At 41.5% G+C, this 72,089-nt stretch overlaps 1 protein-coding gene across 1 annotated transcript; it reads left to right on the forward strand.

The window, feature by feature from the left end:
• Positions 1-243: 243 nt before the first annotated feature.
• Positions 244-19,002, forward strand: SLC38A4 (solute carrier family 38 member 4). Its single transcript, XM_010216971.2, has 15 exons — positions 244-474; positions 1,306-1,396; positions 2,769-2,884; positions 6,086-6,159; positions 6,293-6,385; positions 7,411-7,492; positions 7,597-7,679; positions 7,786-7,844; positions 8,805-9,083; positions 9,201-9,280; positions 10,404-10,504; positions 11,474-11,598; positions 14,268-14,412; positions 15,398-15,495; positions 18,708-19,002. Exons 3-15 carry the CDS (start codon positions 2,793-2,795, stop codon positions 18,807-18,809), a joined length of 1,413 nt encoding a protein of 470 aa, XP_010215273.2. The 5' UTR covers positions 244-474; positions 1,306-1,396; positions 2,769-2,792; the 3' UTR covers positions 18,810-19,002.
• Positions 19,003-72,089: the final 53,087 nt, after the last annotated feature.

Here is a 72,089-nt window from a genome sequence, read left to right on the forward strand (position 1 = left end):
ATTTCATCACATACTGGCCATGCACTGTGTATGTGGTCACTGCATTCTTCTACCATTTTGAGGAAGACAGAGGGGCCAAGGCCTGGTATATAAAGGCACATTATGCTCATGCAGAATTTCCCCAGTCCAACACAGTTTCCTCTCTTAATGCTATTACAAAGAACAAACACAAACCAAACAATTCACACACATTTATCTAATTTGGGGGAAATTCTAATGAGTTCTTTTGTGTTTTGTTTGCAGAACAGAGTGTTCTGGCAGCCGCCACATGGTAAAGGGAACTCGCAAGCAGCAGGCTCAGTGCTGTTTACCCTGAAGAAGCTGGTGTGTGCACTGGAAAGCGCTGACCGCTCAAATGGATCGCATGGAGCTGCAAAAAGTCAACATCGAACTTGATGACCAGAGCAACAGCGGGGAAAGCCTTGAAGACAGCTACGCAGAGATGGCCGGGTCAGAAAAGGCTGCCAGGTAAGAGTTTCATTGGGAAGGCTGCTGTGTTAGGACTGAAAAACAGTAATCAGAGAAAACAATGTCACTATTGGCATCTTGGACTCAAAATGTTTCATAGGCAATCACATGAAAATAGTCTGATAGCTTAGCTACTCTTTTCCTACAGCACACAACTCAGCCTGCCCCGTGCCCTGAAGAATGGTGTGTCGCATAGCAGGGACATCCCAGGTTCGTGTTGCCTTTCATTGCCTGGAGTGACCTTTGAGGGCTCCCAGCTTTGAGCACCTACTTGGACATTTCCAGGCTCAGAGTATACGTGGAAATAATATGTCAACAGGGCAGTGTAACACGAGCATGCACATGCTGTGCTCCTGTCTCACGGGAGCTTCCTGGGGCAAGGTATGGAGGCCAGCAGCTAAATGTTCCCACTGGGACTACCCATGGAGCCCCCACAGCTCCAGTATGTGGATGACCTGAGAGAAAGATCTCCAGAACATCCATCGGCCTCTAAACCTGAGCCTGCCGAGACCCCAGTGTGGGGCAGTTGCAAGGCTCTGGGTAGCTGAGCCCACTACTGCAAGTCAGAACTGGTACTCTCCAACTTCCACAGTCACATATTACTTAGAGGTTACTAATTTTAAAAGAGATTTTTAAGGCAATTCAAAGATCCATTAAACGTGCAATTGGGCATGACACTCTTGAAGGAGAAAAGCAGGCTTTTTTTTTTGCTGAAGGACTTTTAAATACTCATCCTGCTGCCAAGGCAGAATTTCTACTAGTGTCAAAGGGCTCTGGTTGAACATAATGTGTATCATAAGCTTTATCTAATGTTTTCTCATTTTTCTTTGTGTTCAGTCCATTTGCTAGTGATGATGCAGAAAGTCAGAAGTTCCTTACAAATGGATATCTGGGTAAAAAGAAATTGGAAGATTATAGTGAGGAATATGTAAGTTTTATTCATTTTTAAGGATTATCACAAAATAAGACTTATTGACCTAGATCTTTTTACAAAAAAATTCATTAAAAAAGTTACTTTAGAGTTTGGTCAGTGTAATCTTGGCTTCGGAAGAGTAAATATATTTCCTAGCAGTTAGTGCTACATACTCTTTCTGCTGTCTGGCAAGTACGAAAGGGCTTTTCTTTCACAAACAGGCATGAAGGTTCCTCAGGGTATATTGTGACCTCCACGTCTCACCCAAGATATTCAGCTAAGGGTGGGTGGTGCTCATGTATTTCTGATGGGAGATCAGAAATAACAAGTAATAAATAAACTTTGTTACTACTGTCACAAGAAGAGAAAGAATTCAGGCTGGAGTCTTAAGTCTTGCATTCAAGCTTACAAACCATTGAAATAAGAATTTATGAATAATAATAAAAAAACCCCACTCCTTTAATCATGGAATGAAAGAAATATGCTTTAGACACCCATTTCAAAGTAGTTTTATGCCTTATTGTGCATGTGCTTGTATTGTTTGTTTCCTGAATTTACATCCAGCTGCATTGCTTTAAATGTGTATTTATGTTTGGCTTTAAAATGCCTAGCATTACAGTCCTAGCACTCCTCAAACTCTCTAGCCATCATCATGTTCAGATAGGTAGACTGCATGTGTGCACATATGCATATGTGTGTGTATCTATCTGCTCAGGCTTAACTTCATTCAAAGTTACACTGAATTTGATGATAAAAATGTTATTTTATTGAATATGTTACAGGATTTATTAGGGTTGTTCAAATAAAAACATTCAATAAAAGAGAACAGTCATATTTTTCCCTTTTTCTTTCCTTCCCACCTGGTGTCAGAGTGCCCTTGCCTCCTGGATTTTGATCCTCTCCCACTCTGCTTCCATCAGTGCAGTGGGCCCCCTAGTCACGCAGTGCTTTCTTCTCTTCCACTACCCTAACATGCATGTTTAGCTCTGCAGAGGAAGAAGCACATCCTACTAGGATAAAATTCAATTCAATCAGTTGTATTCACTTTAAAAATCATCTGAATTTATTAACCTAGTTTTCCCCCAAATCTGGGAAACTTGTTAGATAAAGAAGGCATTTCTCTCCATTGCTGCTGGCTAACGTGGTCAGTTCTGGTTGTGTCATCTCTGCTGGCCACTGGAGATATGGCCATCCTTTCACAGACCTCTCCCTCGTATGGAGAGCTGGAGAGAAACACCACATATGCATGCCATGCAGCAGGCTTTGGAGGCAAAAGGGACTTCTTAAGCATCTGTGGGCTCAGGAACCATGATAAGCAGTAAGAATTAGTCTGTTGTGCTCAGCAAGGCGCAGGTTAACCATAATTTGCTGTTACTGCTCCCAACAGCACAGGGGAACGGCTTCCTTTGGGATGTCATCCTTTAACCTGAGCAACGCCATCATGGGCAGCGGTATTCTGGGGCTATCGTATGCCATGGCCAACACTGGAATTATCCTTTTTGTGTAAGTACGCAGACAAAATGTGAGTAGGACAAAACCACTAAGCTCTTGGCTCTGGCGATTAAAGAGGTAAGTTAGCTTAAGAACCCATGTTCTGCTATCTGAAAAGTGTTTTAAGAGCTCTTGTAAGGAAAACATTTTTGCTGCATCACAAGAAATCATCCTGTGCTCACAATTTTTTTTTTAATTTTTAGACCTCTTTGGTATCAGAAACACGGATGTGATTTCATATTGTCCAATCAAAACCCAAAGGGAAGTACAAGTATACTGGTCCTAAAATAACAGGAGAAATCTTGCTGTTCAGTATGAGACTTATATGTTATTCCCATATATACATGGCAATTATGGGGCAATAAATCACCCATAAAGTATATATTTACCCCATCCTAGCTATGCAATTACTATAAGGAAACGAAACAAGAATATTCAACACAAGTCCAAAATGGTAGTATGTTTTGACTAGAAAGGCAGTCACAGATTTATTCAGATTTAATGATACCATCAGGTCTATTTGTGCTCAATGTACTACCACAGACAACCATGGTATACACCACTGATATACAGCGTCTATACAGGATGGGTTTTGATTGGCAGTAGCAGATAGCCACGTGCAGTTTTTTAACCTACAGCTAGCCTCACATGAGTCAGACAAGAGCGAATGTACAGATGAATTGTTCCTTTTTAACAATGGCTTTAACCTTGATTGGAGCCTTAATTGTAATCTTTCTTTAGGCTTAAACAGTGTCACCAGGTCATTATTTTTAAATCTAAGAACTCTTTAAATCAGGTGGCAATGCTATCCCTATATGACTGCATACTTTTGGAGGTTGTATAACTACAACTTCAATACCACTTGAAATTCTGTGCATAGCTTTCAGTTGCTAAGAAACACCTCCTATTTTTCCAGGAGAATTTGTAACTGAAAATTAATTGTAAATGCAAATGCTGCCACTCTCTGAGATAAGTACTTCTCAGCACCTGCAACTGAATGGTTTAGAAGTAGTATTTATATATACATACAAAAATGGAACCTAGTTCTAAAATTGCTGCATTAGACTGCATTAGAAACTGAAAAAATAAGATTTTTCTCCAATTCTTTAGCTTAAGAACATTATTTTCTCCATAGATATGTACCAATTAATATAGTCATACATATAATTAATATAGCCATATATACCACTGGAAAGAAATCCATGGTATATCAGAGTTCCCTAGAAAAACAAAAAAAAATACACAAAACCTTACCTCCATCATATCCTTATTTTTAAAGCTCTATGCATTCACAAGGATGGCTGAGAAAAAAAAAATCTGATGTAAGCCCCATTACATTAGTTCTGTTGGCAGTGCTAAGCAGAATGCAAGCCTTAGCCTTGAGTAATGCTAATGCAACCTTACAGACTCATATATAGCAAAAACAAAGGACATCTCTACCCTGCAGCTCATTTTCTTTTCTGTCCTACTTTCATATTTTGTGCATGAGAACATTCTCCCTGTTGGTAAAGGAAGGAGTTTTATTTAAAAGAACAGAACTATGTGGGGATATTGTTACACGGATGGCATGCATCCACTTGCTGGAGGTTCTTCTGTTTTCACAGATTGTGACATTAGTGTTTGAGAGACAGAAAAGTCCCATCTATTAAATGGAAAGTGCTGTACATTAATGCTAATTCAGACTGTGCTGGCAGCAGATGATTTACTGTTCTCATGTTATCCATGTACTCTCATCCTGGAATATTTTCTATGGCGTGAAAGCAGGATGAGGGCTCCTGAAGCTCATGAGGAGTTCCTTTTATCTTCTCCTCTCCCATGGGAGAGGTCTGGAATTGCATGGAGCATACACTGGGGCCTATTCTGTTGCCTGTCACGACTCAGCAGGTGCAACTGGGATGTCATTGGTTTGCAAAGATGCACCTCACACGTCGGGGCATGGAGAGTATGTCCCTGAATAGCAGCTACATGGGTGCCCTTTGTCAAGAAGGCTGCCATTTGATACACTGCAGTCTCAGCTGGGAGATTTGAGCCATGAGCTGTGACTGCAATCCAGGTCCATATCACATACCCTCTGCTATGTGCATTCTGACCACAGAATGAGACACAACCCCCTTCACATTGAAATCTACAACTCTGCCCTTCTCTCATAGAGAAAGAACCTTAATTTAAACTTGTGATGGTCTGGTGGTCACCACATGGCCCCTATCACTACTGCTCTTAGACTATAGTTTGCTTAGAAAGCTGGTTGTCAGTGTCACATATCTATACTGAACCTCTTCTTCAGTGACAGGGAAGAACAGGGGGCAGAACCTCCTGTTCAGCCACCAAGTAAAGAACATCAGTAGATAGATTAGGTATTTTCTCCACCAATACTTGTGTGGGCTGAAGGCAAGATATTTATGGTAATAAAATATGCTGCCCATGGTACTGTGGCCTGAAAATATCATATTAAGGCATATTTTTTTACCAGAGGCTGATACATGGAATCACATAGAGTGCAAATCTTATGTGGAAGTAACAGGGAAATAATCAGAAATATTAAACACAAGCAACAAAACCTTCAAGTAGACTAGGCTGGAAAAGTGCTGCAGATTCTCTGAAACAAGTTTTCCAGTGTCATATAATTCAGCATTATGCAATATTTTTCCCATACTTTGCAAAGTGTGTACATCAGATTAAATTCCACCATTTTATATTTACACAGTAAAATGACCTCATTTTCAAAAGTACTGACTGGGCAGGAGTTGGCAGTGAAATGGTTTCAATTCTCTTTTTCTTTCTTTTTTTCGGGTGGGGTGGAAGGCAGAGGGAGGCAGCACTTGGGGGCACAGCCCTCTGTAAGGAGAGAGGTTGTAATGACAGGTCAGGGAGGAAGCAGGAGACAAAACACCTGACTTTTGCATAGAGATCTGTTTAATTCAGCTTGTTAAGATGAGTAACTCCATTGAATAACATGGAATTGGCACCCACCTGTATTAAAACAAGCTCCAAGAGACTTTTTTGGGGGTGCGTAAGGTCCAAGTACAGCCAATAGTAAACTACAGCTGACACTTATCTCTGCATTTTGTACCACAGATTCAAAGAATAAACTTGCTGAGACCTATTTACATATTGAACCTCAGAAGGACAAGCAAGCATAAATTCTGTTCATACAAATTAACCGAGTGTCTTTGATGTCCTGTTTGGGATTCTGATTTCTGCTTTGCCTTGCAGAGTTCTCCTGCTCAGTGTAGCAATATTGTCGCTCTACTCCGTCCACCTCTTACTGAAGATATCAAAAGAAGGAGGTATGAGGATTAGGTTATGGCTAACTGAATTTCCTACTACTCGCACATATTTTACCTTGGAATGCAATTCATCAAGTACATCCAGGGTAGTGGCCCATATTTATTTTTTTTTGTTTTGCTTTGTTTTTCTCAGGCTCATTAGTATATGAAAAGCTGGGAGAAAAGGCACTTGGATGGCCTGGAAAATGTGGTGTTTTTATTTCTGTTACAATGCAGAATATTGGAGGTAAGGGGAAAATGTTCTTAGGAAAAAAAAAAAAGAGTTTTTCTAACTTCTAATGTCATTCTACAGAATACCAGTGCTTTCTGCCTACATGGCATCAGATATGAGCAAGCCACAGCCTGTACCCTTCACTAGTATTGTAGTAAGGAAGGACAGGAGGAATTTATCTTCCTACCAGAGGTTAGGAAAGATGAATCTCACCTTAAAGGAGGAAGCACAAAAACACATAGTTATGACTTGTCTGTAAAAAAAAAGACTCTTCAGTACTTGGTTTTCACAAACCTAGGTATCAGAGGTGGTTGAATTGAGGAGGAATTATGCTTCTCTGGTACAGAGGAATAGATTATCATCTAGTTCAGTGATTTCTGTTATTTAATACAGATCCATAGGTTTCTAGGGACCTTTATGTGGTTAAAGCAAACGCCTGGTGTCAGTAGTTTTAAATGAGATATATAGACACCCACTCTTCCATCAGGAATCATGATTAGTCTTCTGGATCAATTAATCTTCTAGATCCATGCTTTTAGATCCATAAAGTATATAAAAAAGAAGTCGGAAATAGAAGGAACAAGAGGGATGAGAGATTTAGAGGCAGTGACAAGCAATGTTAGCAATGTTACTAAAAAAAGTTGACACACAGTGCCCACTGGAAAAAAACCAACATTTAGAATAGCAAAGCAAATGGATAAATGTAAATTTACATTAGGAATGTAAATTCCATCATAACAGTGATTTGAATATGTTATTAATTCAATAATAACTGTATTGTATTCTGAGTACAATGCTGGATGAATACAGGGATGAATACAAGGCTGAATGCTACATGTCATTCAGTACATTTTAAAAGCAGAAAAACAACAAAAGATCATACCATCTCTTTACTCACCCTCCCATTTAAACAATTTCTCTATTCTCTCTTTACACTGAATCACAAAATAGTGTGCTTTTCATAAAGTATTATTACTCTCTATAACAACGGATTTTTTTGAACTTTGCTTTTTCCTCTAAAGTCATTTATTTTTTTACAGCAATGTCAAGCTACCTCTTTATTATTAAATATGAACTCCCTGAAGTAATCAGAGCATTTATGAAACTTGAGGAGAATTCTGGGTAGGTATCTTTGCCCAACCTCAACCTTAGATAAAAGTTTTTCACTTAAATGTTAATAGGAATTATTATGGGTTTTTTTTTTAATTATTATTTCCTCTCTTCAGGGAATGGTACTTAAATGGGAACTACCTCGTCATATTTGTAACAGTTGGAGTTATTCTTCCTCTCTCCCTTCTAAAGAGCTTAGGTAAGGTTAATGCCCTGCTTAACCTCATTTCTTATTTCAGCTAGATTTGTGAATTTGTGTGTCTAAACTGTTTCTCTTTCTCTCTCTTTCTCTTCCTCCTTCACAGGTTATCTTGGTTATACAAGTGGTTTTTCACTGAGCTGTATGGTTTTCTTTGTCAGTGTGGTAAGTGATTGTTCAGGATATATTTCTATGCAAGTACAGAGTCTGCATACTGTTCACCACCATTAAACTCCTTACTATGACAACTTGATGTAGATGTTAGGAGGGCACCTGCAGGTGGAATCAAATCAATTACAAATCAATTACTGGAACAGGCCGCCCAGAGAGGTTGTGGAGTCTCCTTCTCTGGAGATCTTCCGAACCCACTTGGACGCAGTCCTGTGCCATGTGCTCTAGGTGACCCTGCGTGTGCAGGGGGGTTGGACTAGATGACCTCTAGAGGTCCCTTTCAACCTTAAGCATCCTATGATTCTATGATTCTACCCTAGTGCGGAACAAAACCATATTAAAAAAAAAAAAAAGGTTAAAAACAGCCCTTGAAAGAATAAAATATAAAGCAGGACAAGAGCAGAAGCAGATAACAGATAACAAATACTTCCAGGAGTAGCAGAAGTAATGGCACTTGGTTTCTGGCTCCTTTTCTTTCCCTTCCCTCTTCAATGTGTCTGCTTATATTTCTTTTGGCTTATCAAGGGTGATAATCCTAGCCTGCCTATCAGTGCAGGCTTTCATAGAGTTTCCTTCTACCAAATCATCTGTTTTCAGAGAGCATGAGGGACCTGAATGTGTTGAAGGAATAGAATATTTCTAAGTCTGTCAGACTTCAGACATAGTTGAAATTAACCAATGGGCTCAAAAGTTATTAGGGAGGATCTATCAGATTCAGATACACACAGCTTCACGATATAAAGCCTTGTTTTCTTAAAAAAAAAAAAAAAAAAAAAAAAAAGAAAGAAAAAAAAGTTAGAAACAAGGCATTTTGGAGCATGGCTGACTTCAAGAACTGTAATTGTATTTGGCCGTGCTGACAAAAAATTCTCATGTTACTGCTATCAGAAGCAGGTGTCACCATGATCTCCTATGGCTGTACTCTTGAGATCACATTGTCTACTCTTATTGTAGGTAATCTACAAGAAATTCCAAATCCCCTGTCCTCTCCCTGTCATGGAACACGGGGTCGGGAACTGGACCGCCATCAACAACACTGTGCCAATGCACCTTGTCATGCTGCCCAATGAGTCTCTCAATTCTGGGGTGAATTTCATGATGGACAACACAGCTGGGCACATGCCAGGTCTTGAGGAGCCAAGAGATACCTTCCCTAAAAGTGGCGTGGAATTTGAAGCACACAGTGACAGCAATGACATGTGTCAGCCCAAATACTTTGTGTTCAATTCACGGGTAAGGGAGATTCTGTTGAATTAACTTTAGCCATTTATACCATCACTAAACCGCTGCCTGCCAAAAGTCAGAGATACAATAAGGACTATTCTTACTAATGGAATCTTTATTTTACAGACTGCATATGCAATACCCATCCTGGCGTTTGCGTTTGTATGCCACCCTGAGGTGCTACCAATATACAGTGAACTGAAAGAGTAAGGTTCTTAAATTTTGTTCTATTCTTCCAGTTAACCATAGCTAGGGACCACTCTCTAGGCATTTTGCCTTGACGGCTGATATGCAGACACACACCCATTAGTGATTTGTTGTATTCCAGAATAAGCAGGTACTGGCTTTGCTTTGACCCAATAATCATATATTGGTGACAGAGAATCACTGTTCAGTGATCTACATTGGATGATACTTAAGAAAGGAGCAATCTGGATAATACTTTGAATGATGTGAAAAACACTGAGGAACTTATTGTACAACCCTGAAAAAGAAAATTCTGATTTCTAAAAATATCTTAATGGGTTCTGGATCCAGATCAGCTGTTTCTTACTCTTAGTTTCCTGGGATGCCGTTGGTTTGGGTGTTTTAAACATGCTCTTAATCTAGCCCATTTTGCTTTTTCAATATCAAAAATAAATAATGATAAAGCTGTCATAGAGCTGTCATTTGGGAATTAAAAAATGCACCTGATCAACATTAATTCATTAATTAATTACATGAGGTTGTGCTGCAAAACTCAAGAAAGCCAAGCCAAAGCCAAGTAGGCAAGCCATTGCCTACTACATTAGCTTGTTTAACCTCAAAGGAAATCAAACATGACTTGGAAGCCTGCTTCCAGCCCACATAAGCTGAAGATTTTCTTAAGGCACATTTTTAACCAAAGAATCCCTGTAGAGGTTAGATTTGACCTGAAAGAAGTTCTAGAAACTGCAGAACAGCTCTATGTTGATATAAGGGTATTTACATAGAGCCAACTGAAAGTTCTTGTCTCATTGTTATCACCAGCCCCTGTAATTTTAGGTCCTCCAATTTTTAATTAAAAAAACCCACAGTTTGAGACTGCTGTTATTTAAATAATGACATACAGAATAACGTGATGTGTTTACATTTTACTAAGTAAACAGTAGAAATAAAGTTTCAGTGCATTTTAATAAATCTGTGCTGTCCTGCTCAGAGCTGTGAAACTTGAACTAAAGAGCATTGTATAAGTAACATAGCTGATACGAATCCACCAACCAGCAAGATGATGCCAGTATCTTCAGAGTACATCATGTACAAATAGAGGCTTTGTAATAGGACTGTTACTCTCTTTCTCTCCTACTTCAGCCGTTCCCGAAAGAGGATGCAGAATGTCTCAAATATCTCCATCACCGGCATGCTTGTCATGTATCTTCTGGCTGCTCTCTTTGGATACCTTACCTTCTATGGTAGGTCAACGCTCAGCTCTCTGCAGAATTTCCCTCCTAGCTTTAAAGCAGGAGAGATGGAGATTTCACACTCAGGATCAGGTGTCCCTCTGCTTCTGGTGGTCATGAATACAGGCATATGCATTATTCAAAAATAACACACAGTGTGTAGCCTCCCAAGTAAGTTGTGAGACACATCCAGCTGCCAGGCTACAAGTTTCTCAGCTGCAGAGACTCAGCAGTACCTACCAGGGAGACCAGCTGTTTGTCTCTTGATTTTGTGAACTCAAACAAGATGCTGTAAACTTGGCTCTTGAAAAAGGCCAAGACAGTACTAAAAATATTCTCACACTCAACAGCTTTGCATGACACAATTAAAAGCTACCTGTCCTACCTCTGACACCACTAATTCAGCTTCACTTATGCTGCAAATCATTCTAGTTTAAAAAATACATATATACGGATGAGCTGACCTAGCTGGTAAGTAAACAGAATAGTCCCTATATTGGTGCAGTTTTATGCAATCACCACCTCTTTTTACTTTGTTAGTTCCCCCATTATAGCACAGAAGCAAATGGCACAGCATAATCTCTACTTTATTGCTGTGGCAAGGGGACTTGTCTGAAAGCTGGAAGCCTTGTGTGGAAGTCAGGAGATCTATTCCCAGTTCAGCAAGTTATTTTGTACTTCAATAGCAGAGAAATTATTTTGCCTCAGTTTTCACATCTATTTAATGGCTTTGAGAAAGCCATTTGAAATCCTTGAAGACAAAGCACCTCCTCAGAGCTGTATTTCCAAAGTCATCTCTGGATGTTGGACTTGCACCCGTCATGCTGGGAAAATGCCTCTTTCATGCCTAGCCCATTACATGTATCTAATGACAGCAGCTGGGCCAGAGCTAATCTTTTCTCACTGCGGTATAAAGATCTCCCTTTTGCATGTGCAGATACTGCTCGAGTAAATTAACTCCTCTCTGTTTCCCTTCTGTAGGAGAAGTTGAAGATGAGTTACTTCATACATACACAAAAGTGTACACTTTTGACACCCTCCTCCTGACAGTTCGCCTTGCAGTGCTGGTGGCTGTAACCCTGACTGTGCCCATTGTCCTTTTCCCTGTAAGTAACCGTGCGGATGAAGCTAAAATCTGGGCTAGCCTATACACACTGGCTGTGGTTAGCAGCTGTAAAATTTACACAGAGAGTCCTTAACATTTAAGAAAAAGGAGCCTGAGCTTTCCTTTGGGAGGGCCCATTTTCTAATGTATAATTTGCCTGAAGCAAGGATCTGAGGTAGGTAGGGTTGCAAATTTCTGAAAGCCTGAAATAAATCAGCCCTCAGGAACAACTGCCCTGTCTCTCTCTGGCCCAATCTGTACTATATTTAACAGAGCAGCAGTGTAAGTACAGAGGACTTGGAAACATGCTCAAATCATTTATAAGATTTCCCAATACAGACACATGCAGTATATCCAAGGACCACATAGTTCCAAGAGGGAAGTTGCCATTTTACAGTGCAGTGGGTTTCCTGAGTGTTCCCGCTGGTGGACTGACTGCAGGCAGTGAAACTGGGGCTGCTGAGGTATTTCGCTGCACACGTATGGCTCCTGTGCCCACACGAAAGGCTGTGGAGTGAGGCTTCACTCAACATCTTGAAGTGCACCTATGGACAGGAAAGGAGGCAGAAAAACAGACGTAGTCAAGATGCAGCCAAACAATGAGAATCCCAAGCAAATTTTAGAGCTTCTAGGTGTTGTTTACAGGGAAAAATGCAATATCCATAGTGGCAGGGACAGAAAGTGAAGTTAAATCCCTCTTTACGGATCAATCCCAGCTCGAAGAGTAGACCTTAGGACTCCTGAACATATAGCACTGTCCCTCTTGCCTTCTCTGCTCTGCTGCGCAGCAGGGAAGAAAAGCATTCCTCCTTGACAGCAAATTTCAGAAGACTGGTGTGTCATCTTGTAGGGGCTGCACATCTCCCACATCATGCAATTGGCAGCTTTCCAGGAAGCCATGTCACACTAACGTTCCCCTCTGATAGAAGCAGTAATTCCAAGGTCCTGTTGCTTTGTTTTCTGGGATGCAAAAACAAGCTGTGCAGAGGTCCTGTTTTCAGACTCACAGACAAATACATAAGAGCAAGAATTCCCATTCAAGGTCATCTGCAAGAAAAAATCTGCTATGTTAGAGGGTACCAAGAGTGGTCAATCACTGAGGGTTGAAGAGTCTTGCGATGCTTTGCCTTAAACATGATGTTGAAAGAGATGGTTAAGTGTTTATATTAATCTCAACTGACTGATCACTTTGTGCGTGAAGATAGGTTCAAGGCATTACAAAACCCTCCATCAATCAGATGTAGTATTTTCAATTTTAATTTTTCTCTATAATAATTTTTATACCTGAATAACATGCAGAAGTTTAGTTAACCACAGAACTAATTAAAAAATTCCTTAGAAGTTATCATCATCTATTTTAAAGCCAGTATATCAAACAATTTGACATGGCCTACCAGGATGGCCAGCTCAGCATTAGTGATTATCTAATTACTCCAAATATGCAGCATAACTGTACAAACTACTTTTGTTTTTTAATGAACTATAACATTTGTATTTTCATTAAGTAGTCAGAGTTCTTTTTTTTTCAAAAAGATATTCATCACACTGCAAAAGTATTTTTAAAGATATGTCTATATAACAAAAGTTACTGTAAAATTTCAGTTCGATAACTTCATTTCAAGGGCAGCAACACAGCAGGGATGATACACAAGATGCTGACAGTAGGAGAGTAGGAAAAGAATAAATGCTGTTTTACAACTCAAGGAGTGAAGTAAATTTTTGCAATCTGCCTCCCTCTTCATTCACAGCTTTGGCTCACCTCAGCCAGAAAAACATAAAATACAAAATTCATACTCTGTTTTCAGATGATGGGCTCCAAGTTTAACAGAACTCCACACGTTTATTGAATTGCCAAACTCATCCAGGACCATTTGTCTATCGTTTTCAAATCTAAACACAAGTATTCTTTCAGCTTTTTTTTTTTTTTTTGAAGCTTAAAACTGTTTTTATTCAATGCCTACCCTTCAAACTTTTAAGCTTATCACAGTACTTCAGATGTAGTACCACAGTACTTCAGAGTAACACTATCTTCTGCCACCAAAGGGATTTGCTGTTGACCTTTTTCCTACTTAGTGTCTTGGCTGCAAGAGTCTCATATTCATGTGAGAAAATCAGTGGAACAAAAAGGATCTTTTTCAACAGCTTTTAAGAATATAATTTCCAAATGACACTGTAAGATATGCTTTTATTTTGATATGTATATATATATGTATGTATTAATGCAAGTTAAACAAAAGCTTGCTCTTTTTCTCATGAAAGAAAACGACAGTACTCCCATGGGAATTTCAAAGGGATTAGGTTCAGGAATACAGCAACTCATATTTCACCATGCATTTTTGTCTGCTGATTGGTATTCATAGTGGGGGTTTCTTTAGGGTTCTTTTTTTTTTTTTTTTTTTTTTTTTTGCTGATACTAGCATCTTTCAGTTGAACAGATTTCATCTGCCTGATTTTACACCCTATTTACTTGTCTTTCTTCTGCATTGCAAATATTTGAGTTTCTGCATTAAACTGTGAATGCAGTTCTCAAAAACATTCATCAGAGTGAGATTACATTAAGGGAAGTAAAGGTGGAAAACACATTTCTTCAGTCAGAAGATCATTTAAAAAGTGAAAAACAAAAATAAATTAATTGCTGTTTCACTTTTCCTGATGGTTTTCGTCTTACAGATCCGTTCATCTGTCAGTGCACTGCTGTTTCCCAAAAGGCCGTTCAGCTGGATAAGACATTTCCTGATTGCAGCAGTAATTCTTGCTTTTAATAACCTGCTTGTAATTTTTGTCCCCACTATTAAAGACATCTTTGGATTTATTGGTAGGTTTCATAACTATTTTTTATTTACTGTGTTAATCCTTTCTGAGATATATTTACTTTCATGGGCTGAATGTCATTTCTCAGTTCACACCTTAACAATGGAGTAATTTAAACACATACTTGAGTTTATATGGTAAAAGTTAAAAGGGAAGTAAAAAATCCTAAATAACTGATACACAAAGTCATATTTTACCCAACTTAGCTGCCAGCCTGCATGAGGTACAAGGAATCTAATAAATCTAGCATAAAAACTGATGATGATTTCACATTTTGACCAAAAAAAAAAGGCATCTTGTGAATGAGGGGAGAAGACGTTTTGAAGTATCTCCAACCCATACAAAATGTATTGACTTTCAAACTATGATGTTAAAAAAAGAGAGAAAAGTCAACTTTGGCACCTGGTCACCGGGCAGAGAGTCTCCATCCTCTGAACTTCTTGAGGACTTGGGATCTGAGATGCCCTTGAAGTTGTCACCCTCATGGGGTTTTGCACTGATGCCTTATTCATATTCTAGACTTCATGCAGGCAGCCAGTTTGCACCTCCAGACTTTTTACATCTGAGCTATCATTCTGGGCTCTGTTAGGGGCGATAGTGCCGAGGAGGACGAGTTCACATGCATCACCTGTACCGAAGGTGCATAGACACCTAAAGAGCTGTCTCAAGTCTGGGCCACAGCAGAAGAAGGGCACAATGGTCCTCCAAAGAACACAACACAGGCCTGACCCAGACCCTGTAAAATCCATTATAATTATTCCCTAGGCACAGACTAAACTGAAAGTTTTTGGTAGCCTGGGAGTGAAACTGTGCAAGTTCTGGGTGAATATACAAGATAGTTCTGCAAGAACTGAGTATGAGACAGATCTCTTTTCTTGCAACTGGAATTATCACAGCAGCTAGAACCCTACATGCAATTTTTCCACAGCATACACCACACTGATGTATTCCCTTACACAGCATAATACTCAGATCTAGTTTTGTTCTAGGTGCCTCTTCTGCAACAATGTTGATTTTTATTCTCCCTGCTGCCTTCTACTTGCGGCTTGTTAAAAAGGAGCCTCTGAGATCTCCCCAGAAGATTGGGGTAAGTGGTCTTGCAGCAGTGGAGAATGGAGGGAGGGAGGGAGAAAGAAAGGGAAGGAGGGAGGAACAGAGGAAGGGATGGAGGGAGGGAGGGAGGGAGGGAGGAAGGAAGGAAGGAAGGAAGGAAGGAAGGAAGGAAGGAAGGAAGGAAGGAAGGAAGGAAGGAAGGAAGGAAGGAAGGAAGGAAGGAAGGAAGGAAGGAAGGAAGGAAGGAAGGAAGGAAGGAAGGAAGGAAGGAAGGAAGGAAGGAAGGAAAGCAGGGAGGGAGGGAGGGATTGTGTTTCCTGCTGATCAAAAATACTTGGACTTTGATTCATAGCAGCTGGCAGGTGATCATAAATGGTAGCATTTCGCTCAAAATGCTTGGCGACTGTTAACTTTAGAACCCTGATTTAAGATATAATGTGATTCTTATTGATTAGTGTCTCTCCCACTGCCTTTCAAGTAACCATGACCTCATAACGTAGAATCATAGAATGCTTAAGGTTGGAAGGGACCTCTAGAGGTCATCTAGTCCAACCCCTCTGCACACGCAGGGTCACCTAGAGCACGTGGCACAGGGTGGCATCCAGGCGGGTTTTGAAGATCTCCAGAGAAGGAGACTCCACAACCTCTCTGGGCAGCCTGTTCCAGGGCTCTGTCACCCTCACTGCCAAGAAATTTTTCCTTAAGTTCCTGTGGAACTTTTGGTGTTTCAGTTCGTGGCCATTACCTCTAGTTCTGTCGGTGGCTACCAGTGAAAAGAGACCAGCACCATCCTCCTTACTGTCTCCCTTGAGGTACTTATAGACACTGATCAGATCCCCTCTCAGCCTTCTCTTCTCCAGGCTGAACAGGCCCAGCTCCCTCAGCCTCTCCTCATAGGACAGATGTTCCAGGCCCCTGATCATCCTTGTAGCCCTGTGCTGGACTCTCTCCAGCAGCTCCATATCCCTCTTGTACTGTGGGGCCCAGAACTGTACACAATACTCCAGATGTGGCCTCACCAGGGCTGAGTAGAGAGCAAAGCTTGTTTGGTGACTGCTCCTCAGACACCACGTCCAGCTAGACGTGGACCCACCTCAGGGAGCTGAGGCCTGAGCCGCCATCTCGCTGATGGGGACGGGCCTGCCCATAAGCATGGAGCAGGGAGGTGGGAAGGAGAAGCAGGCAGGCCACGGGTGTCACGCTATCACAGTGTCAGCATCCACAAATCAAAGATTTTGGGGCCCTACCAGTAGAGATATCTTATTGCTGTGAGTAAAAATACAGCAAGTTTCCTTCTCTGCATAGATCCTCACCTGAAGTTTTGGTACCTCGTAAACAACAGCATTCAGTTCCTCAGATTACTTATGCTCCAGAGGTTAATTCTTTTGAAAATGGGGAGGATTCTTGGCCCTATTGAAGTCAGGGGGAGTTAGAATTTTACTGCTGAAGCATTTTAAAAAATATATCCATAAAGGTTATGATATTTTTCCAAATCAGGATGAGGCTACCAAGCATAAAACAAACTCTGCCTAGCAGATCCACCATTTTGCTTCCCTTGACATTTGGATATCACTTCTATGATTAGTGCAGAATGGCTTTGAGGGGTGAAAGACTTGGAATGAGACTGGCATTAGTAAATACTATTACTATTGCTAATAGTAAATGCCAAGCCACTCTACTGAGCTTGTTTGCAATAAAGATCATGAGATTAGAGCAATGAAAGAATTTTCACCCCAATACAGCTAGGGGATATTGGAAACTAGGAATGGAGGATAGAGTGTGTATGGGGCAGACTCCATCTCAGTTCTTTCACATTAAGCAAAATAATCAGTACAGAAAAAAAAAAAAAAGGCCTAAAACGACAAACCAATCACACCTACTGATGCTGTGCGCATCTCTGATGTGGGGAAATTTGCTGCATTCATGAACTTTGGCAATCTATCTGTTTACAAAAACTATAGAATAAGGCTCAGGCCCAGCTAAACTGTAAGATACATTTGTCTCCATTAAAGTGTGCCTTAAATCTCTAGAAAAGGCATTTATTTAATCCAACTGAAGCTCTAGTTAAACCTGCACTTGTAGAAACAATGCCTAAATACTACATAAGGAACTGTTGGTTTCTTGCTAGAAGGCCAGCTGTGGATTGAGAGGAAAGTTTGAGGTCAAGGCTAAGAAGGAGGTTGTACTGCAGAGATAATGAAGTAACAGAGTTGTGAGTTCCTCACTGAGATAGACTGATACACCTACATGAGATATATATGAAGGTCTATCACTCATACACAGCATGTGTTTGTAGGTCATACTGGATTGCCAAAGCAGTACCTTTTATTTTGGCTAAAAATACCCATCTGCACATTTAATGGTATCACTTAGGAGGTGTCCTTTGAAAAATTAATTGAAAAATATATTGATAAAATATGTACAGAGAAACTTAATGTAAATATATTATACATATCTACATCTATATACCTGTATATAACAAACAACATACATTGAAAAGGTGAAGTTCCTCGTATAAGAGAAAAATTTTTACTATCATAAGATGTTTTCTGAAAATCATTTTTGAAGCAGTTATCATTAGAGAGAAACTGAATATTTGTTTATGTCTCTCATTCTTCAAGTTTATGCATGTTCAGCATGCATGTATCTAGAATTTCCCACCTTGCACTAAGATTGCATTCAATGTTCATCTTTGCATTGTGAGGCAGAATATTGTTGAGATTGGACAGATTGTGGTAGACTGAAGTCCTACTAAAGCCAAGGGGAAATGTAAGGAACTGAATTATTTGAATATATACAGAAAGGCTTGCAGAGGAGAGAGATGGGCTTGCCGATTTCTCTAATAAGGATGAAAGGGGATAATCTTGAAGCTTTTCTTGATATTACAGACAATGATAATTCATTGATAATAGGTCATTTTTTAAAGAAAAAAAAAGTGCTTCTGTTATATTTGTATTATTATTCACTTTGACAAAGTGTTTTGGTTTTTTTTAAGGTCAGGGAATCTATAATCCAGCTCCCTCAATCTGAAATTTATTCCTAGGTGGAACCACAGGCAAAGCAGAAACTACAGCAAACTTCTATATAGGATGAACTTTGATTCACATAGCCCTGTATGATGTTATTTAGGCTTAGTCATAGTGAACGTCCTAAATTCATGCCCTGACTGTGTATTAAAAAGATTCTCATGGAATAGTCAGCAAAGTCTGGTGCATTCATTGATATAATTTTATTTTCCAATTGCAGGCTCTAATTTTTCTTATAGTTGGCATAATCTTTATGATTGGAAGTATGACTCTAATTGTAATGGACTGGATTTACAACCCTCCGAGTTCCAGACATCACTAACCTATGAAGACATCAAAGTACTTTTTATACCATAAATATTTGTATTGTGTGCTCCAAAGGACACCTAAATGGGAATGTTATTCCTTGCTAATAACGGTTTCTGGTAACCTCCCTACAACCCAATGGAGTACTACATCATCCTTTCCACTGAGGATTATTATTTATGCATTAAGAACCTGAGCTTAGGATTTCTGCCCAGGTTAGATGAAATGTGTGGTGTGGATGCTTTCTATTTTCAAAACTATAATAAGAGTAATTGTGTATGAAGTCCTTTATGTCACCCTTTCCATCTCCTCCTTTCATGTTAATAACTATAGTTCCTAGAGCACTGGAAATGTAACGGCCAGAAAACTCACCCGTGCCTTGTTTTATATCTGAAACACATAGGAGAGGCTGCCTAACTTCCAAGACACACTGTAGGTGAGCTCAAAACTGGCTGCTGCCTACCAATGGGTCTGTAAGAAGGGTGTCAGCTTTGACGAGCCAGTAGGCAAAGCTGAGCATCAGATTTTGCCCAAATTCATCACCCTCAGCATGCTGTGGCTGTCTCATAGTCAGCTATCTGCAAGGAGACCTGGCACCAGGGCAGGAGCTTAAATAATAGTTGCGCGTTCAAGGTGTTTTGTTGTTGAAGATGCCTGTGCTGGAAACAACAGGCATTTCTGGTGTGCGTTTGGGGGGTTTCCCTACATGTTTTAAATTTTGTGTGAGCTTGCACCACCGAACAACTTGTATCCTCCACAAAAACTTGTCTTCCATTCTCACAGAAATTAAAGGAGACCACGAGGTGTGGCAAAGCACACTGCTCAGTATTGTTCAGTACTTGTGTGTTTGATAAACGTTCAGTGCGGGAAACTGTGATTCACTATATATATATATAAATATACATATATTTATGTACATAATCTTTTGCTTTCCTCTGGTTATCAAAATGTTATCCTACAGTGCATTATTTTTGATTTTTTTTTACATGTGTCACACTGTTTTAATAGCCACACATTTTTTATTGTTTTGAAGAAAACATATTGGGCTTGGTGGGTTTGTAAAAGGTCCCGTTTTATTCAGCAGTGTTTAAAACGTACAAGCCCTAGCCATTATCTGTGTAAAAAGAAATTAATATGTTTACTGCATATGTTACAATAAATTGCAATATACTTTTCTCTTGAGAATTTTTAACATGTGCCTCAAAGTTCTGCATTATCATTGTAAACTACAAATCTGGATAAGATCTGTTGCTTTACCTTAGTTTACATACGTATATGCTAGCATTCGATGGCATATATAATTAAGCTATGTAAAGGCAAAGTTATTACTGGTGATCCCAAGTGTATCATTCTATGCAGCTGTGCGAGACTGAAAGAAAACGTGAAGTTCCATGCGATAAGGATGATTAATTAATGCTCAGGACCCTACAGAGTGGAATTTTCTCTGAGCTATGGGGTGCTCCGTACAAGGAAAAACAGTGACACTAATTCTGTAATACAGGGAGTGCGTGGGGAGGCCTCACAGTTAAGTTGAACATGCTTACACAGATCCAGGCTTAGATAATCAGGGTTTTCATTCTCCAACATAGAGATCTATTGAGTGAATTCAGAAAGTCATAAAACACACAAATTTGTCTCTGCTCATGAGTCACCTTTGTATGAAATTGTATGTTTGTGCATGTGAGTGTATAAATGTATGTATACATAAGTTAACTGAAAAAGCATCTCAAATAGATATTCCATGCTGACCACTATCTTTCTGAGCAGTATTTTATGCTCACTTAAGTACTGTATCCTTAATATATTGAGGCGTATTTGCTTGTGAATACTAAGTCTGGTTTTGCACTTTTAGAGGGAAAAGTCTGCAATAATATTTTGCTCTAGTTTAAGCAGACTAATGCAAATGATGTTGCGTTAATACTGAAGAGACCTTTAGCATGGACTAGAGTTAACAGTCATACACACACACACTTCTCTTCTTGTTGATGTTATCGAGGACTATGTATATGGAATAAATGAGCTGTAATTGCATTTTCATTTTAGTATGCAAGTGCATGTAGTAACTGTGGTTGCCATTTTGTAGCCCACCTAAAATGTTGACAAAATAAAGAGATGTAACAGAAAAGGCTATAGGCAACAGCACAAGTTACTGCTTTTTCATGGCGCAAAAACTAGTGGTATCACACAATGAATGACCTTCCATAATAGAGAGAATCGTAAAGGCCAGATTTTAAAGCTAAAGTGTATAGATACTTACTCACAGCGTTATGTAGTAAGGGGTAGCAAGGATACTACAGGGAGTAACATAGTATTGTACATTAACTTATTTAGCACTACTGAGGATGATGGATGTTGGAGTTTCTTGTTCATTTTGTAATGTTGACACTAGGTCTTGGTAGAATTTTTATTACAAAATATTGATACACAATAAATGAACTTTTCAAAGATTGAAGATTTTCTTTTCTTCTGTTTTAGGCTAGCAGGCAAAGACTTTTTTTTTAAGTACATCTGGCAAACTGGTAGCTTTATCGCGAACATCACTAAAACTGCATTCCCTGTAAGAGAGAAACTTGTGTATCCATAAATATGCAGACAAGAGTAAAAGAGCAGACACCACAATCTCTCCATAGAAAAACCCTTTTATATGCCCTATTTTGCAGCTATTCATGGAGATTCATAGACATCACCGAGTAAAGAATAGCTGGCATTAAATCTGGAGTTATCTGCAAGATACTGTATGTGTTGTTCTCTGGAGCATGGGATTAGTCAGGATACACAATGTAAGAGCTAAGTATAGTTACTATTAGGAGTGCACACCAGATGGTACTGCTCTATATAAATACTTCCCATAATTGAAGCTGTAGGTTATCCTGCTGTTACATATTTGTCTGGTGTATAATCATAGCCCAAAATATACTGGTCTATAGGTCGCTCTGGCACTGATGATCTCATATGAGAACCACATTTTCAGCTCCGGCAAAGCAGGGTTTGTAACCTTTCTACTCATGAGAGAGGCATTGAGAACCTGGACACTTGCTAAATAAACACCTAATACCCGAGGGCCCAGGGACCGGGGTCTGCATGCCCACTGCCACGAGCAGGGGGTCACCACATGTACTGTAAGGCCTCCATCCATCCTCAGAGCCCAGACCAAAGGGCGATCACTGCTGTCACCTCAGCCCTGTGGTTCGCAATTCAACCCAAAGTGCTTTAATTAGGAGGCCACCCTGAAAGATTAACATGTTTGCTTCTGCCATCTCTGACTCTGGCACTCACTCCCAGTCAAGAGGAAAATCATCCTGGCATGAATCTCGACTGGTGGCACTCGTACTGCAAAGAACAGCTGCTCTCAACTTAGCCTCACTCTTCCTCCTCCTCAGTTAGTTTGCAGGCCACACTGCCACCGCTGCCAGACCTGCTCCTCTCCAGGACTGCAGTTCTTGTCCGGTCACTGCATCCAGGACAGAAATTGTTCACATATTTTTCTTCTTACCTTTCAGTTAGGTATCCTTAGTTCCCTGTAGCATTTACTTGTGCTGTTTTGATTCTTAAGCTTTAAGTTCCCTGCAGTAGGGAATTATTTAATTGAGTAATTAAAATTTTGGGAAGTGAATGAAGGAAGTTAAAGAAAAAGCATGCTTGCAAGGACAAAAAGAAATATATACATATATTCATATATATATATGAAATTTTAACAGTCATAGAGCTGTGTTTTTAAATAGAAATGATAAGAATGCCAGGAATGATACAGAAACGTAGAAATGATCAATAAATATTTCAGCTCTGGCTTTGGAAAGAAACAGAACAACGGACACTCATTAGAGGGCAAAGTCATCTCTAGTCCATAAATAATCAAAAATGATGTTAAAAAAATATCTATCTGAATAGAAAGGCAGCAGGCTTAGATAAGATACAAAAGCAGCTGGCTCTCTGGTGTTAATTTTCAGTAAACCTTGGCATGCTTGGCTAGTTCTCAGTGGCTGACATAATAATAATTAGAGCTAGTCAGCAATTACTCACTAAGAGGTTCAGTCAGTGGTATTGATGGAAAATTCCTCTGACTTTAAATTTCAGTGGAAGTTTTACTGAAAATGTGCCATTGCAACAAATTTCTGACAGAACCTAGGCAGACTGTAATGGAAACCTGCCTGGTTTTCCATTAAGCCGTCTGGCAACGAGCTGAAGGCTTCCAGGAGTTGTAACTTCTGGCCTCCGCAAGCCCTGGAAGCTGGATTCCCCCAAGGCTATCTATCCAGTGGCTTGATATAGGGCCAGCATGCTGACAGCAAGCCTGGGTAGCCCTGATGCTTTGGCTTGGGGTCTGGGGTGAGCTCAGGATTGCAGATTTTCCTACTGTGGAGCTTGGTCTCAGTGCTGCTATGACAATCCCTTCAACACTTTCAAAGTAGTAATAATGCTACCCAGTAGCATCCTGCAAAAAAAAAAAATATTCTGGAGAACTGAAGTTGCAGCTTCTATTTAAATAAATCAGCACTTATTCCAAGTATTTTATACTCTTGTACAGAACCTGGGTGATAAAACTGTTTCCATAAGAGCGCAGGAGACACAAAGCTGGAAGGGTTCTCAAGTAGCCTTGTACTCCAGACCTCTTTCATGAGTTAAGTAACAGTGCTAGATTCACGTTGACAGGTACCTTGCATCCAGCTGCCTCTATCAAATATTCAGTAAATTCCATGGGGGAAAAGCTTGCAGTGCTATCATGGTCATTAAAAAATGTAAGGAGCTCCTGTTTCCAGACACACAGGAGACACTCCTGACAAGCCAGAAGTCTGACAGCATCTGCCCTCGGTACACTGAGTCACTGCGGAGGCACCACAGTTTGTCACATGCAGCTAGTTCAGGCAGCACTTCAGAAGACTACAAAGCACCTCTGTTGTTGAGTATAGCAATAAAAACATCTCTGTAATATGGATCCTAAACTCCTTGTGCCAATGTGGTGAACTAAGTTCTAAATCTAACTAATCTATCTATAATGATAAATAGCTGTAGAAATCAATGCGCTGTCCTAATTTTGCTGCATAAAACGAGATGGAGAGCTTGTTCTGTTACTAACAATAAAACAAACATGTTTGTCTCCTCAAAGAGGTCAAACTAAATGTAATGGGACACTTGCTTGGCCAGGACGCTCTGGGACACATTGAATGTTTCAAGTTCCACACATTCAAATGGAAAGGGCTCACAGCATTCATTTGTCTTTACAAGGCATGTGCCTCTGCTGGCACAATCATCTTAAGTCTTGGGAAAGCTACCCTGCCCTAAGTAACAGATTGTCTATATCTAACTTGTTACCTAATTATTTATTCCCAACAGTACCTCCTTTTGGGCAGGAAATAACAGTTGCATGCATGACCTTCTTTTCTCTGTCTGACCAGAGTGAAATTTCTGCTTCTTCCATCACAGACCATCTGACTCATCTCCTCCTTTATCTTTTGAGAATGTTGTTGTTACACACAAGCTGGAACAACTGACCTGTTCTCAGATTGCTTAGGTCAAACTAAGTCAATAAACAGTTTTGCATGTGTGAGTTAATACAAGTACTGATACTATGATTATCACTGGAAAACCTACAGGGCTTAACATAATACTAGTTTTCAGCCTCTAATATTTCAGAATCCCCCTGGGAAGAAGCTGTTTCTGAGGCAGATGCCTTTTCAGACAGCCCATGCTGTTTTCCTTTTGCCTTTCCTTTGCCTTTTCCCCAGCCCACTGGTTCCTATAGGCTTGCTTGGTGTCCTCCCCTCCATTTGGAAAAGCACCATCTAGCCATTCAGAGGCACCTCAGCTTCATATATAATCAGTGGACAGAAATAGGTGCCCTACTTATGTCCCTGAAACTCCACTGCAGACGTCACAAGCCACCTGTTTTCTGCCATCAACTGCAATGATCTACTACATATATTCAGAACATGCAGAAAACTTATATAAATTTGACTCCATGGGGCCTGGAAATCACTTTTGGGGTATTTCAGGGATGAAAATGCATACTTAAAGTGGGTTGTCCTAATACACTCCTCTGTTCCTAATAATATTTTTTCATTCTACAACTCGTTTTACAAATTTTCTGTAAAATACAATTAAGAACTTTTTAATCTATCTTCAGAGAAATCCTGGGGCATTCAAACCGCCCCTGGTTTTACACCTGTGAATAAGAGGGAAGGTGTATACAAGCTGAACAGAAAATTGTTTTCCCCATTATTTTGTCCAGGTAATCATGTGTCATACTGCAGACTGCTGTAAAGAAGATGTGTGTAACAACAAGAAATCTTCCTTTGATTCCTTATACTACTCATCAAGAATCTCTAGACTGTTATATTAATAACTTTATCAGAAGTGAGTTGCACAAACACCAGCACAGCAAGCAACTGAAACAACAATAGGCCATGAAAGCAACTATGATCTCAATAGCTACAGGAAAACCAAATACAAGATTACTCAGAAAGCAAGTTTGCCTGAAATTGTCTTAGACACCCAAGATTTCATAGTACTATGTGACAGGAGAGTTGCATTCAGTCAGACAGCATTTACGGTCTGGAGAGCGAAGCAACCTCTTCAAGAATAATTTGTTTTCTTAACTGTACACACTTCCAGAGCCATGAACTGATTCATTCTGGTAAAATAGCAATATTTTGCCTGGTTTCAGGTACAAAAGAAGATCAAAGACAATCTCAATATTCCTGTTCAAAAGGAGGGTGTCACTGGCCTCCAGACCAAAGGTGGGACCAGAATTGTTTCTCCATCATAGACACATCTTTGATGTCAAGTGCTGAAGTCAAACACTAAAGCCTTTAGCCAGCATCTTCCAGGTTCAATGCCAAATCAGAGAAAGGCCCCACAGCTATGTGCATGTGGGCAAATTTATTTACAATTCTTAGAACAGTTTGATAGAATATTTTGATTATCACATAAAATGTTAGAAAGAAAACTATTAAAATAAGAAAAATAATATTTTCCTATGATCAAACCGGATATTTTCCAGTCACAGAGGAGCTTTTTCAGTTTCACTTTCAGTTTTCATTCTACCTTGCAGTTCACAGTCAGTGAAGAAAATGAAATGCAATAATAATTTTAGCAATAAAATGTGAATTCTAGCAGCCTGCAAGCTGTGCTAGACATTCACTTCTGTCACCAAAAAGTCAGGCACAGAATTTTGTCTTCTCTCATCAGCAGCAACACCCATCTTTTTTGAGCTGTTGGAGAAAAAAGAAAGTTGTACAAAGAACTACTTGAAATCAACTGCAGATCACCCCAAATGCCCAAGTCCATCCTACTTACCACAAAATGATATGTGACATTTCAACCTCAATTGCAGTTGGAAGGAACAGCTTTCTCTCTCTATGAGCAGAAACTAGAAATTGCTTGTTTTTGTCCAGATTCCTCCCTCAAAAGATAAAAATAATTTCCTGCAAACCTGTCTGTAGAGAAAAACAGCAAAGGATAATGAAATGAGGAGAACTTCAACATTTTTAAAATTGGGGAGGGAAAGAGGAGGCTGGTGTTTTTAAGCTTCTGTAAATGCACCATTCAACATGAAGGAAGGAAGACCTGCAATGTTTATGCTCTCGCACCCTATATGCCAGAATTTCGTCTGAACAATTGAAATTATTAATTCTGTAATCTTCATTGAGTCGATATTTAATATTTTGGGAGTCTGTGCTGGTCACTCTAGTTGCCTCAACATGAGTTTTTGAATGAATCTGATACAAAAATCTCCAGTGAAAAGCTATTAAAAAGCAGTAGTTATTTCCTTGAAAAGAACAATGAAGCAAAACAACTCTGCTCTGGTAGATCAACCAGTGTGTTCACATTGATAAATGAATATGTTGAAGCTGGAGAACAGACAACAAATTGTAAAGGCCAGAATGAAAGACGTCACCTTCCAACCTTTAGAGTTTAGAAGGCAGAGAACCAGGAATATAGTAACAGTATTCTCAAACATCTGTTTAAATATCACCCAAATGCTTTCTGCTCGCTCTCCTTATTCCTGAATTAAAAAAAATACTTTGTTCATGAAAACTCTTGTGCAAGGAGATTACCTGGGGAGTGCTGTTGTGAAAATGAATTTACCAGAAAATTCATTGGTGACCAGGGAAAAAATACATGAAGAAGGGTAATAAGTACTTTAAACAAGGAAATTTTGATGAAGCAATAAAATGCTATACTCGAGGGATGCATTCTGATCCATACAACCCAATATTGCCCACAAACAGAGCATCTGCCTTTTACAGAATGAAAAAGTAAGATACATATTGTTAAATCTTTAATATTTTCTTTTTTTGAAATACTGCATTGCTTCAGATTTAGGTTTGTCTTTGTCTTGATTATCTTATTAATAATCATGCTATAATAGGAAGGTGTATCTAGGTAATGGCCACAAACTAAAGCACCAAAAGTTCCACAGGAACTTAAGGAAAAAAATTTGAACAATGAGGGTGACAGAGCACTGGAACAGGCTGCCCAGAGAGGTTGTGGAGTCTCCTTCTCTGGAGATCTTCCAAACCCGCTTGCATGCAGTCCTGTGCCACGTGCTCTAGGTGACCCTGCGTGTGCAGGGGGGTTGGACTAGATGATCTCTAGAGGTCCCTTCCAACCTTAAGCATTCTATGATTCTGTGATTCTATGAGTCTATGATGGATACCACACAAACACACTGTTCCTATAGCAATGTTCATGCTGATACATGTGTGTATAAAGATCCAAGTACAGGGGGACTCACTCTGGGCATCACGAAAAGCTTCATCTCACCAATGAAAGAGCAGGAACAAGCCCACGGGAAGTAAATGGCCAACACACCATATATTTTAGGAATTACTTATTCAGTAAGTAAGAATTCAGTAGGGACTGAAACAAGTCACAGGAAATAGTTTGTAAGAAATCTAACATCTGAAGAAAACTGTCCAGAACTAACCAAATAATAAACGTATTCATAAGAATCCAAGTATTCCTATAACAATTCACAGGAATCAATACATGTATGGAAATAATTGTTTGCCTTGAACAGTTAGGACATCTTTGCCAGAGTATGCAAACTAGTACAGACTGTCATGAAGCTACTCTAACAAGGGCAAGTAAACAAATTCACATGCAAAGAAAGACAGGTGGGAACAAAATCACAAGAAGGAACACATTAAAATATATTGCTGAAATAACTTCTCTATTCCTTTTTGAGGATTCTCCATACTTTATCTTTTAATGGAAAGAAATGATGTAAGTACTCACACAGATTAAATCTAAGCATGTGCCTTACTGTATCAAGGCCATCATCCCAATATAAACTATAAGTTACAGCATAATCCTCTAGGCTTCTTTTCTGGGGCATCATTGTTCTCTGAAATTCCCGGTAATAAAGAACACAAAATATGATGTTCTGAGCACCTGACACATGAAACAAAATGTTGGATATTTTGAATTTCTTAGTTAAAAACATCTCATATTTATATCTATCCTGAATACAAAAAATTGAATTGATTGTCAGACAAGTTTTCACTGATCTACTGGTAATGTTAATGTGTCCTTTAAAAGCGTTCAGCTCCAATGCTCAAAGAAATTTTAATCTCAGTGAGGTAAAATTCTAATCAGAGACCATAAACAAATTATTATTACTATTATGCAAAATTTTGTCCCATCTTCGGAAAGTATATTTGTTTGGCAACTCTCCTCACTGTTCAAATTTATCCATAGATATAAACTCACCAAATAATGAAGAAAGGTAGGGGCACATTCTGACAGCAGAAAATGCATGAAGTTAGTTTTAAAGTTTATGCAATACAAGGAACTGTACTTTGCATCTTATTTTCCTGTGTGCCTCACCACAATGATGTTCCTCATAGCAACGCTGTTTTTAAGACAGCCAGCTTAGTAGAAGGCTATTTTAAACACTGTTGGACAAAGCTACTTATCGTAGTCATCGGGGGCGGGAGGAAGTTGTAGCCATGTGCACAGTGTAGGACCTGACACAAGGCAAGACGTCTTTCTTGATTAGGCATCGCTTAGATCTGTGTGTGCTAAATGGTCTTTCCTTGGCACTGGTCATCAGCATCTCCACAGGAACCATTACCATTCCCAGGTCACCACAACAGCACAACAGCAAAGGAATCAGGAACCCTCAAACACTGGTGCTGACTGGTACCTTTGAAGAACAGCACTTATACCTCAGCCTGTAGAAAACATCCAGACATCCCTCTGGGAAGCATTTCCAGCATTAGCAATATATAAACATACATATATACACATATAAACCACTAAAGGTTGCCCATTAAATCCCTCCATGAGAGGGTAAAGAAGTGAACCTAGTTACTGTGGGCAGGAGTGCTCACACTGAAGTCTGCAGAGCAGTTTGATCCAAGCCAGATGACTTGGTTCTGAAACTACTGACAAGTGCTTGTGTGTCCAGCAGCTCTTCTAGGGGAGGGACTGCAATTTCCAGCAAAAGGCAGTAACAGAAAGCAAAGGGAAAGTAAATTTTCAAATGCTGAAGGTCTTTCCTTCAATGTCTATCAGCATATGCATGGTTACTGAAGGCAGCCTGCAGATTTCAGAGAGCTGAGACAAGCCGGTATCAAAAAACACTTTGACTAATATCTGTTCTCTGAGTTAATCTGTGTATTCTAACCAGCAAAATTGCATTCATTTGTATTTGATTCTCTGTGTGAGAGAGGAAATATTCTTTTTTAAGTTCTGGCAAGGTCAGAGAGCTCTACATTCAACAGCACAGAATGTGCATTAGAAAGATGAATATTTTCAAATAATAACCACATTGCTGGTTCCTCATTGCTTATGCCTGTTTAGAGAGTGTGAGAAGTTCTGGAATTTCTGCAGGGCATTGCATAGTAATCCACAAAGCTACTACAAACAAGCTGAGGAGGAATTTTTGGCGTAGCCACTCCCGACCTGACGGAATAAAAGCTGGTTTGCTTACACATCATATGCAGTCTGTGCTGTTCAATACCATGTTGCAAAAAGACAGGTCTTTCAACTTCATTTTGCTGGCTGTCAAACCCTTTGACTCGTGTTTCAAGGAAGATGCTATATGCAATAGGGTCATGTGTAGAGGGAAGATTTCACATAATTCCCAGCATCAACATCATCACAACATCTGAGGCAGTCAGCACAGATGGGATGGGAGAAACGAAGTTGACTTTAATATGACACATTTTACAGAAATGCTAGAAAAAAAAATGTTCAGAGAAGACTTGATTTACTCCATCCATATGATTATAATTGAAGAAATGCAGGTTAATCTCTAACCTAACAGATCACTGAACTGGGAGGGAGCAGGTGAATTCAACATGACTCTTTAGGGAAAAGATGGGAGATAAATTCTTCTCTGCTTGTTTTCAATTCCTGGCAAGCAAAAAAAAAGAAAAAATGTAGACAGGATTTATAGATGGAACAATATTAAAATGGAAATGTGGTGATCTGTAAGTTCAAAATTTATATCCTTCTAATTTTAATTACTTCTGTGATGAGCAGTGAGGAAGGTAGCAGTATGTAAGAATCACATCCAAGTACACTAAAATCCTGACTTTGCCTTCGCTGGGAAAATGTCAGCATTGAATTGGCTGAAAAAGGAATTGCAAATGGCATTAAATTGCTAAGGAACAGGGTCTAAGCTGATTACACCAACCATACAACATGGAGAAATTATTCAAAACTGAAGCTGGATCGTCATCCTGGTCCACCAGGAGAGAGGATTGACTTAGTGCTGAAACTTTCCTGTGATCTGTATGATAGGGTAAGTTTGGATAGGATGCTAATGGCCATATTAAGGGCAGCAAAAGAGGGGTTCTCCCAGCAATTTTCCCTTCTGGATACTTGCCCAGGGTGAACAATTCACAGTATGGACAATTAAGGGCCGCTACTAAAGCCCATATCCTAGTTATATTTTGTTTAGTATTGATGAGGTGTCCAGGTCAATTTTATTTTTTTAATTCAAACATGCCTCTGTTCCTGTTAAGTCCACTGGAAGCAGTCCATCTGCAGCCAGAGCCCAGCACCAGGGGCCAACGGTCCCACAGGGGCTCCATACACTGCCCCATGCTTCTCAAGAACCATCCTGAGATGCCCTAAGACCTGTATTATCAGGTCTTCCATCCCCATTTTCCCCTGGATAATAAAAAGCTAACAGGTTATGTCCTATAACAGCAAGGAAAAAAGGCAAAAGCTTAGGAAAAAAAGTAAAAGCTTACGAAAAAGACTGCCAATCCAAAACTATAGTGGCACATACAAAATTTTGATTTACACTGTCAGCTTTCTTTGGAGGACTTTTATTTGGTACATTTTCTTTGTCCTTCTCTTACACATTAAATGATTTAGGGCCTTATCCTGAAGCTTTTATGCCTTTGCTTATTTTCCGCGTCCGCTCCTGAGATAAGGTGCAATATACATGTAGATCCTGCAGATCTAAGGTCTAAGTGACCGTTTCCGTCTCCTTGTTTGTAATGTATTGATTATCTCTTTGCACTTTTGCCTTATTTTCCTGGCAAAACCTTTCAAAGCCAAAGGAAATAAAGCAATACTTCCCTCTGCTGGAAGTCTTTGGAGTTCTGGAAATAAATCTGAAATGCAACATTTTTATGAGCTACTTTTACTGTATTTTGCTGAAGACAGACAACAGCAGCAGGGAAAAAAGATGAAGGGGGAGGAGTCAAGGGTTTTTTCAGGGAGAAGGGCAGGGGTAGGTGTTATTTCCCATGGATTATAGCTTTGGAGAGCTCAGGTAATTCAGGGGGATTTTTTCTCCAAATTTTAGTCATTGTGTCATGTTTATTATGTTCGTTATTAATGCATTTCTGAAAACTCTCATGCTACCCAGGCCTTATGTCCAGATGTTTAAAGTTTCACTGTGCATGCAATTTTCTGAATCTGCTGCATGGTTATTTTACAGATTTTCTCAAGCTACTATTGCATGGTTTCATCCATGACTCTTGTGAAAGGTTTGAAAAAATCACACCAGTGAACATCTTTGAAGTTCCCATCGGAGGAGTGAATCAATTGCTGGCAGGAGAAGGCTCTGGTGAACATGGAAAATTTCAGTTCTAATTTATAAATCTTGTTGAGAAGGTTGTTCCACAAGACTGGAAAAGGTAATTCCCTCTGTAGTTATGGGAGCCATGAGATTTCTAGCTTTCTTTGTAAATCAAGATAATGTAAAACAAGGTCAAGCATTCCACACCAGCTGTCCCATTCCTGATTTTCAGGCATCATCTACTGGCAGCTGTCCGTAAGCTTTTCTATAGATAGAGGGATTTCCACTGGTTGGAGAGGCCAACAAGGAAATATGATAATAGAGGAAACTTATACTGAGCAATTCCCAGATTGCTTACACTGAGTATTCCCAGTTTTGTTTCTCTTAGTCCTGCCATGTCGCCTTCCAATATCTCATAGAGTTCTGCAGTATAAGTATTACCTTGCATACCTTCTAGTTATGCATAACTTCTTACTTCTATAATCAAGTTAGGACCACAAAAGTAAGTCAAATCAACTGGATTATCATCCATACAAACATATTTTCATATGAAGTCTGAAGTGTCCTGACTTGCTCTTTAGCTGATGAGGTATCAGTATCTAACACCTCTTTAACTGGTGAGGTAACAGATGAGCTATTTGGGCCCGTAGTAAACGTTACCATCTCTGGGCTGGAACACAAAACTAAGCAAGAGCAGAACTACAGGTGGGAAAACAGCCAGAAGATACCTTTTTCAATAGGAACCAACATAACTCTAGGTAAGAACTTTGTGGTCAAATCCTGGGACCTTCTTTGGTGCACATCCAGTTCTTGCTGAAGGAAAGCTTGTACCAACTCAGTAATAACTCCCAAGGGCAGCAGCTCTAATCCAATGCTCACACTTTGCCAGGGCTTTGGAATTAACACCTGCCACTTTGGAAAAGGCACCATGGAATCCCTTGGAGGCTAAAAGAGGTCAGATGGCCCTCCCTTCCACTGTAAGGTCCCCTTAAGTCACTGGGTTAGCAAGTTGTCTAAAAAGCTGAAAGGTGGTAATACAACTTTATTCATGGCTTTGTCCTAGTTGTCGGAAGAGTCTTTTTGTCCTTTTTGCTCATTTAAGACTGCTGATCTGTTTTACAATGGATCTCAGATACCGTGTTTCTTTCCTGCATCCAGGAAAGTATTTGCCTGGAGTCTGAGAAGGAAGAAAAATGTGCTGTTGCTAAAAATGACCATACCGTCACTTCAGGCAGGTCATGAGATAATCTTTACACCAGCAGCTAAGCAGTCATGCTTAGCTAGCTCTGTTCAATGAAATCAGGTTGCATGTATGAGTAACTACTTACTCAGACTCACACAGAATTCAAAATCTAGTCATTTAAAGTCAGAATCAGATAGGAGAATACCATAGTAGATCACAAGACCTAAATCACATTGCAAGAGAGGACTTTGTGTTCTCAATTAATCAAAGCAGTGGGACCTCAGGTCTTGGCATTTTGTGTCAAGCATAAAAAGGGCCTTTTTTTTTTTTTTTTTTTGGTAAGAAAACAGCACACCAACCTCCCAGAAACAACATAGCTGGAAAGAATAGAGCTGGAGAGATTGCCTTTTAGGGCAAATCTCTCAGCCATTCACTGATTTATTATTAACATTCTTACTGCTGTTGTGCTAAAAGGCTCCAGCCAGCTTGGTTTCCACTAGGCTAAGCGCCACACTGATGACTTTATCTACAGCTCAGGCTCAAGTTCAGCTTGTATTCAAAGCTCTGGATCATCAGCACTGCATCCAGTGGAAAAAGAACTGCTGGTCCCCTAGACTGGGAAACTGTAGTAGAGGAGGAGACATTTCCAGATGAGGTCTGTCCTGATAGCTCAACACCCTTGGCTCTGAATTTGGGGAAAAGTAACCAAAAGCCTCCATCTCTACAGATTTTCAGATCTGATTCTTCAGAGCTGTCTGCCTTGCTTCCAAATCCAGGGCATTTGCAGAATGGGGAGAAGGTTTCAACCAGCACTGAGTATATCATGAACTGCTTTTAAAAAAGTCTGATAATAAAAATCCCACAGTATCTATTGCCATTGGTTTCACACTGTGGCTTTGCTAATTGCCAGTAATGAAGTTATACATTCAACTATTGCAACATATGGAACTTTTTTTTTTAATGGTAGCCTTTGCCTCCATGTCAAACCCCTTGGATCATTTACTGTAGATATTTGGACTGACACATCCTCAGAATGACAGTCTCCTCTGACAAACAGGAAGAAGCTGTGCATCCCCTCCATAATTTCAAAAAAACAAGGTCCTCAATTTGATGTTGTTTGGCCACTGCATCCCTCTGACTGAACATACCTAGCAGGGTCAGAGTGCCTGTTGCTCCTCAAGTACTGCCGTTCCATGCTTTACCATGAACTTGTCGTGCACCTCAGCAAGGACCAACCTTGAAGAAAGCCACGTGAGTGTGCACCTTACTCCTTTGAACTTGTGCTTGGCTGGGTGCAAATTCACCAGGCTAAAGGGGGCATGAATGAGCTGGGGATTGTTCTTTCAGCCTGGATGGCAGTGAAAAATGCAACTTACAGCAACTGATAGCTGCTAAATAAGGTTTCTTCTGTTCTTGTACTTGAAACCAAAGATGCAGGATCCCAGCACATTAAGTAGAAGCTGCAGCATCTAGGATTTGGTTAGCAGTGTGTGTCAGGGGCACTAAACTTCAGCCTTCAGGGTGCTGTAGGGTAGCATGAAATAGCCACAAAGACATTGAATCCTAGAGGGTTTCATTTTATAGTTCTGCCTCTGGATAATCAAGACTGATGAATCCGTTGTCACAACAGGATTTTGTGGATATATACAAGCATTAAGCATGTTCTGAAAAAAGTCAAAGGAATCTAAGATCAAACAAATAGCATGTGATACACTCGTAACATCTGTAAAATTCTAAGTTGATCAGTTTAAGACATGTTGCCCTCTAGTGCCATCCATCTAGGGGTTTACGTCTCCCGAGCTGTGAAAAACTGGCCACTCCATTAGTGGGCAATTGCTATACACTGTTCAAACAGCATTGCTTGCTTGGCTTTGACACTCAGGACAGTCAGTCTCCTTGAATTTTAAATGCCCTGCTCATCACTCATTAGACTTCCCAGCACAAAGGAGACTAAGAAGACCTTTTGAGCCTAATAACCTGTGTGTGTACCTTTGCTGTGGTCTACCACCACCACCTCGGAAGGAACTCATCGCCACCTCCACCTCCTTCTCCCAGTCTGAGCACCAACGTGAGGTCCCATGTCCAGGCAAGGCCCAGGCTCTAGTAGGGCTGGAGCCAGCACAGGGTTACGGATAGGGTGGGCTGGGGGCACCTGGAGTGCCCATACACATGGACGCATTGTAGATTATGCAGAATGTAAGAAGATAGAGCATGCAATGTGAAAACTCTTTGTTGTCATTGAGCAGCAGTACCTTATAAAGATTTCTTTAAAAAGGGAACAGAATTTGTTTTGGATTCAATCCTGGAAGAACTGACACACACAGGTCCCTTGGCTGCTGGCGCAGGGCTGCCTCTGATTCCATTGGGAATTGTGCATAGGCGTCCAAGTGCAGACTGAGGCTGGAACAGTGTGCAAAAAAAGAGAAGAACTGCTCTCTTGCAAATGTTTCTTTACACAACTACACAGCATGAGGCACTTCCACCCACCAGTCTGCCTTGCAGCGAAAGGACACTCCACCAGAAAACCAAGCTGGGTCTTACTTTAGCATTCCTCTAAATTAGAGCATTTGCTCTAAAAGCAAAAGACTCTTCACAAATTACAAAACAGCACACTGAGAGCAAACACAGAGGTAATTTAATCAACGCTAGCAGGATTCTCCTCGTGCCAAGTTTTTTAATCAAGGTGGTATGCCCTTCTGAAACGCAGCCACATGACGTCAAACATGAAGCAGGTATTACAGACGGAAATTCTGGGGCCCAATGCGATCCAAACTAAATATTCAAAGTAGCTCATTCTAATGGCCACTCTCTACACTATTTCTTTTCTATCCCATTTGCCTTAAATAGAACATCCAACCCAAAGAATCATATATGCTTCTCAGTCTTTTTTCACAGGACCTGTTTTCTGAACAGCTAGGAGTTTATCTTGCCTGTCTCTGGACTTCATCTAATTTACTTGCATTTGGTATTCCAGATCCTACAGGATTCTTGCTTATGTACTCATTAAACACATTCTCATTCCTTTATATAGCAACAATAGTTTTATATGGCAGCTCCATAGGGTGGGAGAAAAGCTAAGCAGTCTGTCTTTGCAACCAAGTCACTTTATGGCAGCCAGCAAAGAAGAGCAATGCCTCCTGCTCTGTCTCCACACATGGATGACTTGTATTTGGCTTGTGATCCTTTTCTTTTTTTTTTTTTTTTCTTTGCTGCTGCAAAAGCACTTACTCCTTATTGGTAATTATGCCTTTGATTTTTGCCTTGCCAGACACAGTGTTCTGCGCTTGTCATGAAATCGATCAGATGAAACCTAATAATGACATTTCTCCAATTGCTTTCATTTGGAATATTCCTTCTGCTCTCTGCGGTAATTCCCATCCCCTCTTAGGTTAGTACCTTGAGTTTCTCCACTACCTGATGATGAAGTCCATCAACTCCAGCTAAGATAATTAATTTATCAAGATATTTCTTATTCTTTGCTGTTCTAGGCCATGCTTTGTGCTTCATGGGTAAAGCTGTGTTGAAAATATAAGTTTGGACAAAAACAACACACAGAATACTTCGGCCTTCTCTTATCCTATACAGACTGGCCTAAGGAAGAAATTTTGATGCTGTTTTGGCACATAGGAATTATTTCATCCTAGGACAAGGAAAAGTTTTCTTTCTTAGTCAAAAGATTTTAGAGATTTTAAAGCTGGACAATATAGCCATGTGAGTATGGGTGAACAAGGTAGGTAAGGTAGGGATTCCATTTGAGCCCACTATTCTTCATAAAGTCTTCACTTTATAATTCAAATGTGTTTCTAGAATCTTTTATGTGAGCTGTGACTCCTTGTCTGCCTTTAGCTTGGTGTCTGCTTTTCATTGCTACATGCTTGTGCAGTCACCATTCATGCAACGCTCTTGTCTTTCTTTTTGTACTTTTCATTCATTAAAGTAATCTTCAAGCACTGTCTTTCCTATAGTAGTCCTACATGAGGAGGATAGGTTTTTTTAGAAATACTGAAACTGCCTGTGTTTTTCTTTCCCCTTTTATTCCATTCCAACTTAGATTTTAAGGCCAGAGATTGCTATCTACTCTCATCTCTGAAGTCCACACACCAAAAGACTCCCAAATTTTTGTGAGGAAAAAAAGACAAAGATAGTGTATCTACCACTACAATAACTACGCATTTCCAAGAGTAGCTACATTATTGCAGGTAAATAAATGATCAATGTAAGTGTCCTACAATCCAGCAGCAGTATCAGACCCAGCCATGCCACGGTCCAACTCTCTATTCAGCAACACTGCCTCTAAAGATCTAGTTTTTTCCACTGTGCTTCTCTGGCAGTACCTCTATGCTTGAAACTGAACACGCCCAACCGAACACTATTGATTAAAACATTATGGTATCATATTACTTTCAATAGCACTCTACTCCAACCCAAAATAGCATTTGCTTTTGATCCCCTGTACCAGATGTTTTCACTGATCTATCCGCAAGGACATCTGATTTCCTGAGTAGCTACAAATCATTTGCAACTCAGATGATTACTCTTTCCATATGCATACACAGTGCTATTGTGTCACTATGTTGGCTGGCTTAGTTTGGTCTTTCTGACTACTTCGTTCCTCACAAATCTCCCCAGTATTTTAGATTAGCCTAGAAAAAACTGTTATCTGCAAGAGTAATGACTGATTCTCTTTATTCCCTCTTCCAACAGCTTAAGAAGAAGCAGTATGTTTTCAAAACCTCAGTCAGGCAGGTCCAAGTGTTATCAAATCTATAACAAGCATCAAAAAACCCTTTTTGAGGTAGCATATATGCACTAGCAGCACATCACTTATCTATCTAAGAAGAAGAAACATCACTCTGGTAGAATAGTCTAGAAATATTCCACTTCTTCCTGGCTGTTAAATTGATGTTCATCTCTTCTAGACTACATAAGAGACAGTTGAAAGAATAGGAGAGTAGAGTGCTATTTAAGTTTTCTTACATAACTGTGAGAGCAAATAAGTACCTAAACACGCTAAATGGTCTGAAGCAGAAGACTACATCATGGTCCATCAGCAATATTCAAGGGAGACTGCCACAACTCAGTGAGGATTTCTCCCATAAGATCCAACAGAAACACTCTCAACAGAGGTGACTCTCCTCTCTCTCATTCCAGGTGCTCCAGTCCAAGTGCCCATCAACACAAAAAAAGACTTATGCAGTTAAAAGTGGGATCTAGATACTTAACTCAAAAAACTCATATCTTCAAACCTCTGTTGAGCTGCCATATCTTGCAGTTGGAAGCAAGAGCCAGCAAAAAAAAAAAAAAAAAAAAAAAAAAGTTATTCTTCAGGTTAGTTTTCTGAGACGCAATGGAGACAACTTTGCTGGCACAGAGGGGATGGTCATGCAGGGTGCTAATGAGCAGCAGATGGCAGAGAATCGTAAGGACATAAAGACAAGATGGAAACCACAGCCTTCACTTCCTCAAGTCGTATTTTCTCTTATCTGTTCTCAGTGATCATAATGATAGGAGACCCCATTTCATGTTAACTTGGGTTCCCACTGAAAATAAGTATAGGCAATATCTCTCTGTCCTTCCGTCCAGCAGCTCTTCCTGAACAAAGAAGTCTTAAACAAAATAATGCTTCTGAGAGTTGTGTAAAAATCAGTATCTAAACAGATAAGAGAGATCTAGGGTCTTTACCAGAGAAAATATTACAAATTGAGCTTGCTTTCTCTGCTTTTTGAGCATATCTCAAGCCAGATTGACCAACTGACCAACTGACCAAAATGCTTTTTGACCATATTTCAAGCCAGACACAACATGTGTTGCCTCTTGTCCAGTCAGCAGTTAGGCGGAAGGGCAGGGTGGTATAGATAGGCTTAAGGAACATGGTGGGAAGAAGGAAATATTGCCAAGAGCTACAAAAAATATGATTTTTGCAGACATAGTGAAGCACAGAGGCAGCTGGTCTTAGCTCCCCTGGGCTTCCACATTCAGCTAGGAGCATTAAATGGCAAAATACTTCAAGTCAAATAAAAGCTCCAGCTGAGCACTAAATCACACCTCGCTGCCTTTTCCCAGGATGAGCCTTGCCTTTTCCACCCATTCTTCAAGCATGAGTAACAGTGTAGATTCCATTAGAGCCATCTCCAGACTTCTCAGCAATCAGGGCAAAGTGAGCTTGGTCATCCTGTATTTGAGAGGCTGGAAAGAGGCTGTTCCTGCCTGTGGAAGAGGAGGTGATGGCGTGGGGCAGTCTGATCCTGCAGCCCACCGGGCACAGGGCAGTGAAGTGGTGACTGCGATCACTGTGAGTGACCAGATACAAGCTCAGCATCAACCCCGAGTCCCTAAATGGTGGAAAACAGCCAACCTGTCTTCCTGGGGCTTGGGTTTTAGCTTTGAAGTCCTAAACCTATTTTTTGACAGTGTTGCTCTTTGCAAGGAAATATCAGAGAGTATGGAGACGAAGGGATGCACTCAGTGAATTCTTCAGCTTCTTGACATTTAGCAAGGCAGGGGAAGTCCTGGCTTCCTATACAACCTCCAAGAACCATCTCTGCATTTTATCTGAAAAGAAGTGTGGGATCTTAAAAAAAAAAAGGACAAAGTTTTCCAAAAAGCTGTCTGACACAAAATGTGTTGCACAAGCCAAACTAGAAATAAATTATTTTTTTATTCCCAATTTCTCACAATAGAGTAAATAAAATCAGCCAACCAGCATCGTCTGAGAAGTCTTAGACATTTTGAAGAGTTTTCTTTGCTTCTTTGGGGACAGCAGAAGTGGGACAAATGGCATGAAAAATAAAAAAGATTTTACACATGTGCTTAAGGAGAATACTGTAGAGTGATATACTTCACATTTGGAGAAGGATGAACAGGGCCAAAGTTTTGCTATGTGTTTTTGCAATATGGATATTCTGGTAGGTTTGCAACCACTAAAATGATGTGTTTCTGGTGAGAATAAACACTCCATTATCTGAGAAATTGAATCATTACTCCTCAGCAGTAGTGTTACGGCATATTTTTAATTGGGAGCTTGTGCTGATAACAAATAAAAGTGCATCATGTTTTCCAGGAAGCTAGCCTAATGCAGAGATCCATTTGATCTTTTGATTTCTCTATCGACTTTGTGCTGCGTGCCAAAATAACAAGTCATGCCTTCATGTCACTGCTAGAAATGAGCTTAGCCAGAGCTCATCTCCAGACGGAAAACATACCCAAAGTCTGAAGGGATTTTAAATCACTAAATCATAAAGCGGGAAACAACACCAAATACCAGAGTTAGGAAGAATTTGGGAGGGTGAGAGTAAAAGTGAAAAAATAAATAAATAAATAAAGGAAGAATTGCACAGAACTTAGAAAAAGGAGAGATCAGTGGAAGTGCTTTAAATGCAATACGGTTATGATACTTCTTTAAGTAATTCTACGTCTGCTGAATGAGAGAAGAAGAAATTGTGCCAACATTTGGAAAACATGAAGAATGAATGTGTTATTCCCAGTGCTTGTGGGGAAGAGAGGCAGGATTTTAGGGCTGAGCAGTTGGGCCTCCAGAGTAATGTTGATGCTAAGAAATGCACCTGGCTCCATGCCAGCTGCACAAATGGAAAAAGTTCAATGGAAAAAGCTACTTCAACGTAGCTTTTATTATTATTATTTCATTTTAACCCGAGTGAAGAAGTAAATTCTACTCTTAAGAAGGTATCTCAGTCATTCACAGTGAACCACCCTCATAAATTTTAGTTAGTTTGCTCAGCTATGAAAATATCTTGAACTATTCCAGAAGACTCTCCAGAAGTCTCTCTGGTATGTCTGACACAAAATGTCAAGGAGATCACAGTGATCTCACAGTTACCACAGGCTTGGGTAACAGATATAGGTGCTGCACATAATACACACATCTTGACAGGCACACAGAGGCTCCCTCCATCCCACAAGATGCTTAATCCAACACTGCATTATGCTGATTCTCTTGAAGGCAGGTGAAAAGGGGTCCACATTTACCATTGCTAACATGCCTGTGCCACAGAATTGCCACTAGAGGACACTGAATCAACATGAGACCTTGCTGGGTGATTGGAGCAAAGGAGATGCTGGAGGGGGGGTGGACATGGGTGGCCACATCACTACTTCCTTCCTTATGAAAACTCTGGTAAAGGTGAAAATTGGTCTGTGGAGCTCTCAGCTACCCTGGAGGTGTTTTACTGCCAGGTGCTGTGATTTTTTTCCAGACTTTTCAGATTCTTTCATTTTATATTCGGGGTGCATTTCTTCTACTTGCAGAAGATGAGAATGGGGAAATCAGCGTTATTTTCCTTTGTGCAGACCTGGATGTTTGTTTATGATGGGCTCCTTACTAGGGAGTCCATTCAAAAGGAATTGTGAAAGAAACCAAACAGGAAAGGGTGGAACAATGATCTCGATAAGAAGCATCACAGGCAGCTCTCAAACACAATAGTTAGATTTACAGCCTGGAAGATGTGACGGATCAGACCCAGCCCCAGTGAAATCGTTGTTTTTCTAAGACTGCAGATCTGGAGATCAAAGCGTAAAGATCAAGCCTGCAGAAAAGGCAGGAGAGAAAGGGCTGAGAAAGCTCTTTTGGGCTCATCCTGACTGATAGAGTCATAAAGTCTGCTCTAGGTAGGCTGGAACTTGGTCTCCAAAAGAGACATGTTTTTCCTTTGATTATGAGGCTGAATATAGGACAGCAAATATGTTTCTGTGTTTAAAATCCATTCAAAGTACTTTGGACAAATAAGCCAAGTCAAGTTATGAAGAAGCTTTTTAATTTTATGCAGCAACCTGTAATCATCCATGCCTGCTCCCAAGAGGGAGTAGCTATCTTGCCACAGCTGTTGGGCCTGCAAGGTATCACTCTCCAGCAGCAACTTCTCTGATGTGTCTGGCTGAAAGGGACCACTCCAGATGCCAGCACTCCTGCTTGACAGTCATTGCAAGTGTGCATCAACAGCAGGGCTAGATACAGGCAGGATAGGCAGGACACTGCAGAGGAGAGCAAAACGGACATGGCTCCTGGTTACCTGACCTCCCCCAGGAAAGCCAGTGGATTTACCACTGCCAAAGGAAGGTAAATCAAATAGGTCAGTTTGATACTGACTTTGACAACACTGACTTTCCTTTTGCCCAGGTTGCCATCCAGCTGCTCATTTCCCAATAGCCCTCCATTCCCAAGGCAGAAGCAACCTGGGTTTGGTCCACAAGGGATCAAAGGATGAGTCCACTCGTGGGTAGCTTGTAGCCAGCTCCAGGCACAGCCCTTGCAAGACGCCTGAGGAGAACCCTGAGACCCATCACTGAAATCAAACCACTGTGTGAAACACACAAGAGGTGCCACTGCCACCTCTGGGAGCAGAGAATAAAAAGGTTCTCCAAAAGAAGCAAAAGAAGGACAAGTACTTGTGTTTGTGTCATGGGGAGAGCCACGGCACTGTGGTGCAACACTGCTCATAATGCTATGGATCACAGCAGGGTTGTCCCTTTGGCCCTTCTCACAGTACAGGAGATCTGCCCTTGGAAACCCACACTGAGTTGGTGAGATGCTTCATTGCACCGTGCTGGACATGAACTGCTTCAGAGATGACTTCAGAAGGAAGTTTATGCTGCTTTATGACACTTCTATGCCTTGGTTGTCTTTGAACAAACCCATCTGGACAGAGATGATTTCTGTTCTTCACCATTATGAGAGCAGTCTCTACACCTAATATTGTTACAGTTAACATCTCTGGCTACTAAAACCCACAGTGGAAAAGGGAAAGTCAGTAGGAGAATGAGGAGAGATTCCTGTCAGCAACTACCCACAGCTTCTTTAATGATGGGCAGGACATGAGATATACTGAGAACAGGAGAGAGTGGAGTAAAAAAATTGTTTTTATTAAAAAATAAATAAAAATTGAGGCCAAACATTAATCTTTACTCTGCTACTGTGAAGATTACAGTAGCTTTGTACTACTGTTTTTTTACCTTGTTGCCAGCAACACATTGTCATTGTAGAAACTGATGAAGAGCCTCGTCCAGGCTCCGTTGCCCAATGTAACAGAACAGGCCCACAGAGTGGGAACAGCTCTAAGTCAGAGCAGGGTTGCAAACTCCCATCTCAGGAAGCCTCTCAGCCAGAAAACTAATGGGTATTTAATGGGAGAGGGGAAAGAAGAATTTGGCTCCACTGCTCTCTCCCTCTGCTCTTGGCTCCTTTTCTGAATCTTATCACGTTAGCAGTTTTGTTTTATTTCTCGAACATCAGTCCAAATCATTCTGATAACTGTGAATAGTTCTTCCATTTTTTGTTCATCCATACTGTTAGCCAAGCTTGTCCCCAGTCTGTAGGCACCAGTGGTAATCCAACAGTGCATTTTCAGAGCACTAACTCTTCAATAAGATAAAAAAAAATCCAGCCTGCTTTACTATGCAATTAGATTTCAAGAGAAGCAATAGCAATTTACATTTCTAAACTTAAACAAGGAGGTAAACTTTAGGAAATACATTTCTGGAAAATCTGCTTATGTCAGGCTCCCCATGGTCACCAAGAGTTGAGAATACAGCTCTAAATCACAGTGTGAGAGAGGAGGGGCTGCACATCCTTCTCATGTATAGCCAAAATCAAGAGCCTAAAGGGACTCTAGATAAATCCCATCTTGATGTAACTCATACTTTCTTTCACTCTCCAGCCCCTCCCAGGATTGTGTCAAGTTAGACTCCTACTGGGTTATCTAAACTTCAAGTTGCTCACTTCTCTGAGGGTGCACCCCCCTGCTCACCCATTCCTCACCTCTGCTCTCTGGCCTCCAAGTCCAAGGGAGTTCAAGGTGGAGCTAGGCACATACCTCAGAACCTCGTTCCAGCATCTCTAATGACAACATTTAATGCTTGTTTAACTTCTGGGGTTGCCCAAAAGAGCTATATTTAGCAGAAAAATCTAAAAAGTTGCCCCTTTGACTTGTGCTCTCAGGAAGTTCCTGGCTCCTGTGAGTCTCACTGTACCAAAGCTAACTATTAAGCTCTTGTTATTGGAGCCCATGTCAGTAAGAGCAGTTGCCCAGTACACATTATATTTAAACTGCACAGACCTTCTGGAATTTGCATTAACATATAAAGGATGTTTTGCTCTGTCAAAACCTTTTTGCTTTGTAATATTATTCAGAAAACTGAAATAGGAATAACTGACAGCCAAAAATAAGTTTCACGACTTCTAAAACATTCTCTCAATGTTTTAGTATCTAGTATCTCCCTAGAAGCAAATGTGTGCACATTTCCTAGTATGTACTTCTGGATGACTTTTATAAACATGAATTAAAATTAGCACACCTGATAGTATTCACCCTCTGCCTAATTTCAGTTTTTGCGAACACACAATAGGAAAGCAAATACTACAGTTTAAAATAGCACGAGAGTTTGCTCTCATATTCAGACTCTTGTTTAAAAATATGCTAGTCAGAATAGACTATTTTCATGAGGGGGAAAGAAAAGTTCATGCCATGTTCTCATTTCAGTTTTGTTGCATAAGATAGAGATTCACAAGACTTTGAGGAGTCCCAGATTAATCAGTTTTAAAACTCAAAAAAACTATTACAATCTCTGCTATACACATATTCAGAAGCAATGAACAGATTTTGAGAGAGATACACACTGCAATTATGGGATGAGCATTTGTAATCAAATATACAAGCTTGAAATTATGAGGATTATTCATTCACTGCTTGTCCTTGAACTGATGTTAATTAAAAAAAAAAAAAAAAAAAGACAGAAAATTCCTGACCCAACTAATTTACAGTTAAACATCCAGACAGGAAGATCAGACTTGTTAGGTAGGAAGAGATTTCAGACAATGTTTTTCAATTTGCAGAAGCGTGTTGTGTGGAGGAGACATGAATGTTGGCTCTGGTTACAGATAAGTAATCAAATATTTTAGATGCAAACTCTTTGTAGTAGGCTGCCTCTAAAACTGAGTTGGACGGTCTGGAAAGTGGATCTGGATCATGATAGGCTTCAGCTAGTGCAGATTGTCATAGTTCAAAGGCAAAGAACCATAGAACTGTCTGGAAGACCTGAAAACCTTAAACATGCCAAAAGATTCAAGTGCAGAAAAATATCCAGATTTTTTTTCATTCCAAAGAGAACTTGCAAGTAGAAGTAAAATGCTATCTAACCCTCTTGTACTATTGATTGCATCATAAATTCAGCTGCCAGCCTTGCTTTCTCTCTCCCTTCTCAAATCATTTCCCAAACATTTTCTAACAGGGATCAATAGCTCCATGATTACAGCTCTCCTGGTGCAACATTCATCCAGAGACAGACTCAGCCCCCTCAGTATCTCCTGAAGGGGAACTGCAGACATATATTGGCTTGTGGCTGAGCACAGCCTGAGTACAAGACTGGGGCCCTGCTTATTACAGCATTGTGAAATATATACCAGTTTGACCTACATACATCTGAGCAGGCTATACATCTCTTAACTCCGAGCCAATTAGCACTAGAAAGATAGCACAGGCCGTGTATGGCCAGGTATCCAACATTCTGCTTTTGCTTTTGGGGAAGTTCAGACATGGCTGCATAGAGCAACCTAGGGTCTCCCACCATCAGTCTTCTCTAAAATATATTTAGGCAGTAGCAGTTTGTATAGTGGGGAGCTGTGGCTCACAGGTCTGGAGACTAACGAGTACGGAGTCCGTACGCACAGGTCAGGCCCTGTGTTACCTTATGCTAGCTGCTGCTTCTTCTACGCATGCTGTGAACCAAAGGGCTGTGCAGAAAAAAAAAAAGGATACAGAAGAAGATATGGATAGGAAGTAAACCATCCTGGCCAAACCAAATCCAATGCTGTGGCTCACTAGTATCTCTCTTTTTTTTTTTTTTCCCACTTATCACTGAAGGTGACGATGGACTGGTGATGTCTCAAAATCCACGCATGTATTCACTCTTTTAGCAGTAGTTTTTGTCTCCATCAGTGGCATGGGTGTTTAGGAGGCCATGTAAAGTAAGTATAGTTTCAATAAACCCTGCCTTTTATTTTCTAATAGCAGAGGTGTCCCCTGTTCTCAGGCTGTTGTTAAATGTTATCTTTCAGCAACTGCTTAGTAAAGGTGTGTTTTATGATGTTGTCAAAGTTTGTGGTGGGAGCAACCCCTGCGTCCTGACATTTTTAGATGACACTACAACTACCAGACCTGTCTACACAGAAGGATCTCACCAAGATTTATTGCAGCTCCAGCGAGGTTCTGAGCTTGAAAGGGCTTCAGCCCTCTGTAGTCGCCAGAAATTGTAACTTAAAGGCAGGTAAAGACATGGCTTTCTCAGTTGTAGACTGTTTATATTTTCCTTAAACCAGCAAAAGTAAGTTTTATAAGAATCAATGGGAGGGGCCAGCTCCAGATTCACAATGGGAGAGAGATTCCAGGGTGAAGGTATGCAGCACCTCTCCAAATAAAACTGTGGTTCAAAGTGCATCTGCAACGAGACAGGCAGTCTACCAAAAAATACCTGGGCCTTGAGCCTAAAAAGACAAGATGGGCAGTGAACTCCCAAGGCCTTTTAAACTATTTTTTAAAATTACAGATTAAACAGGGAAGGCTTTTAAGCAGTTTATTGTAACAGTTTAAACACAGTTTAAACAGTTTATTATAACTGTTTAAACACAGAAGAGATAGAGGTTCACATGCAACTTAAAATGTGATGGATGAGAAAATTACTGTTGAGGGCTTCCAAAGATAACCTTTGATTCTCACCATGTTGAAGAAATCTCTCCCATTCTTCCCCAGTCCCAAGGGCAGCTAGCATGCACCTTTCAGATTTTGTTTCTCTGCCCCTGGAAGGGGCTCCACTACTCCACAAAACCCTCGAATGTCTGATCCTTTTGCCTTGGTTAAGAATCGAGGACGCTAGGTTTGTTCTTCCCATTTCTAATCACTACAGCAGAAACCTTGATACCACTTGCTTGTATGAAATGGGTAATTCAAGGAAACATCTTGTTGGCCTTCTGAGAAAAATGCCACACAAATGCCAGATCTTTGGCTAACATGGACACATTGAAATCCCCCATGGACCAAATGCCAGTGCTGGGACTCCTCTTGTTAGCAGGGATAACAGATTGTCGTGATGTTGAACATGCAGAGCACTGATGAACTGGCAACTCTCCTTTTCCCAGAAAGAAATTCTTCCCTTCAGCATATTCTCAATCCCAAAACACTTCAAGAAGCACCATAATAGATCAGAATCACAATCCAGAATCACATTCAATGGTGTTGGCTGAATGCAGTTTCAGGATGGTAAGTAGGTTTGTTCATCTGCCTTCAGTTGATACATGGAAAAATGCTATAAGAGTCTTAGACACCCTTGTTGGCCGAGCTCTGTTTTGGTGAAAAACTCTGTGGATCTTAAATCTGCCTTTTCATATTCATGTTCCCAAACTAGTTTCACCATCTTATAGACCTCCCTCTTCTCAGATAAAAATGGGTAACAGCAAGGACCAGATGCCTTCCTCTCCATGGGACTCCATGACTTTTTATCATGGCAGGTGGCAAACTCCTGGGAATGACATCCTTCACTTCCAAAATCTTTTGGCTTATTGTCAGCAGCTGTACAATTTTTTATAAAATATCATTGCTTTTTAAACTGCTATTTAGGAGGTTACTGAATATTCCCAGCCTCTCTCTGGTCTTTATACCTCCAGAACCAGTGCTGGCCCTTTCAGGGTTGTTAGCCAGACATCCTAGACAAGAAGCTTATAGAAGTAACAAACTCTTCTTAAGGCTTCACATCGTCTCCTAAAATTTACCTCCTTTCTGTGGAGTCTACATCTACTTCTTGCTTTCCAGCATCTGTCGGTGAATAATACCACTTTCATCACTGCCATTTGTACTAGAACTCACCGTAGCTAAAATGGTCTCAGGTACTTTTTCAGCCTTAAATTGTATGCTAGACAGACCACATTTCTTCATGTATTCAGAAGCCATCCTTTATCATCAAGGCTTTACAAAGAGAATCAACGCCCATTGCACAATAGACTAGGTAGTCATTTCTATCCTGAGTCACTGGGGCTCACTTATCTGCAAATAACACACATTAAAACAGCAATCACACATTTACACAGCCTCATCTCAAAAAGAACTGTCACTGAAAGTGACATTTTTTTTTCAATACTCCAGAAGTTATATACAGTAGAATAATTACAAGGCACTGTGGATATTCTTGGTTAGTCTAAGGCAGTCACCCAAAACTTGCTAGAGTTGCTCGTTCCTGTCGATGCCTACTGTTCCAAGAGCAGCATCCAAGCTCATTTCACTGTGGCTATGGTAATGCATCTGACCTCCTAGATTAAGAAAAACCTTAATTTCCTTGAGTCATCTCCTATCCTAATGCAGAAGTCTTTGGGCAACTTTTCATTGGATTCCCACAAAAGCCAACTGATTGATCCATTCTTAGCCATACTATTAGATCACAACACGCAAAAGCTATTTGGTTTTAGTGAATGTAAATAAATGAATCATTCTCCCCACGTAGTTTTAACATTTATCAGAAATCACAGTTCTATGTTAACATTTATTTTGCTCATGACAGCTTCAGCATCCCATTTTTATCATTATCCAAGGCTGTAATTTTTCATCGCTATGACCTTATTCACCATCTCTTTAAATCTGAGCTCTTGCTGAAAAAGCTGCCCTTATGCCCCTGTGCCTCTTAGAGTGTAGAGTCTCAAGTCCCTGTATGTTATACTCTCCAAACAGCTTTAACTTGCCTATGTGGGCAATGGTCCCATACAGTTATTGCCTGTAGACAGTTTTCCCAAGAACTACTTACATAAGCTGTATGTGATGTGAGTGCTCCTCAAAGTCTAACTATTTTTAACAGCACTACTAATAAAATACCTCATTGCCCCATATTACACACTATGCATCTACTTTTTGCCTCAGAACAGTTCTTTTTTTTTCTTCTTCTTCTTCTTTATAATCTTTACCCTAATCTTTACCCTAATACTTGGAATGGCAAAACACTTTCTTTTAGGCTCCATCATCAGAAATGATGAGTTGTGTTGGACTCTGGAGAGCTAAGCCATGCTGTCTTTTAGAAAAGCAAATGTGGTGCTGAGCATTTTCAGGCCTGCTGGGTCTGAGGAGAAGCCACGTCCTGCCACCCTCCAAGAATGCTCCCTGCGTGTTCAGCACAAGGCGCCAGGGGTCTGGCAATGCTGCTGACCCCATTAGGAAACTGGGTGAAGGCCTTCTCCCTCCTGTTTAAGAGAAGGGAGATGTTCTGGCTCCGTATCAAACACCATTTTCTAGAATTCATAAAGAGATTGAAATCACACCAAACCATGATGAGATTTGCTTGTTTTCTTTCACCAGAAAGAATCTGCTAGCAATGAAGCCTGGCAAGTCACAGATGAACACACAGAATATATGCTAGCTATTACCTACTATAATTGCAGTAATTATTAATTATCTGCCATCCTGCCATGCCAGAGAATTTCCTTTTTCTGACAGTCTTTTCCCCTTTGAGCTTTTTAATGACTCTTGCCAAAGAACCTCTCCTGTTTTCTCCCTTCTACATGAGTTTCTCTCCATATCACGTAGTCCTGCAACATATTTTTAATAAACACTATAATTATTTTGGAGGAAGGTTTCAGACCATATAAAAAGCTTTCCAAAACCATGCTACAATTTATAAAATTCACAGTGACTGCTCACAAGACCCACAGTTTCAAAATCCCCACTGATTTTCCCATGTGGCTACTTCCTTTCCCTGTCCCCAGCAGAGAGAAGAAAACCCTGTCTGTTCATGTACTTTAATCTCTGCATGACATGGGCACTAAGTTGTAGATCCAGTGGGAAAACAAGGCAAGCAGAACCACAAAGCAAAGCTGCCGGGTACCACACTGGGCACAGGGGTCTCGGGTCTTGCTCCCTTCCCACGAGGTCCATGCAGGCAGGATCTAGGCTCCTGCTGCCCCACGGTGCTGGCAGATCCGCAGCTCTCTGCCGTGTCTCCCACGCTGGGTCCTGTGCTACCAGTCAGCTGGGCTTCACGAGACGGAGAAAGGTCTACCTCGCCTTGCAAACCAGCACGCATCCCAACAAACTCCATCTACAGTACCCACACGAGTATTTTACTCACACTGATGGCATTCGTTTCTGAGATAAAGCCCCTAACCAAAGCAATAAAGGCAGCTTTTTAAATTACACCCATGCAATACACACAAACACACAGACTTTCAAAGCACCATTTCAAAAAGAAAAAGAAATCCCTGTCATGGGATGAAGACTTGCTAGTACACGATCTTTTTCTATTTTCACCCACTCATACTGAAAATCTTTGGCTTAGCTAACATAATAATAGTAATAATGAGCATTACTTCCTAACCACTAAGTTTGCTATGCTTACCTAAACAAAAATAGACATGTTTTAAAATAAGACTTTGCAATGATATTAAAGGAATGCATGCCTAATATGAAATTTTGCATTAATTTAACAAATGCCAGTGGGAAATCATTTCATCCTCAGTAGATATATTACCCTGCAATAGAAACATGAATTTTTGCTTGGAAAACATCCTACAAAAACAGCAAAAAGGGTATGTACACAGAAGTGGGGTCACAAAACAACCATGTATGTATTTCACAGCCCAGCAACAGTTCTGCCCACGATACTTTCTGACAAAAATGTAAAAAGACAGCCTTAATAGCAGTAGCTGTCTCAGGAGGAGTTATTCTCCAACCATCCTTTGCTTCAGACTTCAGCATCTGCAGTGAGCATGCTTCATTCATCTCAGCTTTAACCAGCACACAACTCACAGGAAGAGACGGTGCACTTCAACCTCTCCCACTCAATTTGTTGTCATCTACAAAATAAAGAGAAATGTTTTCAAGGGACTGAAGTGCTTTGTTTTGTTTTAATATTTCAATGGAAAAGAGAGAGTTAATAGGCTTTCTTACAGTTAGGTACTAGCCAGGCTACTATGAACCCTGGGCTGGCCCCATTTCTAGAGAACCAGACTCTTCCCACACGGACCTACTTCAAAATCTAAGCTCTAGATCTGAAAATACTTCTAGATCTGAAAATATTTTATAGTAAAAAATACAGCCTGCATCACTATTTATTACACTATCAATATAGTAATCACCATTGTACAAACATCTAGAGCTGTTCACTTTACAGCTTGAAGCAACTGTCTCTCTAGGTGATGTGCAGCGCGTTGGGAGCGCGGAGGTAAGAGGGATGGGTTGGGGACCTGCATGGGCTGACCTCACAGCAATGTAGCCGCGTTCCCACCAGCAGCATCACCGGGATGCAGGACATCAGCAAAATCCGAGCAGAAATTCGGATGTTGAGTCAATGCAAACAAGCTACCATGCTCTCCAAGACACACTTGACCCCAGCCGCCAGGCTCTCACCAGCTTTATCTGCACGGTCAGCTGGTAGCTGGGCATCAGTGTTTTAGTTCCACTGATGACAGGGCTGGATTTCATCCCAGCAGCTGAAGATCTTGGCAGCCCTGCCCTCAGCTAGCAAGGCGCAGAGAGTAGGCAATGCCCCCAGTTTCTAGCTGGTTTCTGTGCACAAGACCTGTGGCCTGTGGTCATGAGCTGCTCAAATCACTTTGGTTGAATCCAGCAGGGACCAGGACTCATGTTCCCATGCCCTCAACAGGACCTCGTGTCAGGACACCACTGCTAAAAAAAAAAAAAAAAAAAAAAAAAATTAGCCCGAGATGCAAGGAGCAAAAATCACTTGATAAATGTGTTTATCATGTTACTGACTTTGTTTCTAATTGCAATGACAAAGCATCAGCCAACTCTTGGCTGTAGAAGCACCAGATTTGGACACCTTCCCTCCAGCTGCCCAGTGAAGTGCCAGGAAGAATCAGGCCTCATGGAAAAGAAAACAAATGTTGCTAACTCCCTCTCAGGTGGAGATGTCCTCATTCACAAGGAATACTAATTTTAGATGGTGCCCAATTATGTCTTCCCCAAACACTACGGGAAGGAAAAAAAAAAAAGGAAAGAAAAAGTTGGAGGCTGCCTTCTGTTTTCCCTTTTGGGATGTGTGAGGAAAGCGACCAAACTCTAAAAGCGGTACGAGTCCTCGGGGAGATGCACAGGACAGGGTGATTCACCCAGCAGCTCTCTGCCTGGGAAGGGCTCTGCGTCCTCCCCCTGCACGACCCGCACGTCGGGCTGGCGGCCCCAGTGCTGGCCCTGCTGCAACTGGCCTGGGAAGCAAACGGAGCATCTGCTTTTGGTTAGGTCTCTGCATAAACTGCAATCTTGCGTCTCAGCACAAACTTTCAAGGCATCCTGGGGCAGCAGAGGGGGTGCCGAAGTAAAAAAGAGAAAAAATGAACAGCATCGTATTCATGAAAAAATAAGCACAGTTTTAGTTTTCTGCTCATTTTCCAATTGCATTTCCACATTAGACCACGAGCCAGGGGCTTGAGAAGCCAGCAGGGGCCCATGGAGCCAGGGGTTCCCAGCAGAAACGGCGTGGGGCCGGGAGGCCTCTGCAGCGCCCGGCTCTGCCCGGTGCGGGAGGCGATGGCGGCCGGCGGGCGGCCAATTCCCGCCCCCAGCTCCTGCACACCCGCGTGCCTCACCCGTGACTCAGGGAGCGGCGCTTGCAGCCTACTAAGGAAAGGCACGATGAGGAAAACCTCGGGCCTAATATTATCCCGGGGAAATACGGCTGGAGAAGTCAGTGGAGGTTTCCACTCCGCTCGTGTGTCAGACCTGCCGGGAAGGCTGCTCCCGAGGGCCCACGGGCTCCACGCAGCATCCAGGGCCTTTGGCAGTCACCACCAGCAGCCAGGCCAGCTACTAACTAGAGCCACCCGTGTGCAGCGGAGCAGCAGCCCAGGACCATGAGCATATTACACACATAGAACAGAATACGGAGAAGTCTGGCTGCTGATGATGACTATTTCTAGCTTTTATCAACAACAAGTATCTTGAGGGGAGCACAGAGCTGGTGAAATGGTAGCAGTTGAGGATAGCACATGTTTCTCGAGGCCAGGGCTTTGGGGCTGAGCTCTGCCATGTGAGGTAACACAGTGTGTCCCAGGGTGGCACCTTGGCCTTCCCAGCCCCATGGGAGAGGTACCCTGGAGACACAGTGCCAAAACAGGGTGTACAGACCCTGGTCCAGAGAAGATGCCATGGAAAGGGTAAAGCCTGGACCTGAGGCCTTTGTGAAAACCCATGACAAGACAAGAAGGTGCTGCTGTGAGCCCCTTCTGCAGCCAAACCTGCCCTCCTCAGCAGGAGAGCAAGCAGGGGCCCCACATATATGCATCTTCCACAGATTAAAGGCACCCCTTTCAACAGGAACAATAATTTTGCACATTACTGGAGAGGCCGAGGAGGAACAGCAAGGCTCAGGGTGTTGCAGGAGCAACCCGGGCTGGTGGTTGGGGACATGTATTCCCAGCTAGAGCCATCAGCTAAGGAGACAATCAGCCCTGTGGCCAGAGGCCAAGCACTGCCTAACTCCATCGGAAGGGCAGTTTTTCAAGTCACTCCCAGTTTATGCCATACCCCAAAGGGCTTGTCCGTGCTGCACACACTGCACCTTATCATCTGCCCAGTGCCTGGAAATGCTGCTTCTAGGAGCACTGAGGCAGCTCCGTTTTGACCCAGCTAATCACGTACTAGCCCCACAATTAAAAGGCAGGTGGAGGAAGAAGCCAGGCTCCAGCCTTTCACATAATAGCCTAATAGCACTGCTTCCCTTAGGTGGTGGGAAGCTCCTGCCTGAGGCCACGTCTTTCAGCTGGAACCGTCTCTTCAGAGGTGAGGGCTGCCTGAGGAGAGGTGCTCCAGTCCACCCATTACTGCTGCTCAGTTTTGCACATGTTTTTAAAATGTAGTGGTCTTTTTACGCACAGTGAGGAATGGCACTTGCTCCTTCCACTGCAGAATGGTTTGGAGCCTGGTGAATGAGGGACTCACGGGAAGGAGTTGGCTTGGGAATCCTCTTAGGCAGAGAGGGGGGCCCAAAACAGTGTCCCACACATTCCAAGCAGATCTCCAGGCATGGAGTTACTGGACAGGAAGGATGGCAACCAGCCAATTTAATATAAAATACCAGCCAACTTAATATAAAATAAACCGCTCTCTGCAAATTCTCAATTCTCTTTTTCCACTAGCAAGAGAGCCTGGGATGACTAGCCAAAATGTTTGCCCCTGCAGCTAGAGAAATCTCACTGTTTGATGTTGAATGGTCTCAGCTGGGAACTCTTCAGTGAGTGGCTCAGCTGGATACAGTTCACTGTCACCAAGCTGAAAGCAGCTCTGTGAAATTGCTAGTGAAACCTGCACACCTCTAGACCCTGAGATATGGCAGTAGTTTAATTATGGAGTATTTGTTTGGTTTACAGTGAATGGCATTGTTCAGGTAGAATTTAAGTATCTTTGTGGCACTAGGTGTGAATACCTAGAAGTTATGTTAAAAGTCCAGAAACAAGAGAGCTGCATTAGCACAAGGATGTACCTGAGCTAATAATCCTTGCTGAGAGGCAGGGCACCTTCGCCCCCGGCGCTGTGCCATGCTAATGCAGCTCCAGCCCCAGGCTGGCTCCCATCCAGCCGTGTGGGAGCGCTGCCGCTGTCCCTTCTCTCTGGCTACTCACACCTCCACCAGCTGTACAAACTCCATCCTTGCCCTACACCTTTATCCTTACCTCCCATCTTCACTCTTGCAATCCTCCAGCAGCAGGACGGGTTTCTGTGCAACATCCTGGAACAAAGCACCTCTCACCTTCCTCTCGTTTTTCACACCTTGCAAAAACATTGTTCACATACTGCCAGGGCATATGGGCTGGACACAATTATCAGACATTATTTATTTTCATTTCAGATCATTCCACAAGCTGTGATTAAGCCCCATGTTCATACATGGTTAAGCCATGATCAGCATGGACCAGACATAAACTCACATGAATTGGTGATTTCATTTGAGGAAAGAGGCCCTGAGATCTGTGATCCCAAGAACTTCATAAAGCCCTCAGCCCCCAGCAGAATCCCTCCATGCACTGTCTAAACAAGGACAATTTATTTGCATGACAGCACAAGCCACAAACACAAACTTGCAGTTACAATAGGTTGCTCTTTCTCATGTGCTGTTTCTACAGGGCCTTATCTACCCTGCTATTGCCAGAGGCTACTAGACAAGGACAGAGTGCTCTAAGGCAATGAAAACAGAGCCACACATCAAGGAGGAGATGAATGGCTGCTGCCTACCACTGCTCAGGATCCCGTTCCCATTGGTTTGGCATGCTCTTTAATGTCCTGCAAAGCTGAGTTAACTGAGGCATAAGGTTGCTGCTATTTTTCTGGCTGCTTCCGTGAGGTTACTAGCCAAGAAAACACCCTTTTTGGAGAAGAGCAGCAAAGTGTGGTTGCCATGATAGGGAAATAAACTCCTGCTTCTGAACCAAAGAAGCCGTTTGGTTCCTATTTCATTTCTCAAGAAAGTCAGTGAGCTAAGATAGATGGCAGTGAAATCAACTGCCTGAATACTGAAACCGGTGCCACCCAGCCATCATGCAGCTGTATTTAAGCCTGCCATATTCAATACATGGATAGCTATGATCTGTAAGCTTTTAGCTTCACCTTTGCATATTTGGTGCTCAGCTGGCACACCTGGCTGATGCACGTCTGCACAACTCCTCCAGCTTGCAGTTTGAATGGCAGATCTAACACACAGGAACATTCACGTTGTTCACCCTCATCACTCTAAATTTGACAGAGGTGGTCATTTGCGCTTGGGAACAGCTCGTCCTCCAGATCTGTTACAGCTGAGTTTGCCTGCACTGATAGGAGCCAGGCAGCCACACTTGGAGAATTACCCTGCTCTAACCGTGCTGACACGGTCACAGTAACAAACCCGTCAGTGCACCATGGGGATTATCTGGAAAAGGTGCTTACGAGGATTAGGACTTCACTCCTGTTGTTAAAGTCAGACAAGCTGTGCCCGTGACTTCAGGGGCTCAGGAGGTCGCTCCAGGCCAAGGGCAGGCCAGCAGGGTTCCCGATGGTGATCCTCGACCCAAAATCAATAGTGCTCACGTGCTTAGGGCTGCTGTGCAGATTGGTGCCTTGTGAAACTCATTAATGCAGGAACAATTTGCCCAAAAATAAAAGACGTCATTGCGAGAGTCAAACGCACTTTACCTTCCAGCGTGTCTTAAATAATTCTGAAAAATTAACATGTTTTTAAGGATTTATAGATTTGTGAGTTTCTCTTAAAAATGCATTAAGAAACATAGACAAATCAAGTTAAACATAGGGAGAGTATGCAAAAATTCCCACTCCTACAGCTGCACTATTGCTCCAATTGTAGCTGGAGAGTTGCTTTGCTTTTAGTACCTGGTAGCCTTCCAAAGGAGCTTAAGATAGGTTCATAACATGCTTTTGGGGCAGTTTCTGAAATTAAGTGACTAAAAAGGCAATCAGAAAACACACTCAGTGGCAGACACAGAACTCACTGGCACTCTTTGTTACACCAAGGAGTGGGAATCAGATCCGTCAGCAGCTTTTTTTAGTAGGTACAGGGACATGCAGGACTCAATACTTTTTTTTTTTTTTTTTACCCTTTCACTTACCAACCTTTAATATTCTCTGTATTGAATTCTGCAATCTGTGGAGAAGCACATCATACGTAGACAACTCCTACAGGTAGGAGTTAGCTGTTTGGCCAAAGCCTGTTGATGTGCTTTGTGTAAAACTAGGAAGCAGCTGATCTGGGTTTCAGTTAAATTACCACAACAAAGTTGCAATGGAAGGGGCAAGCAGAGACACACATTTGGTCTGAGCACCCTTTGTCCACATGGCAGCACACACTGTTCCTGAAACAGGCCTGTCCAGGAACCAGCCTTGGCAGCTGCTGTGTCAAGTGTCAAGGAGGAATTGTGCACACCATGTAACTTAACCGGAGGCAGGAATAAACCGCATCGTAGAGAGGAGCTCACTTATGTCACCACTAATCTACCTGAACTGCTAAAATCAACTTGCCTTATCACCAAATGGTCTTATGTGAGCTTCCCAGCCTCTTCTCTTTGGCAAATGCTCTGCATGGCCCTGGAGTCATGAAGGGACAGTGGCCTCCAGCTGGTGTGGGAATTTCTGTGTTGCAGCACGAGGCCACTCTGCAGAGAGGTGTGTAAGCACCCTTGGTAGCACTGCCCTCCGAGCCTCGGTACCCCGGGCCAGGCACAAGGCAAGAAGACGTGGTGGCACAGCGGCCGTTCTGGTGTGCGGTCCACATTGCTCAGACGCCGCAGGGAAGGATGCTGTGTAAGTAGCTAGTGAGTTATAATCTGCTCTCCAAATAGCTGTCACCGAAGAGACCTTGACCTTGGAAAAGAACTTGACCCATCGTGTGCATACAAATGTGCATGGGCTTGCAGGAGGTGTGATTGCATTAGAATTTTAACTAATATGAATATTAGTCAAAGAGCTGCTAAAAGATTAAAATGCCCATGAGGCTGCTACATCTAATTATACATGTTGTCAGAAGCAGGATACTTAATACAGAGTTAGGTACAAGTGCCATTAAAGAGACCGTGCAGACCTTCCTGTTTGGTGATCTCTGAAAACTCAGCAACTGGGATATTTTTCTGCTTAATTTCAAAGAGTCTGTCTCTCCTTTCCTAGAATTTCAGGTGGTTTTCTTGGATTACAGATGGAGAAATTGCCCTCAGGGTATTAGCTCATAGGCAATCTTTTGTGTAGAGTGCTCACTTGAAGGGATTATTTGCACTAATCTTGCAGTGGAAACTTTGAATTGTTCTGTGTGAAAGAGAAAATAATACGACTATCTGTACTCCGTGAAGCAGAGAACATTCAACCTTGAACCTTGGATGTCTTTAGAAGGAAGCAAATTGCAAGGTAACAATGAAACCCCACAGTTTTCTGGAGAAGGGCCCAGTCCCTCCACATGCTCTTTTATAGGAGGACAAGTCCTTCAGGAACTGGGAAACAAATCTTTGGGTCTCCTGCCTTTCTAACTTGCAACACACAAAAATGTTTCATTGGGCTGGAACACGGATCTCTGCTCTCCTGCGAGATCTGCACTTCAACAGCTCCCAGCAGGACAGAGCCTCTAAAAGGGCCCCATGCAGGAGGCCTTTTCCCAGCCTGGATCCCTGCACAGGTTAGCACAGAAGTACTTCCAGCACCATCCTTCCCTGGAGAAGAGCTCCCTAATGGCTGGGCATCCACGCAAAGGCCTGCAAGACAGCAGAGGGAGCAGGGAAGGGGTATCGGAGGCCGTCTTCTCCTGTGCCCATTGCACAGAAGAGATTTCAGCTCAGTCCAGTTTTGTTCCATCTTCTTTTGGGAAAGGTGCCATGACACTCAGCCACTGCCAGGGGACAAGGCACAGGCTGGTGGCCCCAGCAGGCTAAGATCCCTTCAGCTCCTACATGCTCGGCTGCCTCTGCATCCCATGCCCTGGATTCAGCCGCTGTGTCCAAAAAAAACTAAAGTTTAAAATGCCACCAAAAAGAAAAAAAAAAGACCCTGAATACACTTATTGTTAGTACTCTGGAACTAACTCAAATGAGCCAAAAAAATAAAAATAAAAAAAGCCTCAGTTATGCAGCAAAACAGGAGAGGCAGTGTCTGCGGAGCTGGCCAGGTAGCGACCTGCGAGCAATGGCAGCCACAGGGAGCCTGTCCTGGACACAGGGCTGCGGGAAGTACTGGGGTTTGGGGGAGGTTTTTTTGACCTGCTGCTCTTCCTTGGGCTGCCAGCAGTCAGGCTCAGTCCCGGGGGCAGAAGTGTCAGGTTTATAGACAAGCCGTGCTAAAACATTAGCATGACCATGACTTGTGAAAGCAAGGATTAGGCATAATGACTTTTGTTCCCTCTTGGACAGAAAATTAGGATACTGGTTTTGCAGCTCTTGTAGCAGCTTTGCTTCCTCAACGCAGCAGCTCATCCTTAGAAAACCCCCCAAATTAAACATTCGGTAGCTCTGACCACAAAGAAAAATGTCGGTTGACAGAGAAAGGACAAAAAAAATCCAAGCTTTGCTGTAGCACAGCCTTTCTCCCCGTCTTCCCAACCATCTCTCCCGCCAGCAGTGGAAATTACTGGCTCCAATTTGGATGACTTATGAAAATCATACAAGTTGTGGCAACAAACACATCCTGAGGTTTGCACTGCTGTCTGTGTGAGGTTCACATGGCTGAATCAGCTTCCCAAGCTGTGGATCAGCGCCCGGCTCCTTGTGTGCGCTCTTGGAGCGCGGCAGCAGCCTGGCTAGCCATGACATTTCTTATGGGCAGCTTTGTGGAGATGAACATTAGCTATCCAACCTCGTTCAGCATGTTCAGGATCCCTCTGGAGAGTCCAGGGAGATGTGGAAGTAGGACAGTGCTTTAATTCAGCTGTACTTTTTGGAGAGTCATTTTTGGTCATGTGCCTTCACTACTGCAGATATTTCCCCAGTTGAGGAGTTGGATGCTCCACATCTTCCACTAGGGCTCCACTTCCATCCTTTGCTCTCCTGCAGTATGAGAGAAAAACAAGTGTTTTCCAGAACAAATGAGTGTGATTGTGCCAAAATAAGAAAACCCAGGCCTACAAATCTCTAGAGCGAAATAATATTAATGACTTGCTTAAATATTCTTAATTTCATAGTCTATTTCAGTCTTCTAACTTAAAGCCAGCAAAATGAGATACCTAATGATTAAAATAATGCTTTGGCTTGCAAATCTATCATTTTCCCCATGTGATGTCTCTCTCCCAGTCTCTAAGCTATGAGAAAGCAGTTTCAACTTCTAAAGACATTTTGACATAGCACAGCAATAGCACACATTAATTAAGGAGTTTCCCCCTCATTTAATCAATCAGTGGAATGATATCCGAGACGTTTGTCCCACATGGAAAATGTAATTATTGCTTCTGCTTTTACCTTGTATGAGAAGATGGCTCTGTCAGCAGCCCCTCTCTGGAAAGCCCCTGTGCACATTCCACGGATGCTGGTTATTACCTGCGATCTTCAAAGGCCTCTCAATATCCACGTGGCTGGGAGAGCACAGGAGTGCTGAGAGTAACAAGGAAGAATAAAGGAGAAGGAGAAAGGCTGCAAAACCACACAAAAGAAGTGCTACCTCTCCCTGCTGCAAAGCAGCTTTAGCTCCAGCCTCTTTGCAGCTGGACCTCCTAATCCACCGTTTTAACAAATGGAGCCTGAGCAAATCAACCTCTGCTCTCAAAGCTGTACTAAGCTGTGTACTCGCTATTAAGGGAGGACAGACCAGGTCAGACCTGGCCATGTCTAAGCTGGAGAACCAGGAATGATCGTACGGACCACAGCCGCCTCGCCTGGCACAGCAGCAGAGATTGCGCCAGCCAGTGCTTGTGGGAGAGCAAACTGCCCCAGAGCCTTCCCGGTAAATCTGCACCTGGTCATAGTATTCTTACATGCAAGCCATGCCGTGGCAGGAAAAAGTGAGATCTGGCTGACAAGCAAACTACATGAGGGCGAGATGCAAGGCCTTGCAGTTTCCCATAGATATTCTCAAAAAAGCACTTTTCTTGGGATCTCTTGTTACGAAACAAGTTTGCGATAATTGTGTGTGACTTCCCTGAACTCGGTCAGTTGGCCTGGTTCCAGCTTGCGCAAGAAGCTGGAAGTCAGAGGGAGGGAAAGTAACAGCCTCGTGGACCAGCTGGGAGCATGTACTGCCTTTGCAGGGTGATGGCGAAAGGGGAGTTATTGGAAAAGCAAGTTGGCAGGAACAGGCAGAGACCATGGAGAAAAGAGCTTCCCCAGGGTCGCACATACATATTGCAATGGTTTGGGACATGTAATTTCCTTGCAACATAATATTTAATTGTACCACATTAACATTCCTGTGCTGTAGTAAAATGTGCTATTGTAGCATGTCTTGACGTGAGCTCTAGGTTTTGGCCAAGAGCCTGTTTTTGCTGTTGGTGCCGTGGTGTGGCTGCTTGCTGTTACTACGATTTATCATGTATACGCTCCTTGTCTGCGAGCTGCTGGAAAATGAAATGTAAACCCCTTTGTTTCAGAGCCTTGTGTTCAGGACAAAAAGCTTCTAAAAATCATACTGCAGCCTAGAATCCAGGAAATCTAGGTTGAGGTCCATATGTGTGTGCATATGTGCTTTCCTGCAAGTTTGCAAGACTTCGCTCTTTTTCAGATGTTCCTCAGAGGGCTCCTCTCCGAGACTCAGTAAGAGTAAAGAAAGCACAATCTGTTTCTCCTCCACCAATATGCTATTGCCACCTTCCTCTTTGTACCTGATCCTCAAGGAGGTCCGTCTGATTTACAGACACTGGGAAATTTAGTTTTCACAATCCTCTGGCGAAAGGAAGTCCCATCGCACTGCACGGGAAGCAAGAGCACAGAAACAGGAGCATCCTGGCCCTGACCCAAACTCAGAAAGCAACACATATCAGAACCTAGGGATGAATCCTTGACTACTGATTCATCATCTTACGCAAACAGCTCACTTCCATCCTCATCACCAGCAGATTCCCAAAAGGGTGATTTTCCAGCTAAGAATTCCCCATTAATAGTGGCTCATGGAAGAAGACGATAGGCATGTGAGCTGACAGCCTGAGCAGTTGCTAAGTGGAAGGCAAATTTCCCTTATGCCCTCAACAAGCCTGTCGCATTCAGAAATTTATCAAACTTCCAACAGGAACACTGGACAGAAGTAGCAATTCACTCCCAAAATTTGATCAGTGTCCAAGGCAAGGGCAAATGTCACAGACCTTTATAGTATTCTAGGAACTAAAATCCCTCAGCTCCCTTCCACTCCTTAGAGAAATGAAAGAACCTGTTCTCTTCCAAGCCTCAAGCCAGAAAATATGTGTTGGTCTCTATACATTTGTATTTGTTCTGCATGTTCCCTCTTTTCCAAACTGAGCTCAGCCTTCGGTCATCAAATCCGGATACTCATTTTAACAATGGAGAACTCCACTGTGCATGTGAATGTTTTGCCACGTGTATCAGCACCAGCTCAGAGTATTGTCCTTGAAGCAACACTATTGTGCTGTATAGTAAGATCAAATATTTAGCTGGTGTAGATGAAACAGCTCCACTGGAACTAACAGAGCTAAACCAATTTACGCCATCAAAGGCCTTGGTCTAGAGCTCTTTTACCACTACTGGACAGCCAGGGTGCTATGTTTGGGCCAATAGGATTTATGAGCGTTTTAAATAGAACCAGTTTTATTTTGCACGTCAGTATACTGCTATGTTTTTGGACTGCAGGCAACTGAGTACTTTTCCATTCTTTTTAGCTATTGCTATCAGAAATCATGAGTTAGTCGATAACCACATTCCTCTGAGATGAGTTTGCCAGCGCACTGAAGGAGATCTGTTCACACTGGGAGGCATTGTTTCCCAGACTATCCCAAACAATACAGAAAACACTCTGTTCTCCTTCAAGTGCTATGAAGAAAGAGCTCAGTGGATGGGCTTTTAAAGAACTAGCATATGCAATTCTATAGGCTATATTCTTTTAAAAAAGAAAAAAACCCTTTATGTCATGTAGGACTAAATCATGATTCACTTATGGACTGTGTCCAACATCAGAAATACGGATTAGCTTTGGCTGGGCTTTCTTAGCAATAGAAATAAATATTTCATTCCCAGCAGAACAGGAAAAACGAGAGCAGATATTACACTAGCCTTTGAGGCCATTTTATTCTTGTTACCAAGATACAATGACAAATTTACTAAAATCAAACAGAATCACAATATTTAGGATGAAACCTTAGTCCATCTAGTTAATGCACTGAAAAGAGATATTAATCTATACATACTAGACCACATTAGTTTTGCCAAGCAGGTCAGAGGTAGCATTTCAGACACTAACTTGCCACCGATGCTTTAAATAGCAATGGAGTGTTTGTGCCCCTCATAGTGCTTGTTGTGAGGAGCAATACAAATACACACTGGTTTTGAGGTGGCTCTGCAAACCAGCGATGTCCTGATGGAAAACAAAGTGGACAGACTCACCTGTTTGGTGCTCCAAGCCAGACAGTAAGAAGTGGGCAGGCTTCTCATTGCCCAAATTAGAAATGAATAAGCTCCTCAGTTATACCTCTGCTCGTACACAAGGAACTTCAGTCCTCAGATCTCTTGCCTACCATTCACGATCCCTCAGAGCACATACTTGGTCCTGCATCATTTATTCCCACTTCCTCTCTTACCTATTGAATCCAACAGATTTCTTTTTTTTTTTTGTGAAGATAGATGAATAAGGTCAGAAAACAAAGAACAATAATTTTCTCAGTAAAAGTTCAGCATAGTCCAAAGTGAAAGTACATGTGAAACAAAATTACTCATTTTCCCTAAGTAGAAGTTTGAATTATTTCTCTTACATGACTGAAAATCTTCAGAAACCTGAGGATTTAAAATCACAGTTACACAGGATTTGTATCTTCTCATCTCCTTCCCCTACTCCCCTTTGTATGCAAGCAATCGAAGGGGAATCCGTAGGAGATTGGCAGGCAGGTTGTCTTTACCGGACTCTGGCAGAGTGGGCTGCCTGGCAAAACTGAACTTATCGTGTTCATGGTATTCTTGAGGGAATCTGTGTCCTAAAGAGCAATTTCAAACTGAGATGTCTCCGTCACAGTCACTGCCAAGGAAAGTCTCCAGCCTGGATCACAGCCAAACTCAATGCTTCTGATTTAAAGGGGCAATTTCAAATAAGAATTTTTTGTTCTGTTTTTAAATCTGGTATATTTTGCATTGCACATGAACCCATGGCCAAGCTACAATGAGAAGAGAATGAAGGAGGATATAATATTGGAGAAGAAAAAGAGGTGTAATGTTAAAATGTGTGTTTTAGCGGTGCTAGAAGCGCTTTAAACATGGTATGTAAACATGGCAATTTAAGCCTACGTGTTTTTCTCAACAGAATCAGATCTGAGGACAGACTGCAATAATAATATTAAGCTTCTGGGACCTACTTCACAAGGGGACATAGACAGAAGCAAATACTCATTGGCAGTTACAGCACCTTCATTCTTCTTTCCTAATCCTCAATGCTACAGACAAGTCAAGTAGACAAAATGGTCCTTTACTGTGTCAGCCTCAAGTGATAAGAGAGACAGCAAAGGAGACCATATCATAAAAGTAGTAAAACTGAGATACAGCAGTTATCCAAAATAAGAAGCATCATAGGTTTTCAAACAGACATTATTGCTCCAAACCCACCAAAGGCTTCAGTGGGCTTTTGGTTGGGTCCCAGGCCAAGAACAAGCTGAAATGTCCGTCTAGGTTTTATGCAAAGTATTGTAAGTGATCTTTAAAAAAAAAAAAAAAAACAGAAGAGAAATATTGTGTCTAAGAAAAGGATTTACTTTTTCTGTGAGGTGGAAAGACTAGAAAAATGTTGGAAAAAGTTCAGAGAAATACTAGATTTTTCAAAGGACTCAGCTAGGATGAGAAACTAGGGGATTTGAATTATTACCATTTGGAAAAGACAGGATTGCTGGGATGGCAAAAGAAAAGGCAACACACACACAAAAGGCCATTATTGCATTGGGAGCTCAAAAGTGAACTGAGTACATCAGTTACAATACATTCATATTACACTGAAGGATAAAAATATTGCTTCTACTGAAATAAAACTGGATCTAGTGCCCAAGTCAAACAGTGCATTCAGAGCTTCAATCTGGCAGCAAGGCTGGTCACACCTGAGGCCACACATCCCAGGGCTCCAAGCTGAGCCCCTGCAGCTGGTCCCCATCATACAGGAAGGGTTTTGAGAAATGTGAATGCATCTGTGATGCCCGGAGAAGTTTCTTCTGCTTTCCGCATTGCCCCACTGCTGGGGGTTGCTGCCCAGTGGCAGGATGGATCATGCATTGCAGCATGCACTGCAGTGCAAAGTGGGCTGGAGCTGAGGGAGTATAATTTAACCTGTTCTAGGAAACACAAGTCACAGATCCCTAACATACCATTAGGTATTAAATGTCACCTGGTGCCGGCTGTGGAGTTGGTAGCAAGGCTTCTCATCAGGTTTGAGCCAAGTAGAATTGAGCTGATGCCAAAAGGGAAAGTCCCTGTCCTACCTGTTTACTGGCTTTGCTGTGCTTTGGGTCTGCAAGAAGGGGAGAACTAAACTGTAAGAAAATTAAAATTACTTAGGTTTTGTTGTTGTGGTTGTGTAAGTTTTCTATTAGTTCAGCTCGCTGAAGATACCCAAAGGAGGAAGGAAAGCAGTGGGAGCATGCAGCCAGAGCAGCCACCCTTTTCATACAGTCTCATCAACAGTTTTCTGTTAGTACTTTTCTTAACCCAGCAAAACAACAGGTTACCAATTTAGCAGGCCACATAGGCACTAATGCCAATATAGGGGAGACTGGACGTGAAGAACAGAACCACAGTCCCTGGGGAAAGCTAGCACTTACATCAGACCATGACAGTACAGCTACACAGTGATCCCTAACTTGAACCTCAGTCACTGGCTTGGAAGGTAAGGAAATCCAGACAACTCCAAAAGGGGAGAAAACAAAACAAAAACATGCTTACTCTTGCCTACACCGGGGAATTATCCCCTATAATATTTCTCTTAGGAGCCTAAGAACACACAGCACTTCCAACACTGCAGCTCTTCACGTGTCAGCGGCCACTAAAATAGCAGAGGTGAACCAAGGTGAAGAACCGCAGGCTAAGCTGTGAGCTCCACATCCGAGCTCTAGGCTACGGTCATGCCTATTTTCCACGTATTGGGCCGAGGGAACACAAGCTCACCAGTCACTCTGACTGTGTTACCGCACCCCGCTGCGCATGGAGTAGCACACAAGAGCACTACAACTCATTTTCACACAATCTTCTGGTAGCCTTGGTAGATTGATTCTGCTGCAGATAGAAAGCTTAGAAAATTTTCTTATTGAAGGTCATAGCCAAAGCTAATCCAAATCAACATCTTCAGGTGCTTCAAAGGACTTTTTGTTTAGTGTATTGAAGTCTTTTCATTTCCTCTCTGCACCACTGACAGATTCAGCTGGTGCTTTGTGATTGTGCAGATGGCTTGATGACAATGAAGTGTTCATCCCAAGTTGATACATGGTTAGAATAAGAAAAATGCACTGGCAATCACTGCACAATCTTGGCACGTTAATAACACAAACAAAGATCCTGTTTTCTTTCTTAACGTGTACTAAAACTGTAGCCGAGACTACGGAAGTCTAGCAACTAATGAATCTAAACCACAGGGGGTGGAAAAGCTTTAAACAGAATTCGTATTTTGAAGTCTGAATGATATGATATCTCTAAAACACAAACAACTTTTTTTTTTTTGTCTGCTTTGATTTAGTCAATCAAGACACACTAGTTCCCCATTTGGGGTCTATAAAGCTCATAGGAACCTGGCCCAAGCATCTGGCTGAGGTGCACTTCACCAATGGAGGAGCAGCTGAATCATCCAGGCAGGTCTCAACAGCACCAGCCAAACAGGGGGAGGTGGGTAGGACATCCTTTATTAGCAGCCTTGGAGGATGGCAACCTGGTTAACCATCATCACTGCACCAAGTAGCGTGAGCCGCAGATCAGCATTCCCCAAACACCCACGTGTGTTCTCAGAAGTAGCACACCACGAAGCAGACGGCTGGCGAGGTACGGCAGGGAATGGTGGAAAAAATGCGGAGAAATCACTCCACGTAAGCTCTACTACTGCTCAATAGGCATGATTCCCTCTCTTAACATCAAAAATAAAGAAATAAATAAAGCAGTCTTTACAGTCTCCTAACTTATCAGGAAAACACACCTTATGGGCAAGGCAGATATTTGTTTTAGCTAAAGCGCTTCCACTTCATCGTGGCTGATGCACCCTGGGCCACAGTGGTGGGTGGCACTTACGGAGAATTTCTGCCACTGAAGAAGGGAAAAGGTTGTTTTCATGGAGTAAATCCCACATCCCAGGATGATCTTGTCAGTAACTTGTTGAATGGCTCTAGGGAATAGGCTAGCATTTTAGAACCAATTTTTAAGAAGAGTAAATGTTTGCCTATTATTAAAATAACAGTTAAATATTTTAAGCCACCTGTAAAGGATTCGTAGTTTTCCATGATCTTCCACCTCATTCCTAGATTAAAAATAAAGATCAGAACCAAAGGACAGCTTTTGTTGCAAAGTACACTGAGTACTTAACTTTCCTCACCCATATCCATCCCAGTCCAGGAGGGAGTGCTCTGATGCACCTCTGTACAGCCAAAGAGAAAGGTGGGCTGGGCCCCCAGGCTATTACATGGTTTGCTCTTTGAATGCTAGAAAGTAGCTTCTAGATGGATTGGCAAAGGGAAAAAATATGCTTCTCATATGGAGTCTTTTTGTATTAAATTAGAGTCCACACACTTGCCAGCTTTAAATCTGACCCAAAGCCCACTTTGTTTTCAGTCTCTTTCTGTGTCTTACGTTCCCATACTTCTAGTCATCCTGAAGCAACTCCTGCATACTAGCAAGTTTGGGATGCGTCTTTTCTAATGATAGTTTAACATGCTGCGTCATATGGGACTGGAATTACAATGTCATTCCAGAAAAGACCTAGACAGGACTTCATCGAGTCCCCACTTTTGGTCCTTTTGCTTTATAGCTAAACATGACATAAGACTGGACCTTGGCAACTGCCCACTCATTATTAAAAAATTAACAGCTCTGCAGTTACCCTTTTTCTTTTGCTCTGTGTTCACATACATATACATACATACATACACCTGTACTTGGTGACTTCTTTTTTTTTCCCGATCTTGATAACTCCTTCCTTTTTCTTGCCCCAGTTTTCAACAGTACCACAAGTACAAGAGCTTAACAATTTTATTTCCAATTCATCCCAGATTTTTGCAAGAAAATACATAAAAGTGATGTAGACATGACCTTTCTTCCACTAGGCCTCTAGGCCACTAAGTAGTCCAGTGAAAAATATGCCCAAATGAGGGCATTTTTAAACATGTGTGCACCAAGCTGAATGCCTCACAGAGCACAACTGTTTCCTATAAAGATTGCTATGTAAGGGCAGGGTATCTCTCAAACTCACATAAATTTTATCCTGTTTTATACCTATAATTAAGTCTACAGAAAGAGCTAAGCATTGTCTTTACAAATGGCTTTTGAAGACTGCAAATTCCAACATTTCTGAGCCTCTAGAGATGCCATTTGTAAGTAACTAGCCCTCAGCTAAAACCTCCACTTTTGAGGCTACTTGAGACTGCATAAGCTGAAATGATGTTAGGCAAAAACCCTAAGTATTTCTCATGTCAGAAGTTTCAGAACAAAGATTCTCACTTGGCCAAAGTCAGATTTCACAAAAAGATGACTTCTCTTTTCTACAGAAGGGCAGGGTAGACCTGGCCTCCCTGCACGGTTGCAGAAAATGCACTGTCCACCACAATGTGAGAATAACATCAAAAAAGACTTATCTTCATGGCCCAGTGCCACACCACTCAGAAATATTCTCCTGGGTTTTCCTGGGCTGACATAGCTCTGCCGCTTCCAGTTTCAAAGCAAACCGGGCTGGCACTAGTTCAGAGGTCTCATTGTGCCGTGTAGACGGGGCCCCGGAGTGGCTCTCCTGCGAGGCCTTCTAAGGGAAGGGATTGTTTTATTTATAAGAAGGGAGGAAAAAATAAAGTTCCTGTATTGTTTTTCATTTTGAGATGAAGAGGAGGAAAAGAGTTTTCTTATTTTTAATATCTAAAGCATATTCAACAAGAATTGCTTTGAAAAAGAAAAAAATATGTGGAAATTGAACTTCAGTAATGCTTCGCTTTCTCACACAAACACACACAGAACTTTCTCACTCAAGAATATAGTTTCTCCTGAATCAAAAGCTAAATTTGATTAAGTTCACTAAACAGATCAAGAAAAACACATAGCTGAGCCAGATCCGTAAGGCTGCGAGACTGTTCAGCTCTCCAGGCAATCATGCATTAAACCAGAGAGGTTGTTCTTCAAGCTGAGAGGTGAGGATCTGGCCTGGAAGATGGGACACTGCTCCTGCTCAGTACAGTTCAGGCACTATTGCCATCCTCTAGATGTTTTATTTTTTTCCCTCATACAAAACAGACTAAACAGTGAGAGCAGCTCACCCCGAGAATATGAGAATATCTATGGTCAGGGCGCTCTCCTGGGAGATGGAAGATGTTAATTCAAAACAGCTCAGTTCAATGAGGCAATTCAACGAGAGGCTTCCACATCCTGAGAAGTGCCATAACCTCATGGCTGTTGGGTAAAAGCAGCAAGGGGGAAGGGAAGGATTCACATCCTCCATTTTGTGAATCTAACCCTTCATTTTTTCAGCTTGTCTTGCAATTCAATGAAGTGCTTTGTTTCAGGGAAAAAAATGAGATGTTTGTTTGACCCAAAATGAACTTTTAGGTTTTAAATTCATCAATAAACCATGACAAAAAAAAAATGTTTTTTGAGCTGTTCGCTCCATTTCTTTTTTCACATTTATGTGTTGACAGCGAAACAAAAAATAAGTATTCACACAATGAAGTTCTGTCTTCCACTTGTTTTTCACATGACTGAGATTATGTATTTAAGTTACTGATCCCAAGAAACTTTTAAAGATTTTATTCTAAAATTAAATAGCAATACTTGGGAGAAGGGAATAGTTAAAATTATATTAAACACAGTTATGTTTCACTTAGCAACCCTGTGTCTTGAAGAAAGCTTAGTACTATTTATTTATCTGCTGCATTTATCTGGATAGGTTCCATGTTTCATCACAGTTCAGAAGTGTTATTTTTCATCCTGTAAAAATGATTCCCAGTTAATTAATACAACCAAGAGTGTTTGTTTAAAGCCATGTACTGAAAATCATGGTGCAGAACTTAGCTCCTTAAGAATTAATGCAATTTTATTCAGAATCTCTGTAAGAGCAAATAGTACTTTAAAATACAAACTTGTAGATACAATGGAAAATGAATTCCACTCAGATGATGTAATTAACCCCCAGTATAAATAATCTGTGGTGTACATTGTAAGATGATAATGTGAATGTCCAAAAGAACTCATTCCCAGACCACATCTGAAAATCTACTGAGTCAACAATCGTAGCAGACAATAACAGCATGAGTTAAAGAAGCAAAGCTTAAAATCAGGTTAGTTCAAACTGTATAGCATTTAAAATGCCAGTGACAAGATTAAATATGACCATTCATACCCTGGTGTTATGTGAATTTTACTCAGAAAAGATTTGATGTGTAAGATCAGTGTGTTAAGTGACAACTAGCTCAACTTGCCATGTCATATTACCTGGCATGGAAGTCTGCTTCTATTTTGTGTTATCACCACCAGTTTTTTGCAGTTTGAAAATAATTTAAAGGAGAATTATTTGCTTAATTCATTTGCTTAAAACTTACTCTAATTACATTAAGGAAACACATCTGAAGCTCACTCACTTTGTTATACAAAAATCCCCTGTGTACATAGGATGTGGCTATGAAACAGATATAAGCAGCTGAAATAAAAAAGGCATTATTATAGAAATAAACATATTGTTTCAAGTGGTCTCTCAGGTAAAAAAAAAGGCATTTCAGTAGGATGTAAGTGACTCAACTATATATGTAGAAACAGCACAAGTGCCATATGGTTAGAATTACTAGAAGTGCATAGTTATTCACTTTTTCTTGACAAGAGCCACATGGCTTTTTTAATCTATTGTATCATATATATGATGTAACAGAATATCAATGCAAATCAAACAGACACAAGGCAGCTTTCCAGCTGAGAATCCAGACACACAGAAGTTAGGCAGCTCAGACTTCTGGTTCCCATTCCCCACTTAGCCCTCAACACACACATTTCTGTTGCTGTCTGTACTGTTAAAAATACAGAGTTTCAATCATAAGAGAAAGGAGAGAAACCACCACCATGGTTTTTATGCATTCCAACACCACAGCCAAACTATAGAGCCTCCCTTCAGACAAAGCCCTGAGTACTCACCTCATCCAGGTGGTGGTTATCATTCCTTACTGACAAAAGGGGCACCCATCTTTCACAGCATTTCATCTACTGTGCAACTTGATTTAATATAAACCTGCTACTCTGCCTGCATCTTAGCACTACAGCAGGGAAATAAAATGAAATTCAGCAGAAGCCAAGGAGCTAAAGGCATGTGTTACACCGTGTCATTGAAGCAGCCAAGTTAAAATTGTTGTAGGTTGTTGTTTCTAATAATTTCCTAGGTTTCCTGCACTTCAAATTCAGTATGGTAATGCTTTAAAAATGAATGTTTTGCTTGTATGTTATTGATTTCTTTTTAAGAGGTGCAATAACATGTTAAGGACAGAAGAAAAAGTGTCCATGACACAAATTCATTCATCTAGTATGAGTTCATGGTGTTGGATCAACACAGCTCCAAGAGGATCCTGATGAGATAACGATGTGCTTTAGGTCAGACTAGGCCTCTGATAAGGGTGCTCGAGGGATGATACAAGACATTATCCAGCAGTATCTTGATTTTGGAACTGCCCCACAAAGATTCTCCTTTATCCAAGGCCACTAGCAGGTGCAGGTCCTACCTGCTCCCACAAGGATGCCAGGATCAAGCATGCAAACTGGCTGCCATGAGACCAAGTAAAGAAACCTGTTTTACAGATCTTTTCCTACTTCAGTCATTCTCCAGTTTTGTTTTTTCCCTCTGGGATATTATTTTCTGGGCACACAGCTGAATCCTGGGCCTTTGGTTAGCCCACTCCTTTCCTGCTCTGCTCTCAACCAGCAATCCAAAGCCCCGGATCTGCCTCACCTTGACTATGTTGACTACCAGGAGACTTCGTGATACCCCTCGCAGCAGTAACCTGCTGCTCAAGGCCCCTTGCCCCAAGTCCCCCATTACCTCCTTCTCTACATTGGCTTCATGCTGCCATGCATGGTCCATGGGGAAGAGCAGAGCCTACTTCTAGTGCAGAGGGTCTAACATGACAAAGCAGCCACTGATGAGGCTGTGATTAGACACAGATTCCTGACATTGTGGCATTTCTCAAGGGAAAAGCGAAAAAGAGGTGACTGAGATGTGTACTCTGAAACATCCTGCTACTGGCAATACCTTGGAGAGGCCGTGGCACTGAATGAGAGCTGGCTCTGGTAGGAGAACTATCAAGAAACAGCTCCCTGGTGCAAGGCCACTCATAACCCA

The sequence above is a fragment of the Tinamus guttatus genome, unplaced genomic scaffold (assembly GCF_059628265.1).
Source record: "Tinamus guttatus ecotype Peru unplaced genomic scaffold, ASM5962826v1 Tinamus_guttatus_pri_ptg000368l, whole genome shotgun sequence".
Classification (NCBI taxonomy): domain Eukaryota; kingdom Metazoa; phylum Chordata; class Aves; order Tinamiformes; family Tinamidae; genus Tinamus; species Tinamus guttatus.

What these genes read in the sequence shown, in the direction of transcription:
- SLC38A4 (XM_010216971.2), top strand. Translation starts at nt 2,793, where the DNA reads ATGTCATCCTTTAACCTGAGCAACGCCATCATGGGCAGCGGTATTCTG. An exon ending in TGCCCATTGTCCTTTTCCCT is followed by an intron (nt 11,599 to 14,267) that starts GTAAGTAACCGT and finishes TTCGTCTTACAG; the next exon opens with ATCCGTTCATCTGTCAGTGC. An exon ending in GATCTCCCCAGAAGATTGGG is followed by an intron (nt 15,496 to 18,707) that starts GTAAGTGGTCTT and finishes TTCCAATTGCAG; the next exon opens with GCTCTAATTTTTCTTATAGT.